The sequence below is a fragment of the Eulemur rufifrons genome, chromosome 17 (genome assembly GCF_041146395.1).
Source record: "Eulemur rufifrons isolate Redbay chromosome 17, OSU_ERuf_1, whole genome shotgun sequence".
Taxonomy (NCBI): Eukaryota; Metazoa; Chordata; class Mammalia; order Primates; family Lemuridae; genus Eulemur; species Eulemur rufifrons.
Window position 1 is genome coordinate 34,158,999 of NC_090999.1, and position 72,089 is coordinate 34,231,087.

The 72,089-nt window shown below is 43.2% G+C and overlaps 1 protein-coding gene across 1 annotated transcript; it reads left to right on the top strand.

Annotated features, from left to right (window-relative positions):
• The first annotated feature begins 3,221 nt into the window (after positions 1-3,221).
• Positions 3,222-29,518, top strand: SNX18 (sorting nexin 18). Its single transcript, XM_069491932.1, has 2 exons — positions 3,222-5,031; positions 26,116-29,518. The coding sequence occupies exons 1-2, from the start codon at positions 3,411-3,413 to the stop codon at positions 26,367-26,369; spliced, it is 1,875 nt and encodes a 624-aa protein (XP_069348033.1). The 5' UTR covers positions 3,222-3,410; the 3' UTR covers positions 26,370-29,518.
• Positions 29,519-72,089: the final 42,571 nt, after the last annotated feature.

Below are 72,089 nucleotides of genomic sequence, written 5' to 3' on the forward strand. Positions count from 1 at the left end.
TAAGTGGCTGATACTCTTTAATAATAACAGTGGTTTTGAGGATCCAGCAGAGTGCAGACCTATGACCCAGTGGATGGAAGTTCTCAGGACAGCTCAGTAGCTGCGGGATCACTCCCCAGGCATGTGACCTCAGCAGACAGCCCTTTCTGCAGTTGGCTGTCCTGATCTGAGACAGTGTAGATGACAGTATCTGCTCTGTGCATGGACAAGCTGCTGTAAAGATACACAGAAAAAAACACAATAAAGGTGAAAGTGCTTATAAAATCATATGCATACATTCCTGTAACACTTGACACATTATATGAATAGTTTTCAAGTAAAATATAAATAATAGTTATTTTTTAAAATAATGACCCACTCAGCAATAGTGAAATTTCCAGCAATCTCAGAAAATGTGGAGTGGTGTTCTGGGTGGTTGAGTTAGTTTTAAGGTTGTTGATTTAAAGAGAAGTGTTATTTAGCTGCCCTGAGAAATATTTAGTCACAGCCGGCAGCAGAGGGGCCCAGACAAACAGATCCAGGCACAGTAAGAGCCTCTGAGAAGAGCTGACATCATATCCGGGGAAATCAGTGGGGCTTCTCTCATTCATTCATTCATGGAATGACTATTTACTGGTTGCCTACCATGTCTGTTTTGTTCATTGCTGTATCCTGTGTTCAGAACAAACTTGCTGTCCTGAAAAGGTTTACGTTCTAATAAGGGGAGATGTGTTTATCTTAGGTAGTAAGTGCAACAAAGAAAAGTGAGACTGGGGGATGGATGGGGGATGGGAAGGAGGGAGAGTGTAGTAGTCAGGATAATTAATGCCAGCTGCCTCAACAAACAAAACCTGCAATTTTAGTGGCTTAGCCCGACAAAGGATTTCTCTCTCACAAAGTGCGATTGGGGTCGGTGACTCAGGGACCCAGGCTCCCTCTTCTTACTTCCAGGTTCTCCAGGGCAGGAGAAGAAAGGAGGGCTGGAGACGGCAGGCTCATTCTGGCTGAATGAAGTAAAGAGACGGCAGGCCGCGGTGGATCTCTGGGGGAGGAGAGTTCCAGGGAAAGACAACAGCAATGGCAAAAACCTGAGGCAGAAATGTGCTAGGCTTGTTCCAGAAATAGCAAAGAAACCACTGTGACTTTTCTTGGTGGAAGAGAGGGTTGGAAAGACAGTCAAAGGCCAGGCTACCTAAGGCCTCTCAGACCAAGGGAAGAAGTGAGAATATACAGTTGTTTGGGGCCATTTAATGTCCCCCTAAAGACTTTTCTTTACAGAAGCATTAGGAAATAGAAATTGTTGATGGTTATAATGACTGTGTAATCTAAATTATGAATACTATGCTCCATTTTCTAGAGAAATCTTTTAAAAATGTATTACTATATCTATTTTCCTGAGTGAATGGTTATAAGTTTTTAATACTTGAACACATTTTCTACATATCCAAGACCCTCCAGAGGTAGGGTTTTTTTCCCGCCACTAGAGGCCACAGGGCCAAGCACCATGATGGCCTGTGCCCATCATTCTGGAAGCCTGATGTCTGGCAAGCACAAAGGCCTCCCATGGGACTCTGGCAAGCCGAGCACCTACAGATGCCCATGTGCACCTGTGCTACCAACAACCTCAGACACCAAACAGTTCCTCAACCGCTGCTTCTACAGAGTGGCTCAACCAGTCTGTAAAAACTACCACTTGAAACTCCTGGAATTTTCATTCCTGAAATAAGCCTGAAGTTACTATAATTAACTCTTTAATCTAAAAGAAACTACCAAATGAATAGAAGGGGTGAAACTAAATGTATTTATCTTAAATATTCTAGGTTAGCTTCTCATGAGTTAATAAGTAAAATAAGTTGTATTCTAGATGTTTAATGTTTACTTCATGTTTCTGACCACATAAAATGTTGGTATTGAAACACAATGACCTCTACTTACTGTGAGAATGGTCATAACCCAGAATTTTCAGCTAAAAATGTTGTAATTTAGAATTTGCTTACTGAATTGAATTAAGGTCTTGTATTAGAATAAACACTGTGGGAGTAATTCTGGTATACTGGGTTGGTGGTTTTGTGCAGGATGCTTAGAAAACCACAGCCCTTACAATAATTGTATACTCTTCTGGCCTGTTTCCCAGATTTGCTTGAAAAGGGTCAGAGGACAGGCTGAAATTAATGACATATGAATGCTGAACTCCAATTAGAACTGTCTTCAAAGGAATAATTAGGCTAGACTTAAAAAGAGGGGATTATGAAAAGAAAAAGCTTTGGGCAAATTATATACTGAAGGAAAAACAGATATGAAACAAGGCAGCTATGGAATATTGGAGTTGATCAATATTTTGGGAAGTGATTTTTGATCTACTTATCTTAAAAATGATATAAATATAGTGAAACATAGAGATGACTATAGAGCAATGGTCCCTGACCCCAGACTAGGAGCAGGAATGTGATACATTGGGCCCCTTTGCGGTGTATCCACCCTGTAGTTGTGATTTTAGAACCCTTAATTTCTTTATGAAAGAGCCCTGGGATTTTGCTTTCCCAAATAACAATAACAGCAGCAATAGTAGCAGCAAACAAACTGTGCTCACCATGTACGCTGTCTGCCATATAATAAGGTTTCACTTTCCTCATCTGTAAAATATAGATTACATTATTATGGAATCCCCACAACCACATGGAAGTGACTTGCTCCAGGTCATACAGTTAGATTTTGTTGGAAATTCTCTAGCTCCTCTTTGCCAAAAAGCTCCAGGGAGTAGCGGAGAGAAGGGAGTTGCTCCATCAATGAACAGGCCCCCAATGAACAGCCCCCCCCCTCCCCCCCGCAAAGGCATCCTGTCCTCAGCGCAATCGCTAATACGCATGGCAAAATCCTATATTACATGCCTGCTTGAGCCATTCTAGGAGCATTCACTGAACGCTCAGAGCGAGAACGTTTATTAGGCATGCAAATACCATACTTGCTTTCTAGAAAACTTTTTTTTACTTAAAAACCCAAAAAATTCTCAGAAATTCACTTCTGAATAGAAACCCCCTCTTTTACCCGCAGCGCTCTTTCCCTGGCGCCTCACTTCGCAGCACTAGCCACGAGGGGGCAGTGGCGGCTGCGGAGCCAGAGCGGCAGGCTCGGCGGCTCGGCCATCGCTTGCTCTCGTCTGGCACGCGGCTCTCGGCCGTGGATTAGTGCAGCTGGGGACGTGGGAGGCCGCGGGCCCCGCCCCCGGCCGGCGGCGGCGGCGACCCAGCGCGGCAGTCTGCGCTGCGAGCTGAGCGGCGCGGAGGGCGCGACTGGCGGGCCGGGCGGAGGGGTCCGCACTGCCTTCGGGCCTCCAGTCCGCGCGCCAGGGCGCAGGCAGCACCGCGGGCCCCTCGGGCGGGCCCCGGCTCTGGGCACCGGGAGTCGGGACCGCCCGCCGGGGCGCCGGGACCATGGCGCTGCGCGCCCGGGCGCTGTACGACTTCAGATCGGAGAACCCCGGCGAGATCTCGTTGCGGGAGCATGAGGTGCTAAGCCTGTGCAGCGAGCAGGACATCGAGGGCTGGCTCGAGGGAGTTAACAGCCGCGGCGACCGCGGCCTCTTCCCGGCCTCGTACGTGCAGGTGATCCGCGCCCCCGAGCCCGGCCCGGCGGGCGACAGCGGCCCAGGCGCCCCGGCCCGCTACGCCAACGTGCCGCCCGGCGGCTTCGAGCCCCTGCCCGCCGCGCCGCCCGCCTCCTTCAAGCCGCCGCCCGACGCCTTCCAGCCGCTGCTACAGCCGCAGCAGGCGCCGCTGCCGAGCACCTTCCAGCCGCCGGGCGCGGGCTTTCCGTATGGCGGGGGCGCCCTGCAGCCGTCGCCGCAGCAGCTCTACGGCGGCTACCAGGCCAGCCAGGGTAGCGACGATGACTGGGACGACGAGTGGGACGACAGCTCCACGGTGGCGGACGAGCCGGGCGCGCTGGGCAGCGGCGCGTACCCGGACTTCGACGGCTCTTCGTCGGCGGGCGGCGGCGCAGCCGGCCGCTACCGCCTGTCCACGCGCTCCGACCTGTCGCTGGGCTCCCGCGGCGGCTCGGCGCCGCAGCAGCACCACCCGTCCGGGGCCAAGAGCTCGGCCACCGTGAGCCGAAACCTCAACCGCTTCTCCACCTTCGTCAAGTCCGGCGGGGAGGCCTTCGTGCTCGGCGAGGCGTCGGGCTTCGTGAAGGATGGGGACAAGCTGTGCGTGGTGCTGGGGCCCTACGGCCCCGAGTGGCAGGAGAATCCCTACCCCTTCCAGTGCACGATCGACGACCCCACCAAGCAGACCAAGTTCAAGGGCATGAAGAGCTACATCTCCTACAAGCTGGTGCCCACGCACACGCAGGTACCGGTGCACCGGCGCTACAAGCACTTCGACTGGCTGTACGCGCGCCTGGCCGAGAAGTTCCCGGTCATCTCGGTGCCCCACTTGCCCGAGAAGCAGGCCACCGGCCGCTTCGAGGAGGACTTCATCTCCAAGCGCAGAAAGGGCTTGATCTGGTGGATGAACCACATGGCCAGCCACCCGGTTCTGGCGCAGTGCGATGTCTTCCAGCACTTCCTGACGTGCCCCAGCAGCACCGACGAGAAGGCCTGGAAACAGGGCAAGAGGAAGGCGGAAAAGGACGAGATGGTGGGCGCCAACTTCTTCCTGACGCTGAGCACGCCCCCCGCTGCCGCCCTTGATCTGCAGGAGGTGGAGAGCAAGATCGACGGCTTCAAGTGCTTCACCAAGAAGATGGACGACAGCACGCTGCAGCTCAACCACACGGCCAACGAGTTCGCGCGCAAGCAGGTGACAGGCTTCAAGAAGGAGTATCAGAAGGTGGGCCAGTCCTTCCGCGGCCTCAGCCAGGCCTTTGAGCTGGACCAGCAGGCCTTCTCGGTGGGCCTGAACCAGGCCATCGCCTTCACCGGAGATGCCTACGACGCCATCGGCGAGCTCTTCGCGGAGCAGCCCAGGCAGGACCTGGACCCCGTCATGGACCTGTTAGCGCTGTATCAGGGGCACCTGGCCAACTTCCCGGACATCATCCACGTTCAGAAAGGTAAAGCCTAGCCTTCAGAGCACATGCTACGGAAGGTATTGTTCAGGCTGAAAGGGATGACTTTGACAGTAGGACCCTTGTCAGTTTCAGACTCTTACTCTTCAAGTCGGGAAGCCAGCAGGGGTGGGATGGCTAGGCTAGGCCGTTTCCTAGAGTGTAGGTGGATTGTCAGATAGCTTCCTCCTTAAGAGTATCTTCCGGTCAGGGAGTGAGTACTCTTCAGAATAGGTTATTAGAGTACTTTTTTTTTTTTTTTTTTTTTTTTTGACAGGGCTATCATTTTAGACTTTGAATAGTTGAGTAACGAGCTGCTCAGATCTGTGATCTTGTGACTAGGGTAGAATTACAAGGTGATGACCCTAACCATGTCAGGCATCCATTTGACTCTGCAATGTCACTTAGCGATGGGTTTCAGAAAATGAGGAAATTATGGGGAAGAATGGATGTCTGCAAATAAAGGTGAGTCTGCTTTCACTCTCCACATCTCAATTCCTGCTCTGGTAGACGAATTGGGATCTGTTCTCTGAATTGGGGCAGTTTAAGAACTTTCCACATAGGTGTTTCTTGCTTGCAACCTTTGTAAAAGGAAGTAAAAGGCTCACTGTAATTTCAGGAAAAGCTTAGTTATTTTGAGTTTGGAATCTATTGGCCAAATGAAATTAAGAATATTAGGGAAATTATGTAGGGAAACTACATAGAATGCATAGAATATGAATATTGTATGAGAGCAGCGTTTCTGGCATAGCAGTGAGTTAGGTATCCAGTTAGAGTTTTATCAGTAGTTATTGTCTCCAACTTTTGTTGAAGCATTGGGATTTGCAGATTATTATTTTTTTAAATAAAATATAGCAGTACTAATACCTGTCATAGTATTACTCACTAATGTGCGTTCTCATATCGTGCCTTGACTGAGAGAACGGAGGTGTTGGAGTTAGGGAGGTGGTCTTGCCTGTGAAAGTCCAGTGTTGGGGAGAGTGGGCAGAGGGAGTCATCTAATCTAACTTCCTGCCGAGTGGAAACCTACTTGGATCATCAAGTCTGGCCTTCCAATGATGAAGTGCTCACTGCCTTCCCAAGTGGGCCAGGCCGTTCATGAACAACCCTGATCTTTGACATGTCCTTTCTTGTTTCGAATTTGAATTTACCTCTTTTGATTGTTTTTCTGTTCCCTGGAACTGCACAAAATCTATTCCTCATCAATCTGTCAGGCCTGCAGACATTTGGAGACCGCAGTCTCACTTCCTCTGTTTCCCTCCTTCCCTTTAGACAGACTAATGTGACTCTTACCATGGAGGGGTGGGCGGTGGGCAGTCAAATACCTGGAATATGTTGTTGCTGCTGCTAAAATACAGTACTCTGAACATCAGTACCAATTTTAATAGAGAATAATAACTTTCTTGGTAATTTACAATTTGCAAATGCAGTCTAAGATTGAATTAGTTTTTTTTTTTAGCAATCACATTGCTGTTGGCTTATACTGAACCTGCATCTGCATTCCCTGTGCCTTTTTTGCATAAATTAGTATGAATCTTTGATTTTTTTGGCTGGTATTGTTGGGACTGACTTTCTGAGCCTTTAATGAAGGACCTTAACATTTAAATTCCATTTTGTTGCTTAATTCTGGACCCATGTTGGCTGCCTTTTTATAAATTTCTGTGAGTTTATGCAAATTGCAGGTAAGTAGTTGAAAGAGAGCGTAACCAAGTACAGACACCTGGACACCTGCACTGGGCTGCAGGTGTCTGTCTGCTCGAGGTTGGTAGCAGTTCATTCACTGGTATTCCTTTCATTCAGGCCATGCAGTCAGCCTTTGTCCAGTGCTCTGCTGTTGAAATTATGTACTAGAAAAGGTATGGTGTTTGTCCTAAGGCCTATTTTGAGTTTACCCCAGTGGTCTACTTAGTCTATGAAACCATCTAGTTTATTTTTTTTGTTGTTCTTAGCACTGGAATTGTCTGCTGTTGCTTGGGATTTGCAAAACCTCTTTCACTAAAACCAGCACCCCTTGATTGGCTTAAATAGATTCAAGGGCACTGAACATAATCTCTAGGAACTTCGGAAAGAACACCAGTTGATACTCAATATAGTTTGTTTCTACTGTAACCTTGGTGTGTAATGTACAGTGAGCCTATGTCCCTAGATGACATGTGTTTAGAATGTACTGCCATTTAAAGAGACAGTACACAATACTTGAGGCTAAAAGCATTTGCTTACAGCCGGTATTTATCAAGGATGCTAGGTGTTGGCGATTTTTAGGAGTACAGATAGACAGATATCATAAGCTTTTTGAGCATATTCAGGACTTGTGATTGTAAAGAGCAGCCTAACTCCCCTGCACCCCTACCCTTAACTACGCAGTTGCTATTAGAATGAGTCTTTTTCAGTCTGAGCACTTAGGGATTTTTTTACTGGTTGGTTTTTTTTTTTTCTGCAAGTTCTCAAAGCCATGACTTTTGAGAAGAGAACAACAACAACAAAAGACAAATAAAAATCTTAAGCAGTTTAACTGATCTTTTGTTGTATTTGTTCTAAAGTTTATATTTCAATTTTAGAGAGAAAGGTGAGAATTCAAAAAAAGTTCAAAGTGATTATTTCACCTCTTGAGTTCTCATTGTTTAAAGTAAGAGACAAGCAATTTCACTACTTCGACGTTTTCCATGTTCTAATCATATTTTAGGAGGTCCACACTGAGCTGAGATAGACCATAATTAGAAAGTGTAATTTAAAGAAGTTGTGAAGGAGAGTTAGACTTTTTTTATTTTTCTTAATTCTTGGGGGAAAGGAAAGCAACATTAGGCTCCTCTGAGCTTTTTTCTTATCCAGAAGACTGCTATGGTCAGTCTGCTTTTGAAATGTTCTAGACCTTTGGTATTTGATGGTGTATCCATGAGCCACAAGTGGCTATTTCATTTTAAAATAAAATAGAGTTAAAGATTCATTGCCTCAGTCACACTAGCCATATTTCAAGTGCTTAGTAGCTAGTTGCTACCCTATTGGACAACAGAGGTATGGAACTTTCCATCATTGCTGGAAGTTTATTGGACAGTGCTGTGTTAGACAGTTGGCTGTAGTTTATCAACCTTGTCATAAGTTTCTTCAGCAAATTAGTTATCTTCTAATGTACTTTCTTAATAGTTTTCTTTTTACTTAGTCATCTCATGGCATCTTCTCCTTCCCATATAGGCTTAGTAAAACCTGGAAAGGGAAGCAGGTCCTGCTGTATCCCTCTTTACAGATCCCAGGCATTCAACCATGACTAACGTTTCAGTGGAGCAGGCATCTGCTTGCAGCCTGCCTTCCATCCATTCAGAAAACACGCTGGTCTCGGGGTGGACGTCTGAGGCCACCCTGGTGAGGACCTAAATACAGGTTGAGGGTGGAAAACTCAAATACTCTTACATGTAGTAGGCTGGCATTTTTCTGACTATACTGAATACTAAAATCATTGCTTAAACTAATAATGGTTTTAGTGTAAGTACTTCCTGCAAAAGTGAAGAAAGCCATATGGTTCTTTCGGCTAAAAGAGAATTCTAGAATTTTAATTTTTTTCGTCAACTACTGGCGTCTTCAATAAACAGACCTATTTAGGTTAATGGAGTTGAATGAGGAGAGAAGGCAGTTTGCTATAGTCTGAAGAACATTAGATGGGAATTCAGAATCTGTTTGAATCTTATTTGCATTTTGCTTTGACCTAACAGGAGTCCCTTCAATTCTTTGTTCATAGGCATAGGCAGCACATGTTTATCACTGATGTGTAACCCCTGTGGTCTTGATTTTCTTTCCTTGAAATGACAGCATTTTATCTTCTCTTTATCATTGCTATCTTCAGTATGCTGATGTTGGTGAGTTTGGAGTAGTATATGGAATATATTTTATTATCAGTTTCTTAGCTATTCAGTTTTGTTTCCAGAGATATGATTAATCTCTCATACTTAATAAAGCTAAATCTGGATTGGCAGCAAGTTGTGGTTTAAAAGCTTTAGGCTTATCTCTTGGGGGCTATTGTAAAAGGAAAGATTGTAAGAGTTAGATTATGAGAAATGTTGGTTTTATCTTTGTTTATGCACATGGACTAGATGGCTGGAGGAAGTTACTTAAAGTGAAATTCCTTCATTGCAAAGAAAAGGTATAAAATCATGTTAAATTGATTTGTTGGTAGAAGCTAGTTTGAGCTGTGTGAAGCAGGGAGGCAGAACTAGATAAACAAACTGGCAGTCCTGCTTTCTGTACTCTTGAATATGCTGAATCTATTTCATTGCTCTCTAAATGTTCCAGATGGAGGCTGCTTTTCAATAGAATAGCCCCAGGACCTCAGGAATGGTACACCAGTAGTGGGCCTGTCAGTCTTGCTGGATAGAATTTCACCATTGTGCTCCCTTTTACCACTAGTAGGGTTGGCCTGGTGTCCCTCAGACATTAATTAAAGATAGCTGGAGTCCCGGCAGGGCACGCTAGGTAAGGCTGGACTGCTCCGAGACCTTCCCTGTCTGCTCCGTCTGCTCCCGTGGCTAAAAATAGCCCTGAGAGGGTGGTGCCAGGAAGACAGAAAAGCTCTAAGAAGCTGGGCTGTTTGTAAATTCATCCTTATTTTGAAACCTCTGGGCTAGAAATTGAGGCCATTCATCCTTTTTTTTTTTTTTCTTGTGAGCCTCACAGGCGAATTGGTTTTATTGGTTTCAAATGACATCATACACTCTTAGTTTCTTCTCCACTGGAATCAAATGCTATCTGAATAATTTGGAAACATTCATTTGGATTTCTTTTTGTTATTTCAAAATATTAAGGGGATACAAATGTTTTAGGTTACATGGATCGTTTTTTGTAACGCTTGAGTCATTCATCCTTTTTGTTGTAGCCCTGTCTTTGTTAAACCCATTTCTCCTCTCCCCTACGCTCCACCCCCAGCTATTTTCTAGAGACTTCTAGCCTCACCCTTTGCCCCAGTTTGTATTTTCTTAGTGAAAATAAGGTAACCTTTGGGGCTTTTGAAATAGATGACTCAGTTCCTTGGCTAAAATGTCAATGTAACTGGCCAAGGACAGTCTTGGCCATGAAGCTAGGTGGGGACACTGCTTATATTACCCTGTCAGTGGTTTCTCAGACGTCTTTTTTGAGCCGTGAAGCCCTCCTCACAATCGCTCTGGGAGGGCCAAGCCCACTCGGCTGCACTGACCACAACAGAACTGAAAGGAGGCAGAGTCCCCACCCTCCCACCCATGTCCTCCCAGTAACTCTTGGAGCCCGTGGGCTCAATTGAGCTTTCCTCTTTATTCAGAAATGTCATCTGGTCTGATGATCCTATGATTTCCAAGCATGATGGTGGAACCTAGCCAACTGAGAAATTCTGTGATTCACGTACAAAGATGACAGTTCCCTTAAACTGTGTTTTTTTCCTTCAGGCTGAATAAAAACTTGTTGTATTGTCTCTAAGTGTTTTTAAATCAGCATTTAAATATCAACTTTGGGCACATTGGCTTGTGCCTGTAATCTCAGCACTTTGGGAGGCTGAGGCAGGAGTATTGCTTGAGCCCAGGAGTTCGAGACCAGCCTGAGCAACACAGGGAGACCCCATCTCTACAAAAATTTTTTTAAAAAAATTAGCTGGGCAGGTAGCACGTGTCTGTAGTCCCAGCTACGGGGGAGGCTGAGGCAGGAGGATCACTTGAGTCCAGGAGTCTGAGGCTACAGTGAGCTATGATCAGGCCACTGTACTCCAGCCTGGGCAACAGCAGGAGACTCAAAAGAAAAAAAAAATGAAGTTTGTTTATCTATTTTGAAGCTCCCTGATGCTGTTAACTAAATGATTATCATGAATAAAGTGGCACAGTGATGCTTAGCTCTGTTTGATGGGATTATATCCAGAAGGCAGACCTGTACCATTTGTCATCCCGCACAGTCTGGAATCTGACTGCTCCACCAGTGGATGGATCAGACTCTGTTTGAGCCTCCGTGAGTTCTTGGACTAGTGATAGAGACAGGTTAACCAATCAGCCAGGGCAGTGCTGAGTGCCACCTTGCTGAGAGCTGGAGGATGGGCCAATCCACCTCTGGAGAGAGCTCCCCAAGGCTGTGCCAAGGAGAGGGAGCTGAGTTGGCCATGCCAATGAAGGGGCTGCTTGCCAAGCCAAGAAGTCACACATGCAGAGTCTCATTGCTGTGGGAGCAGGCTTGTCTGTGGACCAGTGTGGGCTCTAGGGGCCAGTGCATGGGTGTGGGGGAGCTTTGGACAAGTTATTTTAACCTCTCTGACTCTCAGTGTTCTCTTTGGCCAAGTGAGAATACTTCGTTACATAAAAATTAAATATTATGGTTCATTGTAGCTACTCACTAAATGTTTAATTTTGAAAAGTAGAAAGGTGCTTTTATTTATTTTCTGTAGGCATGGGGTCTTGCTATGTTGCCCAGGGAGTCTCAGACCTTGGCCTAAAGTGAGTCACTGCCTGGCTGAAAAGTGCTTTTAAAAGGGGAGGCACTCTCCTTTAAAGATAGTTCCAGTAATTTTATCCCTCCTGGCAGCCTACTACTACCCCAATTGCAGGCACAAGTACAAAAGCCCAAGGAACCTTCAGTCTAGCAATCAATATATATTTTAATCAGGTTGTCCTGTATTGCACACCAGAAGTAATGGTTAATAGAGGGATAAATGTGGATCTTGTCTGGAGTCACTAGTTTGTTGTTCATGTAAAAGAGTGTATGTAAATTGTCTCCTGCCAGCCCCCCACCCCCATTATTTGTGTTCTGGCAGAAATCACTTTAGCATTTCTGAGCTTCAGTTCCCTTATCTGTAAATATAAGGTTCATGATTTCCTAAGTACCATTTGTTGGTTGACTTTTTTTTTTTTTTTAATAACATCGTTTCTATTTTGAAAATAAAATAATCTTAATTATGTAGTAAACATTTAGACATTGTTTCAGGCTGGTTTTAATAGTGTTCTATATGCTTATGTGACTTTGTAATCTGGGAGCATGAATATCCTTTATCAATTGATGTGAAAGCACATTTATGCACATTTAGTTAGTATCAGCAAACATGCGTGGTGGGATTACCCCACCAGGTGCGTCACATGTGAAAGTGATTCATACCTGTCCTCCTGCCTGCTGGTGAGGGCTCCCTGTGTTCTGAAGCTGCGGAGTGGTGGCCAGCTGAAGCAGCTGCTCTCTGACTCTAATAAGGGATGTAATTAATAGGGCCACCAAAGAGATAAATTGTAATGGTTTTTCAGTCTTGCAAAGCAGCCTTCACTTTGAGTGTTTAAAACTGCCTTCTTTCCAAAAGTGGAAACAATCTGATGTTCATTTTATGTTTATAGTTGATTAAACTTCAGTGTGAATCGGTTTTAGTCCACATGTCATTTCTGTCCTTTTCTTAGAATTTTTTATCTCTCACTGTGATTTAACTTTCCTCTTCTGCTAAAGAAATCATATGTATTATTTAGCACGTAGAGAGACATTGATTAGGAAGGGGAGCTAAAATCATTAGATTTATTCATAGGACCTTCTAAAAGATACACCTGAATTTATTCAGCAACTGTTTACATGCTTATCATCATCCAGGCACTATTAATGATGCTAGCTAGGGTTGCATCAGTGGCCAAAACAAAGGTCACCACCCTTTGTGGAGCTTGCATTCTAGCAGGGTGGAGACAGACAATGAAAAACAAACACAGGAAGTAAATTATAATGTATGTTGGAATGTGGTATGCAGTAGGAGAAAAAACTAGAACAGGGAAAGAGGGCACGGGAGGCAAGATGAAGTGTTAAAAAGGATGGGCAAGTAGGTCTCATTGAGAAGGTGAGTTGCAAGCAGAGACCTGCAGGAGGTGAGGGAGTTATCCGTGCAGTCATATGAAGGGAGAACTTTCCAGGCAGAGGGTACAACTAAAGTAAAGGCCCTGGGGTTGGCATGTGCCAGGCAGGTAGAGGAACAGCAAGGAGGCCAGGTGGTTGGAGCTAAGAAGATCCTAGTAGGAGATGAGGTCATGGAAGTTCTGATTTGTAAGGCTTTGCAGGCCGCTGTCAGGACTTGGAATAAAAGCGTAAGTCAGATGGCAACAATTGCAGAGTTTTGAGCCAGGGGATGACATCCAACTGGACATTTTAACAGACTTATTCCTCTTATTCCTGTTGTATTGAGAATAGAATTGGCGGCGGGGGTGGGGGAGGTGTCAAAGATAGGAGCAGGGAGCCAGCCGGAGACTTCTCCAGTAATCCAGGTGAGAGATGCTCGCGGCCTGGACCAGGGTGGAGACGATGGGTGCGGGTCCCATTCAAGATACATTTTAGAGATAGAATCAGCAGGTTTTCCTGAGGCATGAAATGTGGCATGTGAGAGAGGAGTCATCAGGGTGACACCACAGTTTTTAACCTGATCAACAATAAGAATTGCTACAACAGGCGTGGGGATGGGCAATCAGGACTTTAGTTTTATCCTCTTAGATGGACTGGGCTCCTGTATTCCATTCCAAGTCTTTCCCACCCCAACACAAGCACAGTCAAGCTTTAGCTCTACTCCTCTTCCTTGGAGTGTCCCATTCGGACCCTGGTCCTTTTGTGAGTCATCATCGTATGCAGTGCTCAGTCACCGGTTAGTGTGGTCATGTTTTTATGTTCCTTTGTCATATAGCTGTACCGTTTCACACATACATAGTAAGTACTTCATGAATGCCTGTTGAATTAATGAAGTAGGCACTCTAGCTCTTTCTTGGTTGATTTTGAGATAGATGTCTTCTGTGATTTACAGAATGTTTTTGTTTTTTCATTTATATGATGATGGATGACAGTTTAAAAGTGTACAGGAAATAAAGATAGGATCTGGATGTGTTTTATGGATGAAGCCATTTATTAACATGTGAGTGATTTAAAAGCCTTAGGTGCCTATGAAATGATTTTCCAAAATTCACTGAGGAGGGAAGGGGAAGTTTGAAAACTCTGTCTTAGGTGCCAGAGAATTAATATATTCCTCATGATTTCACTTGATACTAATTCTTGGTGTTTTAACTTACATGCACACACATATATACACACTTTCGTCTTTGGTAAGCTTTAATTATAATGCATTTACAGGAGTCCCTTTTGCTTAATTCCATGCACAACATCCAAAGAGAGTACATTCACATTCAAGTCAATGCTGATGGACTTGGGTACCTGGAGCACTGAGCTTAGGTGTTGAGCAGTAGCTACCGCCCTCATGGAAGGCTCAGTTCCATGAGGAAGGTAGGATGTGCGCACAGAGAACTGAAATAAAAGTAGATTTAAATAAGTGCTGAGAGGAAGAGAGTGCACGGGAGTGCAGAGGATGGAGAGTAATTTTCCATTTGTGTTGGCCTGGGTGGGTAGCATTTGGTTTTCCCTTTGAAAGATGGTCACGGTTTGACTTTTGGAGGAGTGGAAGTGGGGAAGTGCACTCTTGGTCTTGCAAATGCTTTAGGATAGCTTTAATAAGCATATAATAGTTGATAAGCCAGGCACCCAGTGCTTAGTCAATGAGGGAGACTGTCACCATATAGTGTGACACACAGTCATGGACACATGCCATGATGTGACATAGGACAGACGAGGGGGTAATTATAAGGAGTGGATGGGAGGTTTCAGGGCAGCATCTGCCAGTCTCAGTCTAAGAAGAGGTTTGAAAACAATTGGAAGTTTGCCAGGCAAGCAGAGTGGGGGAAGGGCACTCTGGGCTGAGGGAGCCATATAGGGCTTGGCCTTGGCTGCCTCTCAGATCAGCTGTGGAGTGGTTATAGCAGAAAATCCGGCTGCCCCCTGGACCTGTTGAATCAGAATATCTGTGCTGCCTAGACATTGGTGTTCTTCGAAAAGCTCTTCATGTGTTTTTGATGTGCTGGGTTGACAGCTGTCATGGGAGGTGATGTAGGAAACATGGACGATCAAACAGGTAATTGACGAAGTCAGTCTCACACTTCAGATGCACAGGTCCTTATGGCAGGTGTAAAGTGAAATGGGGAGCTCTTGCAGTAATTCAGGCAAGACATAATGGAATCCTAAATAGGGGCAGTGGGGTGGGGAGGAGGAGACAGAAGGGGCTGCTTGCTTACAGGAGTGGGGAAGAGGCAGGGAGGAGTATAAAATGACCTGCAGACTAGGGACTGGAGTCACCAACAGAGATGCTTGGGGAATGGCATGGAGCAGGGGTCTGCCACCTACAGCCCGAGGGCCAGATTTGCCCAGGTACCTGTTTATAACACTTGAGCTAAGAATGGTTTTTAATTTTTAAATGATTTCATTTTTAATGGTTATGTAAGTACCTACATAATAGCCTCAATTTTGCTTCTCCCTGCAAAGCCTAAACTGTTTACTATTGGCCCTTAAAATGTTTGCTGACCCTTGACTTGGAGAATAAGCAGGTTAAGTAAGTGGGAGTGGTGATAGTAATTGCTGTTTATTGAGTACTTGCTCTGTGAGCGGCAGTATTCCAGGTATGGTATATACGTTATATACCCCATGCAGGAGTGGGCATGACAGCAGAGTGCTTGTGACATGGACTAGAACCACATGGCTTGGAGTTCCTGCCAGCTTTACTGTGTAACTTTGGGCCATGGACTTATCTTCTCTCAGCCTCAGTTTCCTGTTGTGTAACATGGAGTAACAGTCTTACAGTATTAGTACCTAATATTTGTCAGCATTAATTATTACCTAGTGTGTTAGCTGCTGTAACAAATTACCACCAACTGGGTGGCTTAAAACAACAAAAATTTATTCTCTTACAGTTCTAGGGACTGGAAGTCTGAAATGAAGGTGTCAGCAGGGCCATGCTCCCTCCAAGGGCTCTAAGGAAGCTGTTTTCTTTGACTCTTGCAGCTTCTTGTGGTTTCCAGCAATCCTTGGTGTTCTTTGGCCTGTAGACACATCACTCCAATCTCTGCCCCCATCGGCACATGGTGTTCTCCCTGTGTGTCTCTGTGTCTCCTCTTCTTTTAAGGACACTAGTCATACTGGATTTAGGGCCCAGCATAATCCAGAATGTCCTTACCTCAACTAATTACATATGCAGAGACCCTATTTCCAAATAAGGTCACAGTCATAGGTTCCTTGTGGATATGAATTGTGGGGGGGATACTATTAAACCCGCATGGTTCTTAACTCTCCCAAAGGGGTGTTACCTGCTTTTGGTGGCTCTCAAAACTGAGGCTCAGGGAAGTTAAGTGATTTCCAGAATTATCTAGCTAATAAGGAGCGCCAGGATTTCAGTGCATTTTTTGCCTTGACTTGAGACTATTGCTCCTTATGCTACACAATACCTAATGTGCTTGCTAGAAATTGACTTTTATTCTCCAGGCAGTCAGCAGACACTACAGGTTTTAAACTAAAGAGTGACATCTTAATCATAATCAAAATCACTAACATATTTTGAGGACTTACTGGGTACCAGGCATGGTACTTTGTGTTTTATATTCATTATGTCTATTTAAACTTCACAGGAGCTTTTGACATACATACTCTTCCTATCCCCACATTGCCAACAGGAACTGAGCCACAGAAAGTTAAACTGTGAGTTCTTGGAGGCATCCTTCCCTGGTGCAGCCTGGCTCTCCGGGGCAGAGCTTTAGGAAGTTCTTCCTGGTGGTTGTGCACAGAGATGAGGAGGCCCTTAGAGTAACCTAGGTGAGAGCGTGGCTTCAGAAAGGAGCAGGTGGACTGGAGAGAACTGCCAGGTAGAATGGTGGGACTAGGTGAGGGGCTGGCTCTCCTGAGGAGTCTAGTGCTACCTTTGAGGTTTTTAGTTCCGGTGATAGAGAGTGGGGAAGCCGGTGATAGAAACAGGCGACAAGGGGGAGCGGGATTAGAAGGAAAGACAAGAAATGGGGCTGACGGAAGTCTTAGAAAATCCTGGTTTCCAAGCCTTTTGTATTTAGTTATGTTGATATTCGTGATTTTCACAAAAGCCACCTAGTTTTCAGAAGACATCTTTAACTAAATGCTGATAGATATTAACATGGATAATCCATAAGTTTTCATGTTTTATGACTCTTGTTGTGTATGTTTTAAAACTTGAGCCGGGTGCGGTGGCTCACGCCTGTAATCCTAGCACTCTGGGAGGCCGAGGCTGGCGTATGGTTTGAGCTCAGGAGTTTGAGACCAGCCTGAGCAAGAGCGAGACCCCGTCTCTACTGAAAATAGAAAGAAATTAGCTGGACAACTAAAAATATATAGAAAAAATTAGCTGGGCATGGTGGCACATGCCTGTAGCCCCAGCTACTCGGGAGGCTGAGGCAGGAGGATTGCTTGAGCCCAGGAGTTGGAGGTTGCTGTGAGCTAGGCTGATACCACGGCACTCTAGCCTGGGCAACAGAGTGAGACTCTGTCTCAAAAAAAAAAAAAAAAGGCACAACTCGATACATTTTTAGGTGCTTTGTTTTGTGTTTAGTTGGTTGTTTCTGACCTCATACAAGGAAGTGCAGATGTGGCCAGAGTAAAGACTCATAGCCACCAGACAGCTGGTCCCTGCCTGCATAAGGAAGCAGGAAAACCACGGCATGGGGGAGTGTTCTTAGGTTCAAAACAGCTGATTTCGGAACTGTCTCCAAAGCTTGGTGATCATTAAGTGGGTGAAGTGCCAGTGGAGGGGGTGCCACGGTGGGTGGCACTGAGGAAAATGATGAATGCCTGTGCCGCTCACCAGTTGGTACCACCATCGCTTAAGTAGCTGTAAGTGACAACAGGGTTTACAATTTCAGTTAAAAACTAGACATTATTTGGGAACAGTGCTTGAAAATAAAAAATACATTCTTTGAGAACGTTCTCCGAGCTGCAGCATGAACTGCAGTGCTTATGGAAGCCTTCACAGACTCTGGGACGCCGCAAGGGTCCTGGCTCTGCGCATGGAGCCGTCTCTTTTCTAAAGAGCAGGTGCCGCTTTACTCTCTCCCTGCCCCAGATACAGGGGCCTGTCTGTTTAGCAGCTTCTATTTCGATTTAGTTTAGCTTGGGTCTCTCTTTATCTTTCTAGAATAAAAGAAAATAAGGTTTTACCTTTAATTAAAGGTAGTTTTCAAAGTTCACTCTACTTATCCCAAAGTACATCTCTAATGCTGCTTTGTCTGTGCAGACCAAGATCTATGCACGTCTCAGGTAGCAAAAGAATTAGGAAGTTAGGAATTTTGAACTGCAGGCCTCAGGCATCAATTGTGTTCTCCGAATTTAAACCATTATATGGATTTTACTGTACCAAATCATTTTTTTTAAGTTTTATTGTGTATTCACTGTTATCAAAGATGTTATTTCTACTTTATTTTACTAAGATTCTGTGGGTATTACATCTTTAAGAAGAGAAACAATATATACTTTTCTTGTCTTTCGTGTTCTCAGATTTTAAAGTCTTCATCTGTACTGGCTTGACCATAGGCAAATCATCATTTTCACCATTGTATCCAAAGACTCTTCTGAAATAAAGACAAAACTGTGTTTACAGAACCCTTGAAACTATCACCCTAGTAATTTTATTACATATTTAATATTCATTATAAGCTAAAACATAGAACGTTTATATATGTAAATTTGCCCAGCAATGAACAGTGTGTTTGAGATACAGTCATATCATTTCCCTCTCCATTTTTGGAACAAGGTGAACTATGTGGGGGGGGGAGGAATTATATATAAAAATAAACATGGTGAGTAAAAGCAATCCTGTTTTAAGATGTTTACACTCAAGTGAATTTTATTCATACTGAATGTCATCCTGCTCTTAGACATTAGGTGATTGCTGAATGAAGCTGTAAGAGCTACTTAATTAGGACCTAACAAGGCTTTTACCTAGAACAAACTACTTTTTCTTCAGGACCAAACCAAGCTTAGAGGCCTGAATTCTTTAAAAGATTATTATTTTTTTTAATCATCAAGTAACCAGTTTTTCCCCCGCTTTTTGCAATATATTGTCCTGTCTTGATCCTTTTAAAAATGGTTTTAAAGTTTTCTTTGTCATTTATTATATTTATTCAAATATAATTGAAAGTGAATTTTAGATTAATTTATCTTTGAATGTTGATAATTCTTGGCCTTAAGTATGTTTAGTCCCTTCAAAAAATTGCTTTCACTACTCAAGTTCACTATAAGTATTTGTACCCTCCAGAGTTTTATTAATGTGTTTATTAATGTGCCCACTGAGTGTGACTTGATGCAGGAATAGAACGTTGAGGGTCTGGAGGGGGTTTGTGGGTCACTTATCCCTGGGACAGTGCAGGCTGGGGGCCGGGGCCGGGATCTGCCTGCGGGTGCTGTGTTGAGGCTGACCTGTGGGGCATTGGGCTCTCCAGGGGGAAAACAGTCCCCATCGGGCCACCTGCAGGTGAACTGCCTGAGATGGGCAGACCCAGGTTTACTAACAGTGCAGCTAGACACTGTTAGTGAAAATTATTTAGCTTCCCTAAGTTTCACTTTCTACCTCTGAAAATGGGGTGATGACTGCTTTTCTTTCGGGGTTAAAGAGAAGAAAATAAGACATGCAGAGCACAGGTTTGCACAGAGCAGGTGCTCCTGTGTGACTGTCGCCTGCATGGGTGGCCGTCCTGCCTCTCTATGTTAGGTGGGTGTTGGCCTTGGTTTTTTGAGACATTTTGCTCAGAAGAATATCAAAAAGTAAATATTGAAGCAGAGAAGGAAAGGGTAATCAAGAGGGTGGAGAGCAAAAGGGAGGAAGGAAAGGGGAGGGGAAGAAGTTATGGGGAGTGAGCAGGGAGCTGGGAAGGTGGGGGTGTGGAGGCCAGTGGGGCGGTAGGAACCAAATGGGCCACATTGACCAAATTAGCATTTTCTTTCAACATTTTACATGTACAAGGGAATGAAGAAAAACTGGCTGAGTTCAGTCTGGAGCAATTGCCCCTGGCTGTCCCTACTGCCCTTCAGCCTGTCTCCTGCTCTGTCCCTCATATCAGGGCTTCAGTTTTCTAGGGAAAGGCCCTCGGAAGACAGAACACAGAAAATCTAGTCAATGTTTTTGACACACATTTGTGATTTCAAAATTAAATAAGGTGCTTTTTTTTTTGCTTTTTTTTTTTTTTTTTTTTGGTTAAAGGGAGCAAGTGTAGCCTTTGGATTCCTGTTGCTTAGTGACTGGGCCATTGTATAATCAGTCTTAAGAGGGACAAAACATACTGAGAATAAGAGATTTGGTCGAGGAAAGGAAGGCAAAGTTCAGGTGCAAGAACTGGACAGGGTTGGGTTGGAAGCCCTGCGGGGGCCTGAGGAGAGGGAAAGAGGGGCAGAAAGAGGGCAAACTGGAAGGAGGCCAGACAGCTTCTTTAAAGGAGGGCAGGGCCCTGCCTGGCTAAAATGCCTGAGGCAGGACAGTGTATGAGGGGTTTTCCTTCCTTGTCTCACTTTGCTGGGTCTGAAGTTGCTAAGAAAGTTGTTCCTCCCCCGCACATCAGAAGCAAAGGAACATCGGCAGTTCAGTTTAGTGTAGTACAAATGCATTTGCTGGTGTGCTTGTTAGTTCTGCTTGCAGTGGCTTCTTAGTATGTGCTGCTGGACTAGATGACACCAGAGCTTCACTACTCTCATTTTAGAAGAAAAACAATAACATTGGAATGCTTCTTCGGCGTTAGTTTTTACTGATGGAAATAGTTTAATGATATACTGTGTAAAGTAATGTGATGCTTTTGAAAATGGTGCTGACTTCCTGGATCATAATTCATTTATAATAAGAGTTTTTAAAATTTGAGCCCTTTAAAGTAATAATATTAATGAACCTTGTCATATGATTAGATTCTTTTGTTTTAATTGTTTTATATTCATTGCAAAAATGAGTAATATCATCCTTCAAAATTGAGTACCTATGTATTATAAACAAGGGTGCAGTTCTTTCTTGCTTTGCTCTTTCCAACCTGAGCATGTTCTAAAACATTGGTAAGATAACAAAGAAAAAAGGTGGGAGGGATTGGAAGTGAATTTAGGACACTGCATTAGATTTCCGTGGAGCTGGGATGGGGGATGGAAAAGTGGGGCAAAATGCCTTTCTCTGAGCCTCAGCAATTGCAATAAATATGAAAATGAGCCCTGTTAGGAACTGTGCATGTGTACAGTCTGCGTGGGTGTCTAGGAGTTTTTATTAAATCACAGGTCCTAAAGCAAAGTAAAAATATTGGTTTAAATTTTCCTTTTAACTCTCAAAATGTGGAAAGGAAAGGACCCTTTTCACCGGAGTGTAGCAGGGTTGAGTCCTGTCTCAGGCCTGGTCTCAGGCCTGATAACGCGGATCCACTCAGTCTGTGCCTGCAAAGAGGACGAACGGGTCTCCTGAACGAGGACTCCCTGGTTGGAATGGTTGGCAGGCAGGTAGAAACGGTGGCTTCTTTGCCATGAATTAGCTGTGGGACTTGGAACCCACGTCACTCAGCCTCTTGTTTGTGAGATTGAGAGAACTGTATCAAACATTCTTATACAGCCCTTTCAGCTTTAAGGAAACAAGAAAAGTCTGGGAACCAAGTCTGCCGTTCTCACCTGGTGATCAGCTCCAGCTGCACTTCCCCGAGAGTGTCCTACCACAAATGTCCTCGGGGCTCCTGCTCCTCCTTTAGGAATGAGGTCGTTAGTTCCTGAGTGACCTTGCTATTCTGGGAAGGAATTCTAATAATTTGCCAAACTAATTTAATAACTAAATTGAATGCCCAACTGAAACTTCATTCTCAACCTGTAAACCTTTTGTAGACGGGGCTTTCTGTCTGTTCCTTTTTGCCTCCTTCACGGAGATCCCCCAGGAAGACACAATTGAAATGCGTTGGAGGCTCAGCCTGGCACCCTGGAGGGCAGCCTGGCTTCCTTTGGCCGGTTTGGGATGACAGTAAGGGGATGTGGTTGAAATATATGGCCTCACTTTCAATAATACTTTTTCCTGTCCTTCAAATTCATTTTAAGAATTTATTTTCAGTTGTGTAACTGGGGGAGGCTGCACTAGTTTATGTGTTACCTTCTTGTAAGTAGTATTTTTCTACTAGTTTCTGGTAACTAGAACGTTACTACTTCATAGTTGTTTTGAAGACTACATCCACACTGCTCTGTATTGTCAGCCTGTTCTTACTTAATCTCAGAACTTAATACTTGCCCACATTTTCTTTTTGTAATAAAATCTTAATATACCCATGTTATTCCAGATCCAACTAACTAATGTCTGTTGGTTAGCCCTAGAAGCAGTTTCGTAGCTATATACTCGCATCATCCTTCTAAAATGTTTTTCTCTCTGACGGCTCCTGTTTATTATTCTCTTTTTTAAAACTGTTGCCCTAACTGTGAGTATCTTGGGACCTTTTGTTTGTTCTAACAGTGACGCCTTTGACCTTAGCCTTCATTGTATAATTTCTCCCCCTGCTCTTTCATTTCCCTCTCCTGTTTTGAAAACAGTGTGGCCATATGATGTTAGTGAGGGGAGGGGGCTGCTGGGGGCAGGTTCCTGCTAAATGAGCCACTGAAAAATTAGAGCTTTTGAAACCTTGGCCTGTTTTTGTATTGATTCCATGATAAAAATGTGTGGTCCCTTTGTTGCTTAGATTCTGGGCAACATTTTTAGGCTTTTATTTACACTCCTCTTGGGTTTGGTAAAAAATTCAGTACAGCTGAGAGAATGCTTACAAGATGCTGTAATGCTTTGTTATAGCTCTGCAGCTGGTTGTATTATTGTATCTCTGCAGTTTCTTAAGCGGCTATGAATTACTTTAATTTTTAAAGCTATCCTAGAAGTAGCAAGTCTGTAATGATCTCAACTCTGCCCCCATAGTTTTCTTCTCCAACATGCTAGACCTGAATGAAAATTTTACTGTTTCTGCCTTCTCATAATATTTAAAATTTTGAATATGAAAATATGTGAAGTCTAGAAATATGTACAGAATTGTCAAATCAACTGTGAGAACCTAGCCATTTATAACAAACCCAAATTCTAGTTCTAATACTATTTCACTTAACATCTAACCATTGCTTGTAATGTCATTTCTATTAGAAAAATATGTTTCCACTTTCCTCTTGAGTAAACTCTGAGCTTAGGAGCTCAGTGAGAAGCTTCCTGGGAACCCTAGAAAATAGTTCTATGTGTCAACCCCCAAGTGTTAAAATACCCTTGCTGTTTGTTCCTGTGGATAGCTTGAACTGTTTAAAAGATGTCACATTTTTTTTCTGTTTACTCGTAGTCAGTAAACTAGTAAATTTACTTCTGTAAGTAGCTTACCTTTTTCATAGGGAGGAAAACACATTAATACCCTGTTTGTTAAAATGTATGCAGGAAAAACTAATTGGAAGGTTGTGAGATGAATTTTTTAAAAATGTAAGTCTTAAAATGTAAGTCTTGGCTCCATTAGTATGTACACTTAGGCTTAAAAGAATTAAATGCCAAAAGGTCCTTAGGCCTCAGAGAGATTTTAATACTAGTTGCTGTATCTAAGAGTTTTGAAAGTGTATGCCAATGTGGTAAGTTGTCAAAACTTACTGCTTGTCCATTTTTAAATTGGTTGTTATAGATGCACATCTGTAACTCTGTATGATAAAATGTAGTTTTTTTAAAATACGGTGAGCTAATTTGGAGTTTGGCAAGCTGTACCTTAGTTGGCATTCACACCACTCTAGGCCAGGCTTCAGAGCTTCTCCATGCTGGACTCTGTTCTCTGGTGAAAAGCAAGGCTCTACTGACTAGAGCAAGTAATACTTGGAGAATATCACCAATGTGGGCAATAGCCCTTACACAGATAGACCAGAATCCGGGCAGGATAGGACCCTTTGTGCTTGTCCCCTGTGTTTGAACATTGGACAATCACATGAGATTTTTGTCTTTTAATTTCCTGTTCTTTTTTTTTTTTTTTTTTACCATTTTTAAACATGTATTTCATCATTTCGTATTCTCAGTTGTCTTTTTGAAAAGTTTTTTCCTTTGTTTCTACCTCCTATACTGTCCTGGCCTTTTCAACTTCTATTTCTGTATATAAAATGTGAACTGGTAGAAATATAACAAAGATAAGTGTCTTACAAGAAATTATTGTTTTTTTTTCCTTTTTGAGGCAGGTCTTGCTCTGTTGCCCAGGCTGCTTTCTCTCTTTTTAACATAAACAGCAAGCGAGCAAATTTTGGCACTTTGTTGGTTCTGTCAGCTATGGTAGAGATCTTAAAAGCGCCGTACTTTCTGAGTGATGGCTTCCTAGCGGAACTGGGGCGGCGTCTGCCTGTGGTCAGCCAAGCACACTGCTCTGCCACGGGTGGAGTGGGAGTGGTGTGCTGCATGGGCATTCGGTGCTCTTGCTGTACCCACGTCACGTGTTCCTCCTGTTCTGGGGCTGTGATGCTTTTCACTTAAAGACCTCGTTTAGAATAAATGAACAAAAATAAGTGTGGGTATGTACATACCAAAACATACATACATATATATGTATGAAATTTATTGTCGGTGGTTTTTCATTTCTCAGGTCCTTGAACTGTGCAAAAAAGCACAGTTTTACCTTTAAGAGTTTTATTTTTTATTTTTATTTATTTTTTATTGAGATGGGGTCTTGCTCTTTCACCCAGACTGGGATGTCGTGGCGTGGTCATTATTCACGGCAGCCTTGAACTCCTGGGCTCAAGTAATCCTCCCACTTCAGCTCCCAGGTAGCTGGGACTGTAGGCACATGCCACCACTTCTGGTTAATTTTTTTTTATTTTTTGTAGAGATGGGGGTCTCACTACATTGCCCAGACTGGTCTTGAACTTCTGGCTTCAAGCAATCCTCCTGCCTCAGCCTCCTAAAGTGCTGGGATTACAGGCATGTGCCACCAGGCCCAGCCCTTTAAGGGTTTTTGTAATATAGGTTTATACTATATTATTTTGTAAGAGATTTGAAGAAATTTAGAAATAGGGCATCTTCCCTTGTATATTTTCACTGTTAGATAAAACAGGACATTTGAAGCAGAGCCTCTCAGCTTCCTGACTTCCTCCTCCCTAGACTACCTATTTCCTCCTCAGTAGTGCCATGTTCTCAGACTGCCAGGCCAGGTGCCCCAGCTGTTTTTCTCTCTGTTCTGTCTTGTCTTTCAGCATGATTTAGTGGAGTGAGCTACATGGAGTTGGAAAGTCAGAATTCTTGAGCTGGCTTTGTTCAAGTGATTTGAGCTTTATCATTACTCATTCCCAAGATCCCAGGAAGAGCCTGTATTTCCTACTCCTGAACATCCTTGGTCTTTTCTGTGTCTTTATATGATCTTGCTTCTGGGGGAGGGTCTGCCCTCATGTGGCACCTGCCCGAGTGGCTGACATGCTACCTCCACCCCTGCAGCACTCTCTGGTGATATTTCTTGGCAAGAGATTGTATAGCACCTCTGGCATCATTCCCAAGTCATCATTCAGGCTGACTTAACACTCACTGATCCTTACAGTCCCTAAAGAAAAAGTGGTGAATTCTTACTGCTCAGGGAACTTGTACTCCAGGTGGGTCTCCTGACAGAACGTGGAGTCAGAATCAGACATGCATGCAAGATTTACCCCTTCATCGGGCGCTCTCTGTGTGCCGAGCACTCGAGCTGGCGTTTACTCTAGCTGACAGGACCTGGGCTTGGCCAGCCCTGATGAGGGCTCCAGTGTAGACTAGCAACATTGCCAAACACCCCCCACGACCATGGCATGATTCCAAAACACAACCTGAGTCGGTACTAACTTGTTTCAGAGACTGGTTCTGGAGTCTTACACGATGATTCCTTAGTGAGACTTTCTGAGGAAGTGGGTTTGCATCCTTTATGGGGTGTTTTTATATACAGTATAATTCTTTTAATATATGTGGGTATAATGGCGTCACCTTTTAAACCTGTGAAAACTGCAGTTTCTTGTTTAGTTTTTTGAAGGATAGTTCCTGCAGTTTATGATCTGTTATGTATAGCATCTTTACTTGGAAGAGATGAAAAATACTGCAGGTATTTTGTCAATATGCAAATGCTAGTTTTTTGATGAGAAGTTTTAGCAATGAGGGTGTTTTCAGAAACTTTACCAGATTTCTTCTTTTTGAGTAATTATAAATTCTAGAGGAATTTATAATGCCCAAGATTCTGTTTAATATGCAGTTATGTCATTGGGGTATGTGGTATATATTTGCACTTAATTAATTGATTGTTATTATTTTAACTGTAGGAGCTCTTACCAAAGTAAAGGAGAGTAGGCGGCACGTGGAAGAAGGAAAGATGGAGGTCCAGAAGGCTGATGGCATTCAGGATCGCTGTAACACTATTTCTTTTGCCACTTTGGCTGAAATTCACCACTTCCATCAAATTCGAGTAAGAGACTTTAAATCACAGATGCAACATTTCTTACAACAACAAATAATATTTTTCCAAAAAGTGACCCAGAAGTTGGAAGAAGCTCTTCACAAATACGATAGTGTTTAATGACTGGACATTGGATTATGGACTTTTTTCAAGTTCAAGGATAATTTCTACAGCAGAATAAAAACTGCTATCAAAGAGCTATTGCCAACTATTGGTGGTGGTACAAGGATGGTTTTGTGTTCAACTGAAACACAGCTGAATATATAATTATGTAGGAAATAAACAGTTAATATGGTTATGTAATAGAAACAGTACCACACATTGTAACTAAATTATACTATGTATGCCTACACTACCATTGTAACTTTTGGAATAATGATTATACTATTTGCCTTATTGCTTTTTGAAGTATGGGTATTTTAGTGCATACTTTGTAGACCTCAAAACCCACGAAGGGTCTCAAAGAAGCTGGCTGGATAAAAGCCTGCTATGGATGCCTTTTTACTCTCACAGATTGGGATTACCTAAATTCAACCTGTTCTCTGTTTACAACTCCAACTAGAGCAGCTATGCGACTTTGTGCCTTTAGACTCTTGGTTTTTCATTTCTCCCCTCCCCTCCCCCCGTTTTTAAGTAAGACACAACTTTTCTGATTGAAAGAGGGAAAGGCCAGTGCATCTAATGACAAACTGATGATAACCTCATGTTGGCAGTGGGGCTGGAGTGGGAGGATCAGCTGTCATTGATCTGCACAGCAAGTATTATCTCCTGATAAGATGCTCGTGAACACAGAGGAGTGAGACTCAGTGCTCCTCTTGGATATAAAGTCTATTAGGGAAGAAATGGTGCCACTATATTCCCTTAGATGCTACAGCAGCATAGCTTCTTCGCACAAGTGTCCCAAAAACTTGGCGTGAAGATTTCAGCAAGCATGTCTTACAACACGGAGAAGGAGGAGTCTAATCAATCAGGGGATGAAAGTATAGAATCAGTGACAACACACACTTGGTTTTAGTTCTTAGGAACCTTTAGTTCTTAGGTTTTTGTTTTTTTTTTTTTTTTTGCTTGAAGATTTTCTTTTAACAGTTTTTTTTTTTTTTTTTTTTTTTTAATGGATCTACACTGTTAACTGATTGAGACTCCACTGTGATTCACTCGTTTACTTAAAAACTTTTCAGGGATGTCTGTAAATTTCAGTGTTTTACGTGATGAAAAGTGGTGTTGGTTGATCTAAGGAGGGACCAGAAATAATTTCTACTATTCCAAATACTGAAGGAAAAGAATAATTGATTTATACTGTGTTTTAAAAAAAAAGGTGTTGATAAGCCCCCAGAACATTTAACCTTAGTAATTATTTTAAATATATTCTTTATTATTATAAGGGAAATACAAATGGCTGATAAATACCAAAAAGATTCAAAAGCAGCTTAATTTAAAAAGCACAAAGAGATTTTGGCTTTATCTCCAAAATCTCAATGTTTTTATAGTTGCTGAGCAAAATAATGTGATTATTGAGTTTACAGATTTAAAAACTGTCACTGAAAGGTTAAAGTATCTACTGTTTTTATGAAGTCGGACTTATGCTGCCCCAGAAATCCCTGGGTACTGAAGTGGTGACACGGAAGTAAAGAGGTCAATTGAAGTATTGGTGAGTCACAATGATTAAAAAAAGGGTCAGTTTGCAGACAGTCATAAAAAGAAAAGGTTATTGAAATAATTACTCAACAGCACATTTACTCTCTAAAAAGTAATCTCATGGGTTGAATTTTTAAGATCAGATTATCATAATTTTGATATTTGTCAAAATTTTGTACCTTAGGTTACTTAGAGCCAGATTTAACATCATGTGGCTTTGTCTTTACTACAGGTATGTGGAACTGTAACCAAATATATTGCTCTTTAAAAAGTAACTTTCTCTTGTTGATTGCAAAATACAATTCCATAAACAAAACCCATATATATAAATGTTAATTTTATTGCAGAAGTTTGGAAATTATAAATATAGCATTTAAGTTTGAATCTTTATTGGACAAATAAGCACTAGACTTTTCAAATAATTTGAAATTCACTTTTATTTGCCTCTTTATTTTGATGGTTTGATTTTTTTTTTTTAAAGTAAAACGACTAAACTTGTGCAATGGTAGCATGGAAATTATCTGAGGTGTCTTGTATGATTGTACTTTAGCCAGGGTGGACATAAATTATAAAAACTAAAGATGAAAGTGCAAGGAAGTATAAGTTCATGCTGCCTACTTCTAAGAGAACTTTCATTCTTCGTAACTACGTAACATTATAATGCCACTGCTTCATAAGGGGTTCAAATTCTATGGGGGAGGACACCAGAATTATTAGTGTTCATTTTCATCTGAGATCTTTATTCTCTAACGTTCTTGGTCCTATTGAAACATTTCAGTATACAAAAATACTGCAATGTTAATACCCAAGAGAAAAGCCATTATCATGTGTATGCTGGTCATCATGATCAGTGTGGTACAATTTTTTAAAATAAACTATCATGCCCTTCATTCCATTATTTGTCTTTATTTCTGTAATTTGTGATTCTGATATGTGATGTGTTTATAACATGAGGGTGTGCACTTGAGCCTGGTCGTACTATTGTAATTACAGACGGAGTTGCTCATGTGCTATAACTGTAATGCAGTGGGACTGGTTCTCCAGCCCTGCATTGTAACCCCATTACCTTCCAGGCTGTTGTAGCTGATGTACGCGGTTCACACCCAGAATGAGGGAATGCATTTGAAAGTGAAACATAAAGCCAGCGCACATTGGCTGGAATAGTGTAGTAATTGAGAATTCTTTTTGCTTCACTGATACGGTTGTTTTGTGTTTATTCATAACAGTACAGCAGATTCTTAAATGCTGATTTTTAATTGTCTTAAATTTTGCTGCTGTTCTTATAATTAAGGACTTGAAAAATGTTTTAGTCTGTCTAGTCAGGCATGTAAAGTTTATGTATAAACTTTTAAATGTCATTCTTTGCTAAGTTCATTGCTATAGCCATTTTTTCCATTTATGTCTTCATTTTCTCAGAATCAAATACCATGTCTGATACCTTTAAGTCTATTAGCATTATTCAATTTCCTCATCTCCAACTTTATCTTTGGTTAACAGAATAAGTAAAACAGGGTATTATTTATTTATAGACTAGAAATGTTGAATATTGTTTTATTTCCTTCAAAATGTTATGATTAGTGCAGACCAGCCATGTTTATTTCTTTTATAAAATAAACAAAGGTTGCTTTATTTCTCAGCTTCAATGGAATATTACAATTATTTTTTCTCCATTCGTCAAGGAGGCAATTATTTAATGTGAAGACTTACACAGAAAAATAGGAAGCGTGTTCTCTGGCTTAAGCTTCCATCTGTAGTTGCCATGTAAATTGTTCATGAAACTTTCTAGCTAATTGGATTAATTTAAAGCCATAAGTCATTCAAGTAGTCCCATGGAGTGTCTGCTTATGTTAGCAACATCAGGCATTAAGCATATAGCAGTGACTTGTGAGTGAGATGTTTTGAAATAATAGCTACCATGAGTCCCACACCTGACACTAAGTAGGTGCTTAAGTAAGGTAGCTACTGGCTGTCTCTGGGTTGCCAGAAATAGGCCAACTCAAACCCACTTAAGCCAAAATAGAGCAGATATAAGGACCCAGTGTATCCCACAAGGGGCCAAAGTCCCATCTGGAATTAAGCTTGCCTTCTTTGTGGGGGTGGGCTTTGTAATCTGGCATCTGCTTATCTTTACAGGTCTCTTTTATTGTTTTTTTTTTCTCTGTATCCTGGCTATCTTAGCATCTTCCAATATGTCTAAAATGGCTAAGACATCTTTCAGTTTATAGATGTGCTTGGACCAGTGGTGGACACCCAGACAGATCACCCATGGCTTGGGGAGACTGTGAGAAGAGGAGGTTCTCTTAAAGGGTATGTGAGGGAAGAAAGGAAATGGTTGGTACCTCCTAATACGGCTTTTATCTGATAATCCTCACGACAAACCTATGAGGAAGAGAATATCTCCAGTTTATAGATGAGTTAAAAAGATCAGAGAGGTCTAGTATCTTCTGCCTAAGATCACTAAATGATGGAGCTGAGGTTCAAGTTGGGATTACTTTGGATGCCATTTCTCTGCTTTTCAGAAATCCCTAACATCTTCCAGGTCCCCGCTGTTGGATTGATAGGGATTCTGTCATTCTTTGGGCACGGGGCACAGCACAAAGGTGTAAAGAGAACCTCTGCTTTGTCTCCACAGGAAAGGCTGACTAAGTAGAGTCCTATATAGGCTGGGAACCCTGCTGGCTGTGACTCTCCCATATTGTTGTGAAGGGAGAGGGAAAAGGTCCAAAACCTGACTGTTTCCCCGTCTCCCCAACTTTCACCTCCACGCAAGTGCAAACACATTTCAATTCCCATAGAATGGCCTTGGCAGCACCACGGGTCAGATGTTTCATTCCAGCTGGTCAGAATCCGGGTTAGCCACGAGTACCATTTGGTCACAGGTGGGGACAACAGAGAACTCCCCGATTAGTAAGCCCTGGGGAGTCTGAGAAGTGGTGGTGTAGACTTCTAGGCAGAGTATAAAAGGGTGCCGCTGTGCTGGGGCTCCAGGGGCAGGAACCCAGACAAACACAGCCGTGGAGGCCAGGCCTTTCTGCCCCTGTCTGGGTGGGGCTGCTTAATCTGGGATTGGGCCATGGCCACAGCCTTTCCAGGGATCACGAGTTCTCCCCACTTGGCCCTGATTCCCAGGATGTCCCAATCCCATTTTTTCTGTGGCAGAGATGGAGCTTCCCGCACTACCACATTGGCCCGCCTGTCTTAAAGGACAGTTCCACTTCATTGGGTGACTTGGACCGGAAACATGCTAAAGACAAGGCCAAGTTGCCCCCTTCAGGTAGGCTTGAAAAAACTCAAGATGTGTGATATTTCATTGCTCTGTGCCCATCAGCCTGTCCAGAAAGGATCTCTAAGTTTGAAGGGGCCAGAGGCATCAGACCTTATTTTTCCAGTGGTTTAAATTTTCAGTCACTCCAGGAAGTGGCTCTCAGGACTTAATAATTGCTGAGTTGCTGGGCTGCTCTGCAAGCTGACCCAGCATATTGGTGAGAAAGGGAACACTTTGGAGCCAGAGACCTGGGTCAGATTCTACTCTCTATGGCCTTGGACAACTCACCCATCTCTGAGCCTCAGTTTCCTCAATTGTATGGTAGGCCTGCTTAGTTTTATTGAATTATTGAGGGTATTATATTAACCACCATGTGAAGTCCTTTTTGCAATACTCCTCTCTAAATAAAAAACATGGGAAGCAGCTGCACCTACATGCCTGTAGTCCCAGCTACTTGGGAGGCTAAGATAGGAGGATCGCTTGAGCCCAGGAGTTCAAGGCTACAGTGAGCTATGATCACTTCACTGCAGTCCAGCCTGGGCAAGAGTGAGACCCTATCTCTAAAAAAAGAAAAGAAAACAAAGGAAATGATAAAAAAAAATTCCAGAAGTAGGTACTAAATAAATCATAGCTATGTTGCTGAACATTATGTGACCTTGGGCTAGTTCTTAACCTCTCAGGGCCAGTTTTCTCTGTAATGGAATATAGAGTCGTCCCTCAGTATCTGCAGGGGATTGGTTCCAGGATACCCCCCAGCCCACCCGCTGTGGATACCAAAATCCATGGATGCTCAAGTCATATAAAATGGCATACTATTTGCATATAACCTATTTACTTACTCCTATATACTTTAAATCATCTTTAGATTGTGTATAATACCTATTACAATGTAAAGGCTATATACATAGTTGTTACATTGTATTTTTAAATTTGCATTATTTTTTATTGTACTATATTTCTTACTGGACTTTTTTTTAGGAATATTTTTAATCCTCCATTGATTGAATTCTTGGAATCCACACTTGAGTCCCAGGCAGGCAGAGGTCTGCTTCAGCCCTGACTGTTTCACCGGCTACCTACCTTGCCTACCCGGCCAAGGACCACACCCTACTCCGGGCTCCTGCCTCCCAGAACCCTAGCACTGCATCCTTCCATGTCCTGCCTAGCAGCCTAATTCTCCCTGCTTCTCAGACTCCCGTGAGGGTGAGGACGGGCTCGGCTGTCCAAAGATAACCCCCTCTTCAGTAAGGCTCTCCCTTGGTCTCCGAGAGCTAAGTAATAATACATTTAGGCTGTCGTACTGTAACTCTAACCAGGAATATCTGAAGAAGACAATTCAGAATTTTTTTTTTTTTTTTTTTTTTTGGACATGTTCTTGCTCTGTCACCCTGGTAGAGTGCAGTGGTGTGATCATAGCTCACTGCAACCTTGAACTCCTGTGCTCAAGCGATCCTCCTGTCTTAGCTTCCCAAGTAACTGGGTCTACAGGCATGTGTCACCACGCCTGGCTAGTTTTTTCTATTTTTAGTAGAGATGGGGTCTCAATGTTGCTCAGGCTGGTCTTGAACTCCTGACCTCAAGCAATCCTCCTGCCTAGGCCTCCCAGAGTGCTAGGATTATAGGCGTGAGCCACTGCACCCGGCCCAGAATTTGTTTTTATTCACCAAATTAATAATGAATTTAACGAATTCTTTCACACCTTAAAAATACATAATTTGAGACCTAGGACAAAGAGGGGCAACCTACTCCTTGCTTAGTATCTCAGCCCTGACCTGCTGCATGTAGACATTCTAGAATGATGGCAAATGCAATCACTCTGGGAAGTTGAATTTGTCCCTCTGAATGGCTTTTGGAGCAGCTGTGCCTTGACTCCAATACGTTATTTAGTGTCAACCAAATTTGATCAGACACCTTGTTCCACTTTTGGTCAATCCAGCAGTTTTAGAAAATGCAAAGTTTTAAAATAGTTCCCTTGGGAACGATTACTCGTAACAACTGATTACCCATAGATCCTGCGCTAACCTCAATTTCTTTTTGTACCACTTATATATCAAATGTTTATTTTGCTCTGGGTATGGCAGGTCTTGTTACCTGCCATTACAACCATTATTTCACCTACAGAAGTCTCCTGCAAATCCATTTTGCAAACAAGTAAACTGAGGCTTATAGACATTCCGTAACGGTAACATAGCCAGAAAGTGGCAGAGCTGGGATTTGGATACAGTCACCCGACTCCACAGCTCGTGTTCTTGATCACTTTCCAGTTTACTTGAGAATAGCAGGCGAACGTGCGTGCACTGGCTAGGAGGTGAGGCGGTGGTCTGGAGACAAGGCCTGTCCCTGTCTTACACCTTCCCTGGGATGCCCGCAGCACCCTAGGCATGAGCAGTAAATACAGCAGAATTGTGGTTTTAAGGATAGAAGACCTTTGTGACTCACCAGATTTGCAAATAATACTAAATTGCACTTGGTGAAAGGAAGAAACTGGTGGTATGCTAGCCCTCAGCCTTGGCATTCCCAGCAGCAGCAGTCGGCCTTCTTACGCGGGCAGCTTTTCACAGACAGACCTCTGTTCTAGCTGCAGGAGAACGGAGGAGAGAACAGCCACAGTGCTGGCTTTGTTCGTCTGAGCACCAGCCTGCGGGATTCAAATGTGTGCCTCAGCGTCGTGACATATCACCACACATCACACCCTTCTGGAACATTTGTGAACAGCTGTGGTTTTGACTGTCAAATCCATGTGGGCCAAGTTGCTGCTGTTCGTTCTCCCTAAATGCAACTAGAAGAGTTGGAAAGAGAGACGCAGGCTGAGCTCCAGCAGTCACGAGGAAGGCTGGCCTCCCAGTGGGTGGCCCCAGGGTCTCGTGAGAGGACAAGGCCAAGGAACTCGCCACCATTAGAGCTTCTGGAGTCTGAAACCCTAAATAAGATGAAAAAGTAATAAGTTGTTATGCTGGTTCTTTTACCCCTTTCATGCAAAAACTTCAGTGAGAGCAGACTTCTGACCAATATGTTCTCTCTTATGGACAAACCCTGTGGGAAACCAAGTTGTCATCATCAAAAGGTTGCTGTGAGAGGTACTTAGCCCAGTGCCAACACACACTGGAGTCATTTAGCTTCAAAAGCTTGATGAAGCTGTCAGCACAGTGGAGATAGCCTGTGATCTGTGGATTCTTTCAACAAATATTTATTGCTACCTGTAATGTTCCAGGCATTGGGAATAGAGCAATGAACAAAGCCAACTAGAACTTACATTCTAGTGAGGGGGAGAAGAAGAATAATCACATATATTACTGAAATAGATGATAGAGGGTGATAAATGCTATGGGGAAAACTAAATGGGGAAGAGGGTAGGGAGTATGATCAGAGAGGGGTGGGGGAATTTGCTATTCTAAGTGAGGTGGCCAGGACAGCCCTCCCAACCTGAAGTAAGGACTTGAGAGTGAGCCCTGCGGATTGCCAGGGGAAGAACGTTCAAGAGCATCAACAGCAGGTGCAAAGCCCTGAGACAGGAGCACACCTGGCGTGTTGGAAGCACAGCAGGGAGCATTGTGGCTGGAGTGGGAGACGGGTGGATGGAGTCAGGGTGGGTGGGGGCGGTACAGGGCTGAGTAGGAGGAGATGTGCCCAGAGGCGAGTGGAGGAGGGTCCAGATCACAGGGGGCCGTACAGGCTGTTGTGAGAACTTTGGCCTTTTCTCTGAGTGAGATGCAGAGTCCCTGGAGGGTTTGAGCAGTAAGAGCATGATCGGCCTCATATTGCGACAGGGCCACTTTGGCTGCTCCGTGGGGGTGGGCAAAGACAGAAGCAGAGAGACTGGATAGGAGGCTTCGTGATAATCTAGACGTGATGGTGGCTGTGGAGGACAGTCAGGTTGAGTCCCTTGACCAGGGCACCAGGTCCCCAGTGCGGAGCTTGGCAAGTACAGGAACAGGTCCCTCCTTTGCATTCTATGCTCCCATCGCTGACAGCCATCCCGTTTTGATTAACTTCCTACTTTATAGTTTAACAATCTTATTGTGTGATTCAAGAGTCGTTTATCTTCTTAGAGTGACTCTCATGATACATTAAGTACTGATTTTATGAGTTAGCTCTCAGAGAATAATTTTATTTTATTTATAAGATCTTGGGGCTGCTGTCCCCAGGTAATGGACTGACGAGAGGTCAGACACAGAAAACCGCCTTCAGGGTTCTGGGTGCACACATCTGTACTTCAGCAGTAGAGTGGCCATCCTGGCTACGGCTCGAGAACCTTGTCCCTCTCAAGCCCCTGGTTGCCCCAGGGGCTCCCTGTGATCAGCTCCAGTGGGTTGAGGCCCAGGGGTTGCCTCTCCATCTATTCTGGGGGCCTCGTAACTGCCTGGCCAGGGTGCTGCCACATGACATTTGCAAACTGAATCAGCAAGCCTTAACAGACGGTTCACAATTCCTTTGGATTCCTTCCCACTCCCTAGTGTGCGCACACTTAGTTCATTGTCTTTGTGGTTGGCCTCGCTGGGTTCCCGGCCCTGCCTGCCGGGGCTCCTCTGCTTTTTACCACCCCACGGTCCTTGGTGAGGCTTGTGTTGCACCTTCCTTTTGCTCCCATGTGTTCATCTCTTTTTATCATTGTTTGTCTTCTAACAAATATCTGCAAATGAGCTGATAAAACTTTCTAGGATTCTTTTCTCAGTTTCTCCTACTTTTAGTTACGGTATTTTTGGACCCTGGCTCTACATTAGCATCATCTGGGGACGTTGTAAAAATATTATGGTGCCCGGACTGCACTTTCGACCAATTGAATCAGAATCTAGAGGGGGGCCCAGGCTGCAGTGTGTTTTAAAAGCTCCCCAGATGATTCTGATGTACAATTTTGCTTTCTTTCTACAAGTAGACATAAACAGGGCCTAGCACCGCAGGCCGCGTGGGCTTCTCATTCACCAAGGCGCTCAAAGGTTCTCTCTAAATGAGGCCTTAGAGAGTCACAGAGATTCAGTGAAGGGATTGAAACAAATACACAAAAAAAGTTCATTATATAAATTTAATTTTCTGTTCCGTTACCAGAATGCATGGCCTAAATGAACTATGAATTAATAAAGCTTTAGTCTGTAATCCATTTTGAATAGCACAATTATATTTTCATTGTATTTTGTATGTGTTAAAAGCAATGATTTGTTAACCATAAATGATTAAAATATAACACAAAATGTTTTTTGTTTTTTAATGCATCATGGCTTAACAAAACCGGAAGCAGCCCCAGCCTTCCTGGGGCAGAAGGGACTTTCTGGGGCACAGCCATGGCCTGGGGAGAGAGTACAGGGCAGGGATTTCCAGAAGCTGAGTCTTCATTTTTCTGGCCCTGGGACTCTGGGCAGATTCCTTAATTCTCCCCTGAAGGGAAAATTTTATGATTCTCCTATTACAAAGGTGGAGAAACTGAGGTTCGGGGAACTTTAAAAAGATACTTATGTAAAAGTCCTTTGTGCAGCGTTTTAGAGTTTACTGGCTTTCTCGTATGCCCACCCCACCCACACACCCGTGCCCACGTTGGACACCGTGCCAGCCAGCCCTTTGTGAGCTGTTTCCTCCACTGGTCTGGCCTTCCAAGGCTGCTTTGTCTGGCTGAATCCTACTCCTCCTTTGGGACTGGGCTCAGGCATTACCTTCTACTGGAAGCTGTCCCTGGCCTATCTTCCCACCCTGTCTTAGTGAGGTGTCCCTCTTTGTGTTCTCGAGGTCCCCTATGCTTTCCTCTGCCTTGACATTTGTTGTACTTGGAGTAATTCTCTTGCCACAAACTCCTCTTCCTCCTCTAGTCAGTTGGCTTCTTTTCTCTTTATTTTCCAGTGTTTAGCACATCTATAGATTTAGTGTAAGAATTAAATTAAGATTGGGTGACTCAAAAGTACTACTGTGTCGGTCTCAGTGTTGTGTTACACTGATGTGCATTTACAAGCAGGACAATTTATTAACTGGGGTGTCTTTGCTATAGTTTCCTCCTTTCTATTTGAAACTGGTTGGCAAGCCCTAGCCAAAAGCAGAAAGAGAGGTTACTGTCAGTAGCTCGCTCTTTGGTGAAAGCCTGAAATCTTCAACATCTATAATAATGACACAATATTTTATCAGGCTCTTATTAGTGGGCATTTAGGTTGCTTATGATTTTTTCTTACAAATGATGTTGCAATGAACATCCTTAGTCATTGTATTAGTTCCCTATTTTTTCTGTAACAAATTACCACAAACCCAGTGGCTTAAAACAACATAAATTTATTAGCGTACAGTTCTGGAGGTCAGAAATCCAAAATAGATTTCATTAAGCTAAAAATCAAGGTGTTGCAGGGCTGCATTCCTCCCTGGAGACTCTAGGGGAGAATCCACCTCCCCGCCTTTTCCAGCTTGCAGAGGGAGCCTGCCTTCCTTGGCTCGTGGCTTCCTGCCACCTTTAAAGCCAGCAAAGTGGGGTTGAATCTTTCCTGCGTGAATCATTCTGACACAGACTCTTCTGCCTTCCTCAGCCACATTTAAAGGACCCTGGGGATTACATTGGGCCCCTCTGGTATAATCTAGGAGACTCTTATATTAGGGTCAGCTGATTAGCAACCTTAATTCCATCTTTATTCTCCCCTGCTGTGAGCATAGCGTATGTACAAATTCTCAGGTGCTGGAGATTAGAATGTGGCCATCTTTGGGGGACTATTAATTAGCTTACCACAGTCATGTCTTTGAATATCTGTATGATTACCTTTGTAGAATAAATTAACTAGAAATGAACTCGCAAGATTGCGGAGTTATGCACAAAAAATTTCAATTGCCCTCATAAAGGTTTAGATTCCCACTAGCACTGTATGTGAACCCTTATTTCCCTCACCCTGACTGGCCCTGAATATTTTAATGTTTTAAATCTTTGCACATCCTACTGATAAAAATGAGTTAGAACTCCAGAATTTGAAACCTAACCAAATGTCACACGTCCATTTACATGAATAAGCTGATGGAACACAGAGGTGTCCATGATCCAAAAGTCAATTATGTTTGGCTTCCAAAGGACTCATGCAGTATTTTTCATCTGCTTTATCTTTCAAACTGTGTTTTGCTTACTCTGGTATTTCAATAATTTTTCATTTTCTGAGGCCCATCAGTTGATGAGTAAAGATGTAGCACAGAATCAATGTAAGGAAATACCTTATGATGAACATTTTCTTCAGCAATTCACAAAGTAGGATCCAAATCCACTGATTTATTAATTTACTAATTAGTCCGTTAGTATTTGTCATACACCTAATGCATGCCAGGTACCACCTGACCTCCAGGCATTTACAAAGCAGTAAAAGGGGTAAGGCACACGGCAGGCGATTTGAGAATTGACAGTACCTGTGTAAAACCATCCACTCCAACTTATGTTATCTAGCTTGTTATGAGGGATCACATTTATTTTGGAAAACTTCATGTTTTTAGCTAAATAGTTGGATAATTAATCTTAAGTGAAACAAGATAGATAAGATAAATATCGCATGTTCTCACTCATAAGTGGGTGCTGAAAAATGTGTTCACGTGGACGTAGAAAGTAGAATGATCGATAACAGAGAATCGGTAGGGTGAGGGGGTGGGAGGGGGAAGTTGAGAAATTGGTTGACGGGTACAACGTACATTATTTGGGTGATGGATATCCTAAAAGACCTGATTTGACCACTACAAAATCTATGCATGTAACAGAACTGCACATGTACCCCATAAATTTGTACAAATAAAAAGGAAAAATAAATAGTTGGATAATCATACAATGTAGCAATGTAACATGCAGTGGCCAAAACTTTTGTCTGAGTGCAGCAATTGGTCAAGCCTCAAAGAGTAACCTGAAAAACTGACTATCTGAAAAGACCGAAAGACAACTATTGTATGATTCCACTTATGTGAGGTATCTGGAGTAGCCAAATTCATAGAGATGGAAAGTAGAGCGGTGGTTTCCAGGGGCTGGAGGGGCTGGAGGGAGGGGAGAATGGGAGTTGTTTAATAGGTATAGATGTTCAGAGTTTAAGTTTTACAAGATGAAAAGAATTCAATTGCGCAACACTGTGACTATACTTATTATTACTGAACTATGCACTTAAAATTGGTTGAGGTGATAAAATTTGTTATATGTATTCTACCACAATTTTTGTAAATCTTAAAAAAAATGGTTATTTTCTAAGCAGTCTTGCAGTCAGAAAGTTACTGCAAGCATTTACTGAGCGCCAACTGTGTTGGACACTCCCATGCATCGTCCTGTGTAATCCTCCCAAGGACCCTCTGAGGTGCATATTAATTGACCTATTTTGCAGGTGAAAAAGACTCTGGAACTTGCCTGAAGTCACACAAACTGGGATTTGAGCCCAATATGTCTTTCTCCTGTCTCCTCATGCCTGATAATTGAAGGTGCATAAGTGAGATCAAGATTTTCACACTGTGAAAATCACCCAAATATTTTCTAAAGTAGAAATGCCCATATTAAAAATGACACAGGACACAATTACTTAACTAGAATATGAAAATTCTAGAAACATTTACTGGCTTCTCTAGAAAAAGTTTATTTTACTAAATAATTAGGATTTTCATGTCTTCCTCTCTTTTTCCCTTTCTTCATCCCTTCATTTTCTTTCTCGTTTTCTCATTTTTCCTTTCTTTCAATATTAGAGTACTGTCTCGATCACAGTCACACGGAGCAGCACAACCCATGTTGAGGTAACATAACTAAATTAGCCCCTGGCCATATCATTCTTTCATTCAGAGGACTGGGAAAGATTTGTAAGGGATCAGACAAAGGCCATGCCTCACCTGTTCCTCCCCTGACGTGGGCCCTGATGGTATCATATAAAAAGTCATTTCCTGCTTGGTCCTTATCTCTAATGCTGACTAAATTAATAGTCTCACTTCCTTTATTCATGTGTATGGAATCTGGGAATAAAAGCAAAATCACTTCCTATTGGAGTTTATACTTAGGTTCCTTAAAGTTCGTGTACGTGGGGGATTTTCCCTTCCCTGGGGACTGCAGATTGTTTGATGAAGAAAAAGAATACGTCGTAAAATATGCCATGCTGAAATTTAGTGGGAGTCATGGTTTTACCTACTATCCATCTTCTAGTGAATGCATTTCCAACCCACAAACTTGCTGAAAATTTGGAATAAGTAAAACCTTACTCATACTCGTATGGAGGTTTTGAAACTAATTTAAAAGGGTGGGCTGTCCTTATAAAATAAATCACTTGTGTGGCACTTTGAAGATGTCCTGTGCAGTGTGGGACAGGGAAGAGCACTGGATTTATATTCCCATTTTGGCAACAGAATCCAGCTCTGCCTATCCCAAAGGGAGACTGTGGCGCCAAGTGACAATGACGTATGTAAAAGTGCTCTGAACCATTAAGCAGATTCCTTCAAGGACCCAGCCTAACAAAGCAGAGATAGTGGCACCCAAATCTATGCTCCTCATGAGAGAACCAGGCTGGAAACTGAATAGCTACCACCAAAGTGGTGACCTCTGAGATGTCACAGTTGATCAGTTATAAATGTCCATATTTAGAAGCCTCTGGTCAAATCACTAGTAAACCAAAATTCACTGAAAACTGCCTCTTGTACCCCTTTTAATCATAAACACTCCTTTTGTCCCCCAAAACTTTTGGGGTGCCTTCTTATTCTTTCATTGCCAAATGCTAAAGTATGCAACAGATTGAGGGTGATGTTTGTTGTGTAGAATTAATGGCCTCAAGAGTGAGCACACTCAGGGCCTTTTGACTCTCAACTTTTAAATAGAATGGGTAGGTCCTTATTCCTCTTATCAACAGGAAGCAGATTTGCAATGGACAGAACTGACGCAAGGCAGCAAGCTTTAAAATTTGATATATTTTCATCAGACTATGATTATTTTATTTTTTGAATAAGGTTAACATCCAGCTTGGATTTTTCTAAAATGAGGTTTTTGTTTTCCTAATGATAAAATCAATATATGAAAAGTGAGACTTGATAAGTACAGGGAAGGAGTATGAGAACAATCGCTACCAGTTAGGCCGCCATTTTACTGTATGGGACGCCCTGCTGAGTGCTTGGCCTCAGTTCTCTCTCTCAATCCTCACACAGCCCTTGGGTGGGCACCAATGTTCCTGCTCCCCGGTACTGCTGAAGGTGTTCAGCACCGAGAGCGAGGGGGCTTGCCAGAGAGCAAGAAAGAGGTCGAGCTGGATTTAAAGCAGGGTTGTCTAACTCCAGAGCCTTTGTTCTTTTTTTTTTTTTTTTTGAGACAGAGTCTCACTCTGTTGCCCAGGCTAGAGTGAGTGCCGTGGCGTCAGCCTAGCTCACAGCAACCTCAAACTCCTGAGCTCAAGCGATCCTCCTGTCTCAGCCTCCCGAGTAGCTGGGACTACAGGCATGCGCCACCATGCCCGGCTAATTTTTTCTATATATATTTTTAGCTGTCCATATAATTTCTTTCTATTTTTAGTAGAGGTGGGGTCTCGCTCTTGCTCAGGCTGGTCTCGAACTCCTGAGCTCAAACGATCCGCCCACCTCGGCCTCCCAGAGTGCTAGGATTACAGACGTGAGCCACCGCGCCCGGCCTGGAGCCTTTGTTCTTAATGATGAGGGATTCATTGGTGTTTGTTTCTGAGTTTTTGCCTAAAAATATTACAAATATGAAAGCAGAAAAATATGGGGGTTAGATTTAAATATTCTTCATACCTGTGATTATAGTGGTTATGAGAAAGGGACGGGTAAGAAAAGGGACCATCTCTTCTCCGCTGCCTTTTTAAGGCACTGCCATGCGCTGCATAATGACATTTTGGTCAATGACTGTGTATGTGACAGTGGTCTCATAAGATTATAATAGAGCTGAAAAATCCCTGTTGTCTAGTGATGTTGTAGCCGTCCTAATGCGTAGCACGGCACATTACTCACGAGTTTGTGGGGATGACGGTGTAAACAAACCTACTGTGCTGCCAGTTGTATAAAAGAATAGCATATATAACCATGTACAGAACCTATTACTTGATAACGATAATAGATGACTGTGTTACTGGTTTATTTACTATACTTTTTTTTATCATTATTTTAGAGTGTACTCCTCTTTATTAAAAAAAAAAAAAAAAGTTAACTCTAAAACAGCCTCAGGCAGGTCCTTCAGGAGGTACTCCAGAAAAAGGCATTGTTATCGTAGATGACAGCTCCATGCCTGTTATTGGCCCTGAAGACCTTCCAGTAGACCGAGATATGGGGGTAGAAGAAGGTCTTCTGATGATTCTCATAAGGAGTGCTGCAACCCAGATCCCTCGCATGCGCAGTTTACAGCAGGGTTCGTGCTCCTATGAGAATCTAATGCCTCAGCTGAGCTGACGGGAGGTGGAGCTGGTGTGGTGATGCGAGCGATAGGGAGCGGCTGTTCCTAACAGGCCACGGATGGTACTGTCTGCAGCCCAGGGGTTGGGGACTACAGGCCTACAATATTCAGTACAGTCACATGCTGCTGCCCGGATGTATAGCGCAGGAGCAATAGGCCATACCATACAGCCTAGGTATGTAGTAGACTGTACTATGTAGGCTTGTGTAAATGCACTCTTTGATGTTTGCACAAAGAGGAAATCGCCTAACGAAGCATTTCTTAGAATTTGTCTCCATCATTAAGCAATATGACTCTATGTCCCCAGGCTAGTGACTCCACCTTTTTGATCTAGGTAAAGGTGGCTATAACCCTACCAGTCTAGTTTGACCTCTCAGGAGGCCCCTTAAGAACCCACTCCTGCAGTTTTCCCTATGATTTTGTATGAATCTGATTCTTTATACTTCTCTTTCTGTTGGAAATAGCTTGAGTGGTTCCTTCTTTTTGCAGCTGAGCCCTACATGATACAACATATACATTGCTTATATATATAATTTTTATAATTGGAATCAGGTATAAGCTTATAAACTTCTTTTTTCAACTTAATATTTTCTCATAAACATTTCATAAATTTTAAAACCAAGTGATTACTGATTGCATAATATTTCTTCATATAAATGCAGCATCATTTATTTTATGTTCCCTTATTATTGAACATTTAGATTCTTTCCATAGTTTTACTTGCATAAATGAGTACTTCTTTGACACAGTATATTAGTTTTCAATTGCTACTGTAACAGATTACTGCAGACGTGGTCACTGAAAACAGAGTACATTTATTATCTTACAGTTTTGGAGTCCAGATGTCCAAAATGGATCTCACTGGGCAAGAATCAAGATGTTGCTAGGTCTGTATTCATGCTGGAGGGTCTGGGGTGAATCCTTTCCTTTTCCGGCTTCTTGAGATTGCCCATCTTCCTTGGCTCATGGCTGCCTTCCATCTTCAAAGCCAACAAGCAATGGCTGGCTGAGTTCTTCTCACCCTGCATGTTGCTGACACTGACTCTCCTGCTCCCTTCTTTTACCTGTAAGGTCCTTGGTGATTACCTGGATGATCCAGGATAATCTCCCCATCTCAAGGGCACCTGATTAGCAACCTCAATTTCATGCGATCTGATTCCCCCTTGCCATGTAACACACATGTTCACAGGTTCCAGGGACTGGGACATGGGAGATGATTTGGGGGACCACTATTCTGCCTACCACATACAGTAATTCTGCTTCTAGGAGTCCTTCCTGCAGAAAGAATCAGAGATGCAGATAAAGGAAGTTTTTTAAAGAATTCTGACAATTGTACCAACTTATATCCCATTTGCAAATTTAAAAAATTCTCACCCAATTCTCACCACACCATTGCAAACATTGAATATTACTGTTTTTTAATACATTTCTGGCATAGAAGCTTATTAATACAATACCTGCATGTGATAGAAAAATCAGAGTACAAAAGGGCACACAGTGGAAAGTAAGTCACCCAATTACCTGTAGCCTCCACTCTCTCCCACAAGAGGATACCAATGATGCCAGGTTTTATATATCATTGTAGAGATAGATATTTGGTGAATATATAAACATACATAAGAATATGTCTCTCCTTTTTACATAAATGGTAGTATACTATACGCATTATTCTGATATCTTTGTAGGTTTTTGAAATAAGGTTAATGTGGGTAAATAGATACACCATCTTTGATCCAGAAGTTTTACATGTTATAAAATAGCCACAATGAATTATGATTTATTATTTTATTTTGGTGAATGACAGACCATATAGAGATCTTCTCATCTTTTGCTTAAAAAGCATGAATGCATTAGGACTCTACTTTTTGAAGATGCAAAGTTTCAATGCATGAAGGCATATTGAAACAAGTCCAATCTTAGAAGAGACATATGGACTCCATCACTAGATCTTAATGTTGTGTTTATACTATGTAAATGGATGGTCTGTTCTATAATGAGAACACTAGCTATGTCTAGCTGAGAAAAACAGTATAATATATCAATCTGCAAAATAAAGCAGATTTCACTAGTATGAATTCATATTTTCATAAACAATCATACCATCATCATATCTAATAATCACTTTCTGAAATTCTCTGTAGCATTCTCTAACTGTATTCTGGAAGGTAACAGTTGCGATAAAAAAAAGTTATGATGGAAGAAATTCAACCCAGCTTTATTATATTCAAACAATAAACAGCTATAAAACATTAAGAAAAAAAAGCCGTCATTCACTGTAGTAGCAAAAACTGAACACTTGGAAATAAATTTGACAAGAAATATTAAACACACAAAAAATAAGTTATGGAATTTCATAAGAACATTAAAGAGGATGAATATATGGTGTGACATAATTTTTTAAAAGCAGATTCAATATTTAAAAAGATAAAAATTCTCCCTAATTTCTAAACTTAAGACAAAAAACTCCAGAAATTTTTATAGGAAATTACCAAAATGTTGCTAAATTAGATCTAGTAATTTCAATGTATTGGTCTAGAAAAGAAGAATAACAAAGGGAATCTACCTTTTGCTTTCCAAATGTTAAGTTACAAAGTTAAAATAATTAAAATAGTATGATACTGGGGCAGTATTAAAAAGATCAATGGAACAGAATATGGAATCCAGAAAAAGATGTGAATTTATATAGGAAATTATAGATGCACAAGAAGGTCCTCAAATCATTGCAGAAAAGATGTAATTATCAATAAATAAATTGGGGCCCATTAGTTTCCTGTTTGAAAATAAATTAGAATTCTTACAACAAAATAGTAAATCTTTATGGATCATATTTATTTATAAAACATAAAACCATAAATGTTTAAGAAGAATATGTGCTGGAATGCTTTTATAATCTTGAGAAAAGATCATAATTTTTTATAATCTTGGGAAAAGGAAAAAAAAGGAACAGGCTTTCTAAGCACAAGATGATAAAAGAACTTACAAAGGAAAAGTTTGATTGCCTTGAATGTCTAAGAGTTAAAATTTTATGTATGGCAAGACCACTATAAACCAACTTGAAAAGAAATGAGGAACTTGGAAAAACTATTTGAAATATATTATTGATAACAACCTTTGTTGGTTTGTTTATTTATTTGTTTAGAGATAGTATCTTGCTCTGTTGCCCAGGGTGGAGTGCAGTGGCCTGATCATAGCTCACTGCAACCTTGAACTTCTGGGTTAAAGTGATCCTCCTGCCTCAGCCTCCAAGTGGTTGGAACTGAAGGTAGGCAGCACCATGCAGAGCTAATATTTTTATTATTTTGCAGAAACGGGTCTTTCTATGTTGCCCAGGCTGGTCTTGAACTCCTGCGCTCAAGTGATCCTCCCACTTCAGTATTTTTTAATAAGAAAATGACAGTTCAAAAGAAAATTGGGCAAAAGATATGTCAACATGTCATGTATGTATATATGATATATACACATGATATATATACATGTTATGTATGTATATATGACAGCTCAACAGAAAATAATACAAAAGAGTAAATATGGTAAAGATTATATTTATCTTTTTGTAGATGTTCATTTTCAGTAAAGATTAAGGAGATAATAACTAAAATAATGAATTTTTAACCTGTCAGAGTTGTCAAAATTAAAAAAGATTATCAACAACTAGTGCTGGTAATGGTGTAATATATACACAGAATCATACACTGTTTGTGGGAACATAAATTGATGGATTATTTTAGGAGGGCAATTTGCAAGTATCAGTATAGATTTCCATACTCCCTTTCACATTTGCATGAGTATTTCTATAGGTTAACTTGCTAAAAGTGGAATTTATAGACCAAAAATAGTTGTGAATGATGATTATTTTAACATTCATTATCGTTTCAGAGCATTTATGATTAAAATGATGGTACATACAAAAATTGGAATATTAGAAAACAATTTAAAAAAGATAAAGTAGATATTTTCATGTTTATGATTATATATGTTTGTGATGTTGTTCTGTAACCTACTTCTTAAAAAGTATATCATCCTGTATATGTAAAACTTAATATATCTGTTTAAAAGGGGCCTGAAAGATCATATTCCAAACTGCTGACAGTAGGGACTTGAGTTTGTCAGCAGTGGAGTGGGAAAGTTGGGATTGGGTAAAGTGAAGGGTAGATTTGTACTTTTAACTTTATACAATTCAGTCTGTTTGAGATTTTGCTCATCAAATGAGCTATACTTTTATTGTAAAAATTAACCAATGAATGTGTTCCCATTTAAAGAAAAGAACCTACCAACCCTCTCCCAGCCATACCCAAAGATGCAGAAAGGTGCCTATTGCCTGGGAAAAGACTGGCCAACTGTTTCTTGAAGGTGCTCGCCACGTGGCCTTCCTCGCCCAAGTCAATCTACCATGTCCATGGCCTGCCCTTCAGCCCTGTGGGCCAGAAAGCTGGTTGGGGTCAGCCCCTGCAGAGCCTAGACAGTCTTATTAACCAATGGATACAATCAGAACAAAGTAATAACAGCTACGTGGGCTTGAATGGTTCACTCCATCCTCAGATTTCCTTTCACCAGACTAACTTCAAAAAGTCAAGGTTAAGAGCACAGACCTTGGAATCCAGCCTACCTGCCTGAGTTCAAATCCTGACTCTGTCGTTTACCATGGTATGGAATGGACAGGTTGTTGAACCTCTCTGCGTCTCAGTTTCACCAGTCAAGGTAGGATGCTAAGACTGTCTCATAAGATGTCATGTGGAAGAAATGAGATGATGAGCCTGCGTCAGGGAATGATTAAACGCCAGCTAGTATAGGGCATCGTGAAGGCCGCTGCTTCTGCTTCAGCTGGTGAGGACAGAGTGGATGCAGAGGGCCAGACACAATAGACACTGCGGTCCTTGTCACAGACCCTTAGTTTTTTACCATAACAAAGAGACTTCTATTGTACAATGACTTAAAAACATGCAAGTTTATTTCTCCTTCATGTAGTGGTCAAAGGTAGGTTGGTGGGCTTCTCTGCTGCATACAAGCTCACTCAGGAATCCAAGGTTCCTTCCACCTGTCCCAGGTTCATGGGAATGGGAAACTGGGGTAGTATATGTGCATTGTTTTAAGGGCTGGGCACTTAAAAGGAAGTGGGGCACTTCCTCTCACCTTCCATTGAGGACCTAGGCATATGGCCACACTTAGCTGTAGAGACATCTGGCAATGGAAGGGTCACACCAGACCCTCAGTTAGGGCCTCATGACTGTGGAGGAAGGAGAGAATCAGAGCTGGTGGACAGCTAGCTGTCTCCACTACAATTGGTCTTGCCGACAGGACTAGAAAGTCTGAGTCCATTGCTACTCCCATCTCTGCTTCAAGGAAGGTCTTGCCATTCACTGGGCCTTATGGCTGGAAACCACTGAAGTTCATTGCCTGAGCCTCCCCTTCCTGTCAGCACTTGCATGGACTCGGCCAAACTTTGCTTCTCTAGTTCTCTTCTCTTCTAGGGTTTGAGAATGCACTTGGCCCCACCTCACACTCCTTTAGATTTGTTAAATTTGTGCTATGACAATCAAATTTTGCTAGCTTGGGAGCAAAGGTGACTTTGCCTTTGGGTTAAATGTAGTCATCTGAAGCAGAGGCGTGGATTTCATTGTGTGTGTGTGTGTGTGTATGTGTGTGTGTGTAGGAGAGGGAAGGGCAGTGGAAGGATGATGTGTCATGGTCCTCAGGACTTGTGTGTGAGCACAGAGGTCATGGGCAAATAAGTTGCAGTGCGATTTTTCTGACCCAGGAAAGGTTAACAAGGGGTGGAATGGGAAGGACCTGTCGGAGCTCTATCCGTGCTAAAGACCAATCAGAAGGGGGCCTGGAACAGGTAGCAGATAGCGTATACATTTTAAAGTGGGAGGTTTGGGGCCTCAGAATTGAAGAGGTTTCATTTTGTTCTTATAAAAACATCAGGGCAATGGAGTGAAAATAACAAAAGAAGGAAGCTGGAGGGAATTGTGCTATTTCCATCGCGTGTCCTACTCTCCCTGTGGAATCCAGAACCACACACATAGTTACCTCTAAGCAAGCAGAGTATCTGCTGAGGGGCACATGGGTACAGACAAGAGCACAAGTTTGACAGAAGTGGCTGTGGGATGGAAAGAGGGTGATGGCGTCCTGGAGGTGACTTAGAAAGTATCTTACACTGGCCCAGCGCTGCTCAGAGCACAGTGGTGCCCACTTCTTGCTTGGTCTCTGGGAACTCCCTCCACCTCTCTGGAGGCCACCGGGTGCTGATGGTGCATGGGGTCCCTGGTTTGGAATGTCCCTGGTTTGGAAGTGGGAAGTAGCTGCTGGAAGGGAGAGAGTTGGTCCCCGGGTTTGGGAACTTCTACTCTGTTCAATGAGTGCCTTCCTCCCTGATGCACACTATTTGCTTTGAAGGTTTCCTTAGAAACCACACATATCATGGTTAACTCACCCTTGGCTCCATTGGAACACTTCTTTTTTTTTTTTTTTGTGGCAGTCACAAGATCTGTTCCTTTCAGTTGTGGCCTTTTGCTTCTCTGCTTTCCCTGGGTTTCTAAAGTGTGACCATTCAAGAGGGCCAAGGCCTCATGTGTCATGCCAAGACTGTGTTTGTGCTCTTGGCAGGATGTGTTGTTAACCTCTGAGTACTATGTCTCTGAAAGAAAAGGATGTGCTCCAGTGACACACTTTGGTTAGGAACTTTGTTAGCAGTAATAGAAATAACATCGGCAATGCACAGGCCCAGTTCTGTGGTGTGGGTGGGCACCCCTCTGCCAAGCTCTGGGGCTGCACAGACGTCCCGCTCCTTAGCAGGGAGGGATGGATGCCACAGCACCCCGGCCCCATCTTCCCGGCCTTCAGGGGACACTCCCACTTCTCTCATCCCCTTTCCTCCTGCCCCTTTCCCCAGGCTGCTGCACAACACTGCTCTGTCCATTCCCAGAGGGAGGGGAGGTTGCCTGAGCTCTGGGCCCTGCCACCTGAAGGAGGACAGTGCCCAAGAAAGTGCCTGAACCTCCTTTTCAGTCACTGTGGCTTCCATACGACCTAGGTCTAAAGAGACTAGACTCAACCCTATGAGCCCGGGGGACTTGTTTAGTTAAAATGAGCTTTGGGTGCAGAATCGTCTGTGTGTTGATTGTGGTTACAGGACAGAGAGGCCTCAGCCATCACTGGGAGTTCGTCATTACTCGCACAACCATCATGTTTCCATAGTACCTTTTCTTCCAAATGAAAATTACTTTCTTTTTTTTGTTTTTTTCTGGTTACTTAAGTAATATGAGCTTATTGCAAAGAATTCAGTAAATACAAAAAGGAGTAAAGAAGAGGATTCACTCTCCCTACCCCCAAATAATCACTGTTAATAGTTTGGAGTCAAACTTTCTAGGATTTTCCTGTGCATGCACATACATTCATCCTTTTTTTGAAAAAAAAAAAAAAAAAAAAATGAGTGTACTATTCATGATATTTGGTAAACTTTTGATCCAATATCTATTGCCACACAAAACCAATCTAAACTTAGAGGTATAAAATAGCAACCATTGTGTTACACCACATGACTTCTGTGGGTGGGAAGTGTGGACAGTGGACATGGCTTGCTTTTCTGCTCCATGAAGTCTGGGGCCTCATCTGGGAAAACTCAAATGGCTAGGGATGACTAGAACGTCTGGGGTCTGGAAACATCTGGAGGCTTCTTTCTTCATTCTCATGCCTGGTACGTCGGCTGAGTTAATTGGAATTTTGACCTTGGTTGGGATTGTTGACTGGAGTGCCTGCTTGTGGAGTCTCCATGTATCTTGGACTTCCTCACAAGATGGTGGCCTTGGGGTAGTTGGACTTCTTATATGGTGGCTCAAGGCTCTAAGAGTGAGTGTTACAGTGAGCAAGGTAAAAGTTGTTGCCTTTCATGACCTAGCCTTGGAAGACTTATAATGTCACTTCTGCCGTACTAAATTGGTCAAAGCAATAGCAAGCCCACCCAGATTCAAGGGGAGGGGACGAGACCCCACCCTCTATGGAAGGAGTGTCAGAGAAGTTGCAGCTGTGTTTTTAAACTCTGACAAACTTTTATTGTTTTTTTTATATAACATGGACAGCATACTGGGTTGAATTGTGTCCCCCAAAAAGATATGTTCAAGTCCTAACCGTCAGTCTCTGTAAATGTGATCTCATTTAGAAATAGGGTCTTTGTAGATATAATCAAGTTAAGACCAGGTTGTACTGGATTAGGGTAGGCTCTAATCTAATGATTGGTGTCTTTGCAAGAAGGGGGAAATTTGGACACAGGCACATAGGGACAATGCCATGTGATGATGAAGGTGAACATTGGGTGATAAATCTATAAGCCAAAGGGCACTAAGGATTGCTGGCAACACTGGGAGGTAGGAAGAGCCAATGACCCTCCCCTAGAGTCTTCCAAGGGAGCATGGCTCTGCTGACACCTTCACCTTAATTTTGAACTTACAGCCTCCAGACCTATGAGAGACTAAATATCTGTTGTTTTAAGCTGCTATAGTTTGTGGCAAGTACTATGTTACCGCAGCCCTAGGGAACAAACGCAGTTATCTGTGTCTATATATAGGGCTGCATCATCATTTCACAGGTGCACACTATCCATTGATTGCTTAACATCATGTATTTAATCAATCTGAAAATAGGTGTAAGAGAGGCTAAGTAGCCCAATACTTAGCATAAGATTATGTTCTATGCAATTAAGTGGATGGCTCATGATCTCTCATAGACTTTGTTTCCTTCACAGAGCCTGGCACAGCTATCATGGAGTCAGTATTCAGTATGGATCAATTAACTAGTCACCACCAACAAAAGATCATGAGAAAATATGAAGACTCGCCACCTATAAGAATTACATTAAAAGATTCCAAATGTTAATACTATTAAGGATTTAAAGTTAGTCTTGTCCCTTCTGGAAACCTGCTTGATTAGGTGATTTAAGGAACAGGTAAAAACTTTAGCCTAAAAGAGCATTCCGGTAAAACTTCAAATATTTTTAAGTGAAAGTGATTATAGTACAAAAAAGTTAAAATCCATTGTTCTTTACAGATGTAAGACTTCCAGGTCCCCAGCCACAAAAGGAGTTGGAAGCATCCAAGCCTCTTTGCCAAGTGTTAAGGAATGATTCAGAAATGTAACCCTGGCAGATGACTACGGAAACATACACTATGCATCACGCCTCTTGGTCCCTTTCTGCTGTTCCTTTATGATTTCTGGGTTGGATGAGGCCTCCTGTGTTTTCCTTCTTCAGTTCAGTTCTCTCTTTTCTTTTGTGACTTCCTCCATGCAGAAGGGCAGACATGGGGCAAACTTGGGAAAGGAGCCACGGTGCCCTCCCTGTCTCTCGGGGCTGGGAAGTCAGAACGGCAGGCGAAGCTGCTAGCTCTGTAAGTTATGAGGCTGCAAGCCTTTCTAGGCTTGTTGTTTCTTTTCTTCTACAGACTGTGAGTCTCTAATAAAGTGCCTGAAGGAAAAGAAAAGCCTGTTTGAATTCCAAGATGCTTGGCAGTGCTTTTGCCATTTTCGAGAGATCTTTAGATGCTCTGAACACAACTATCTAGGCAACTGTTTGGGGTGTGGTAAAAAACTACTCTTGGAAGTTTTAGCTCTGTTTGTAATAAAGAAATCCTAAGTGCTCCACTAGTAGGGACTCTTGAGGACTGATTAGATTGGGTTGAGATCTTCACCTTTTCTGAAGACTTGGGAGCTGGTGTCCTTGGGAAATGCCCTTGCAGAGACTTCCCCCCTCTCTCAGGTGAATGGAAAAGTATTTCCTACCTGGATGGAGAGTTCTTTTTGCCACCCTCTGAGCTGGGTTCTGTGCCTGGATGGGCTCAGGACTATGCGGGTCTCAGCAGGCTAGAGGCCCTGCCATGGAGACTGTGTGTTTGGGGGGCTGGGGGAGACTGCGTGTGCTGCATGTTTCTGCTGCACCTTTCTGCTCCCCTGCAAATGATAATGGGTGGTTTGTTTTGCCCCTGTGATGTAGCAGCTCTACGATCAACCAGAAGACCAACCTGGCTGAAGGGAAAGATACGTTATAGTCACTGCAAGTGCCTCTTGCTAACAGAACCCTGACTCCTCTCCTCTCCTCTCCTCTCCTCTCCTCTTCTCTCTCCTTCCTTCCTTCCTTCCTTCCTTCCTTCCTTCCTTCCTTTCTTTCTTTTTTATTAGAGTTGGGGTCTCACAATGTTTCCCAGGCTGGTCTCAATTCCTGACCTCAAGTGATGCTCCCCCCTCAGCCTCCCAAAGTGCTGGAACAATAGGCATGAGCCACCACACCCAGCCTGATTTTTTTTTTTTTTTTTTGATCAAGGAGGGCAACCTGCCCAGCTCTTGGTGATTGATTTATTCATGGTGTCAGCCTCCTTTTCACCTAGAGCTGACCACATGACTGCTCTGGCCAGTGAGAATTAAACAGAGGTCTCCTGGGGGCTTGGAGGAAGTTTACACTTTATCTAATGAAAATGGAATATGGGCCTAGCAACGCTCTATGGTTTTCTTTTCACTACTTTGAACACAGACCGATGTCTGGAGCTGTACTGGCCATTTTGTGACAGCAGGAAGAAAAGGCCAAGAGAATGACCTGTGAACAAGCACGAAGGAAGGGCTGAGGGAGTCCCACAGTCACTGGCTCTGATGGCACGGAGCCCTGAATCAAAGGCAGTTCTCTGCCTAACTCCTCACTTCTTGCTGTTTAAGTTACTCTTGACTCTGTTAATCACCATGCAGCCGAATGCATTTCCAAGCAATAAATGCATGCTTCTCAAATTTTATACCAAGGTATCCCTATTGCTAGAGCTGTAGTTGCCTGCAGCCTGTGGTACAGCTCAAATTGGCCTTCCAACAACAAGAAATGACCTCATATTTTATCTGACACACATATATACGTTGCATTCTATTATATAACATATTGGTGCTTATATTATTTTATAAAAAATATTTAAATTGCTATCAAGAAAAAAAGTTTAAAACCTTTTCTCCTCCAAATGGTAAAATTGATGCTCTGGGAACAGGCAGTTTGTTTTTCCTGGGGCTTTAAGTATAAGCTGACACACCGCCCATACCCTCAGGGGTACAAATACCATGATTAAAAGAAATAGCAGAGGCCGGGTGCAGTGGCTCATGCCTGTAATCCTAGCACTCTGGGAGGCCAAGGAGGGTGGATAGTTTGAGCTCAGGAGTTTGAGACCAGCCTGAGCAAGAGCAAGACCCTGTCTCTACTAAAAATAGAAAGAAATTAGCTGGCCAACTAAAAATATAGAAAAAATTAGCCGGGCATGGTGGCGCATGCCTGTAGTCCCAGCTACTCAGGAGGCTGAAGCAGAAGGATTGCTTGAACCCAGAAGTTTGAGGTTGCTGTGAGCTAGGCTGACACCACGGCACTCTAGCCCAGGCAACAAAGTGAGACTCTGTCTCAAAAAAAAAAAGAAAAGAAATAGCAAAGATGAAGATAAAGAGGTAGGTGGAGCTGGTAATGATGGCCTTGGGGTGTCAGGCTGAGGAATTTGGACTAAATTCTTTTAGCAATGGGACACACCACAGAAGACAGAGCATCAGGGAGATTAAGCAAAGCCAAGTTTTAGGAAGATTAGTGTGGTGATAGGATTGGAACTGACTAAGACAGAACACAGGAAGGGCAGGTAAGAGACTATTGTCGAATGTCAGGTAGACGAAATTCAGCTTTGAGAGACAGGCACAATAGTGCCTTAAACAAAATCGGTTTTTATCCTTTACTCAAGAGACAGGAAGTAGCTTGGAAGTCAGCATCCAGTGCAGGAAGGGTGGCACGGATCCACTTAGAGCCACTCCAATTATCAATGGCTACATAACAGGCCTCTCAAATTTAGAGGCTTAAAGCAACAGAGATGACTGATTTTCCTCATGAACCTGCCATGTAGGCAGGGCACGGAGGGAACAGCTCATCTCTGTTCCCTGCAGCATCAGCTTGGGTGGCCCAAAGGCCATGGGGGAGTGGGGGAGGGGTGGCATGGGGGGAGGTTTCTATGCCCAGCTAAAAATGAGAGATTTATTACTATGAAAGAAGGAGAAAATGGTTATTAGAGACAGTTAGCAATCTTTGCCACTGACAGCAAACCACAAGTGACTTGAAGATGGGAATTAGGGTGGCAGGTATGGTAACCAGAAAGGAAGGAGGTGTGAGAGATGTTAGGGAACAAGAATCAGTAAGATTTGAGATGACTTGGGCTGTCGTGTGTGTGTGTGTGTGTGTGTGTGTGTGTTGGTGGATATGGGTGTTCACGCACGTGTGCAGGGAGGAAGGGCTGGGATCACTGAGGCTGTCTGGAAACATCTAGCCAGATGCAGAGTCAAAAACTGTTGCATTCACTCCATTTCCAAGGCCAATCTGGTACTAGCTGAAGTTTTCAGACATTATTTAAGACCAATATGACCCAGGATCGTCCTTCCAGACCTCTGGTCCAGACTCAGAAGAATTTCGATCTTAAATACAGCAGACTATAGTTTTCAAAAGCAGCCGCAGCAGTATTTGTAGTCCTGTCCTGTATGCTCTTCCAGCACCTGCCACTTTCCTTTCAACTTTGTGACTCCTTGATGTGAATGTGGTGGAAATGATGCCATGTGACTTCTGAGGCTGGGCCAGGAAGGTGTTCTAGCTTCCACCTGGCTCTGGCTCTACTGGGACACAGGCCTTGGGAGTCCTGCAGTGTCACGTGAGGAGTCCAGCTACCCTGAAGCCACTGTACTGGGAGGAAGAGAGAAGCCCAAGGAGCCCCAGCATTTGAATCTTCCTTAGTGAAGGAGTTGAGAATGTGCCAGCCCAAAATATGCCAATTTGGCATATTGATTATTTTGAGCTGAAGACACTTGAGAAACAACAGATGCAGAAAGGGCTGACACGCCCTTTGTTAACCTAGAGCAGGCTGTAAACTTTCCCATGAGAAAGGTTCCCTCCCTATGCCAGGACGAGAAGAACAGGCTCATCCCCAGAGACTAGGAACTGATGCTGCAATAGATCTGTCCACACAAACTGATGAACTAACCCTTATCTTCCACTGCCTTTATATCTCCCACCCCTGGACATCTCCTAGTGACATTCCTACAATTTACTGCCCCTAGCCCAGACCCCTTTGTCTTGTCATTTCTTCACAAATTTATTCTTTGTTCATCTAAAAGGTGGAGAAGCTCTCAGCTTTGGCCATTTCTCTGGGTCTTCACTCTCTTGTGAATTACTCATGTACATATAAAAATTAATAAAACACATATGCTTTTCTCCTGTTAACCTGTCTTATGTCAGTTTAGGTCTTAGACCCAGCCGAAGATCCCAAGGGGGTAAAGGAGAACTTATTCTCTCCCAGCACCAGCCATGGTGCCAGGGGGTGAGTGGCCTTCATGTGATTCCAACCCCCCCCCCACCTTCAACCCTTCCAGCTGAGGCCCCAGACCAAGCCAGCCAGGTACCCTGTACATAATTCCTGAACCCATGGAATCCATGAGCATAACATATGTTTATTTTATGCCACTAAGTTTGTGGGTGATATGTTATGCAACCATAGTAACTGGAGCACCAGGGGACATAAGCCCATTATGGGTGACAGGTCTCCCCAAAGCTTAGAGTCCTTCAGATGCACTGACTTGGATCCCTTCAGGAGAGAGGCCAGTGGGAATGAGGCTCTTGGGGAGTTGTATCTCTCTGAATCCCAATCTGAACTCAATGGCTGGGCTCAATCATAGTGTATCTCAGTCCCCTGCAATCTGCAGCCTTTGCCCTAATTGGACTAGTGGGGACCAAGCACTGAATGTCAGGCTCTGATCTTCACGGTGATGATGTTTGATCAGCATAGCAGTGTGAGCTCCAAGCCATGGCTGGACATTGCGAGCCTCATTCCCCTCTATCCTAAAGAGGCCACAGCAACCTTGAAGGCCTAATGTTTATTTGGTGTGGAGCAAGTGGCTGTGCTGTTCTAAATGAAGTTGGATTTTGAGCTCAAGTTCAAATCTTCAAACCTCTATCAATTCCTAGCCATGACACCCTTCATAAGTCATTTATCTCTCAGAAAGCATTTCTCATCTATGAAACGAGAAAACTTATCATAGGAATATGTCATAAGAGTATAAGGATGGGGAACACAGAGATGTTTCATGAACGCACATCAAAATATCACCTCCATGCTCCACCCACTCCTCCCACCTCAATTGCTTCAGCAGCTCTTAGGAGAAAACATCAAAAAGAATAAATTCTGGAATGCCCAAATTGAAGCCAGCTCAGGGAGACTGAGCAAAATCCCAGATCTAGAGCTTTTGCTTTTGGTAGGGCCTCATTTTTATTGAGGAGAAAATTGAAGCCCGGAGAGGTTAGGCAACTCACCCACAATCACACAGCTGGTTTAAGGCAGAGCTAGGATTAGTATGCAAGTCTCTGTTGCTCCATCAGCTACATTGAGCTGAACGAAGTAACTGAGGGGAAGGGCCTCAAGAGGCTACAGCAGATGTGGGAGGAGCTGGAGCTCTGGACAGGCCAGGAGGAAGGGGCCAGCGTCACACACAGTCATTTCGTTCCATCCAGTTCTGGGTTGACTGTGCAGGAACCGAGGAAGTGGCTTCAACACCACATGGTGGTTGGGGGCAAGCCTAAGAGTTGTGAGTCCACAGTGTGAAGAAGTAAGTTCAGTCAGCTCCAAGCCTGACACAAAGCAAGAAAAATGCCACAGATTTTGAAGTTAGGTTGCTCATCATTACACAAAAATGCCTGGTTTGCTCTCAGACTGGCTGGGCGCCCCTTCCTTCCCATCTGCAATTATAGCTCTTTCAGGAGAAGCTTGTCCTGTAGCTATAGAACATTCCAGGCAAATCAGTGCACTATTTCTGGAAATCAGATGAGCTCCACAGCTCACAACTCCTCAAGCGAGGCCCATTAATCAAGTCTGATGACTTACTTTACTGTTGAAATGAACACACCACTTGCAATGTGATCCATCCCAAACATTTCTACTTCCCAAATGCCAGGGGAGTTACCTCTGGAGAGGAGAGAATTCAACCTTCTGTAAACAAAGGCATTCTCCCCTTGTGTAACCAGAGACAGGATCTGAGTGTGTGCTCATTGTCTTCGGTGCTGGGGATGCCAGTCATTTCCTCCCTGCCCCCAGACCCTGCTCGGAGAACCCACCCACTCAGAGCCCTACAATGGAGGCTGCGCAGTCCCGGCGGCCCTGCCTCGGGGGAGCGGCGGGTCAGCCCGTGTCCAGTGAAGCTGTATGCTTGGGAACAGGCAGCCACAGTCAGTTGGCTGAGGTCACAAGGACCGAGGAGCCGAAGCTGCTGTCATGGGAAGCCATTTTTGACCCGCTCCCCCGAGAGCCCAGAATGAATCAGTTGCACAGCAGCAGTGAGACAGAGGTCCCCCTGACCCAGGGAGAGATGGTGACAGAGACAATAGGTGAGCTCGTTCCAGATGCTTTCCCATTGTCCACATGAACTTCCTGCTCTCGTCCTGTAAGATGTCCCTGGACCCTTAGAATAAATTCCTCTTCACTTCTGTGAGCTTGAGGGGTTTCTATCTCCTGCAAACAAACATTTTTCTTGATTACAACTCCCACTTTGGGCGCTGCGAGGTGGTGTGGGGACAGCAAGAATGATTACTATCAGGCAGCTCCTTTATCCTTTTGCAATATCCTCCTGTGTCTCTTATTCCCTCCTACTTATACCTGCACTTATCTAATGTTCTATTTCACTTATCAGGTAGTTTAGGGACTTAATTATTGGCTCATTATTTAAAATTTGCTCATCTCTCCTTTCTAACTAGGCCAAAAAAACCCCTGATGTCAAGAACCATGTCATATATATTTTCTGCAACCCCTAACAGTGCCTGAGACAGTGCCAGACTTATTTTAGCCAATAATTATATTAAACATTTTTGTGGTTAAATGAGTAAAGAAAGTGAATATAAAATCAGGAGCCAATCCAGTTATTTGCTTTAAGAAATGCAGACTGCATTTATTCCCTCCTTCATTCATCCATTTGCCCAGTTGCTGTTCACTTGGAGCTGGAGAGAAGCTAGAATAGTTCAAGCTTCTTGTACTCGTCCGCGTGTAAGGTGATATGAGAGTCTAGTAAGTAGGCATACAGGGGAAAGTACACAGGTGAGGTTTTAGGGGTAAAATCAACAGCATTCAGTGACTAGAAGCATTATCGATCGCAAAGGGAAGTTAACCAAAGATGGGAACGAATCCTAGTATATTCCCAAGAGGACCCACGTGGCAAGGCCCTGGGGAGGGTGTGGCTGGCCTTAGGAATATTGCAAAGTGCATTTTCCTCCCTTTAAAGCAACATTTTCTTGAAACAAAACAGTAGTTTCTAAATGTAGGAGTTGAACAAAAGAAATATATTTTCCTTAGGAACAAGATATGTTTTTGTTATTTATCACTTGTACCTGATAGTAGCCTGCCAGTAATGCATTTTTTTTGTTGTTGTTGTTTGGTCCACGTACAGACACATGTAATGAATCTGTGAATCCATAGTCTGGCTCAGGTTACACTGGCTGAAGCACATTAGGATTTGTGTGTGTATATGTGTGTGTGGGTGGAGGGGGGAGAGAGAGAGAGAGAGAGAGAGAAAATGAATTAATTCAGAGTTAGGCATTTGCCTGATGGGGATTACCAAATAGTCAATAAAATAAAAAACCATTTACAACAGCCAGCATTAACAAATACTAGCCTTTGTCATTTCTACCCATTAAGCTTGGGTTTACATTTGCATTTTATGTATGCTTTTGTAGGACTGCACATTTAGCAGAATGTCTTAAAAGGCATGTTCTGATGGTACTTAAAAAAAGCATGAAATTTATAGACTAAGAAAGAGATTAACTATTAGCTTTTCACTCTCTTGCTCCTTCACTTTCTGTGCTTTCTTTTATAATGTTATGGTTCAGTTTTATTATTTTAAGGCTCCAAGAGCCAAGTAGTTCTAGCTCTAAATTATTTTATTCATTCAATAGTTAGGTAAAACACATGCCTTCTATTTAGCTAAAGACTGGGAATATATTTTTTAAGATATGTTAAGATTTCAAACCAATTTATGTACTCTCTCCGGGGCTCCTTTCAAGTGTATTTAACTGGATTTGTCTACAAGTTATAAGTGTAGTAAGAGAAAAAATGGTCACTTTTTTCATTCTTTTCTGAAAATACCAATCACGAACAGACTAAGTCCCCTGCTGTCGAAGACAATGTCTGAGAAGAAGGAGACATGATCTCTGACCAGGAACAAACAAGCAGAGGCATTCCAGCACGAATGGAAATGTGGTATATGTCTTGGGTAAATTCAAAAAGCTGATTTTGTTTATCACTGTAGGAGACAGCTTAGGAGTTTTGACCTTTGCTTTGGGGGAACTTTGCTCAAAAGTGAGCATTGACTGTCGTTAAGTGGCACGTTAAATGGCACTAAGCTGGGAATAGAGATTCCCCAGGAAAGGGCAATACTGAGGGCCTGATGGGGGAGGTAGAGCCCGAAAAGGAGGCTGAGGAAGCGTTGGAGTTAGAAGAGCAGAGAGAAGACCTAAAGGCTGACCCCTAGTCCCAGGGCTGCAGGGACAGTTAAAGAGTGCGGTGGGAACCAAGATTGGAGGAGTATGTCTGGCCAGGTTGTAGGGCACCTTTGAATTCTGTGAACGGAGTCTACCTCGGTCCTATTCTATGTCCTCTGTGTCAAGGGGGAACATGAACAAATCCTGGATAAATATAGTTGCATGCCAAGTTATGTTTGGGAGCATTAATCTGGCTCCACTGTGTGGGAAAGATTAGAAAGAGAAAGCAGAGGTGGGGGCGGGGCCAAGTTAGGAAGCAATTGTCTAGGAAAGGAATGAGTATTTTAGGAATTGAGCTGGGATTGCTCTTGCTCTGGGGTTATATTAATAGATTCCAGAACAACACAAGGCTGAAAGAGAGATTTTAAATATATGGTAAAAAAGAAAAAATATGACCACACCCAGGTTTCACTTGGAAGTGAACAAGGATAAATATCTGCAGCACTTATCCAGCTTCTCCCTAGACTCAGCTCTGCACCCCCCCCCCCCATGCCCCGTCTCCTCTGTTCCCCTCTCCTTCCTTTGTTCCAGCTCTGGAGCTTCGTGTTTACTATTAATCAACAATCAACAGAGAAAGATTTCCCTTTAGCAAGTGTAGCAAAGGCTGGCAAGGCTTGTTGGCAGCTGATCATTTCTGGGATTTCTTGTCCAGATGGCGCCTCCCCCAAATCATCCTCCTTATCAAAGGCCTCCACGTGGGTGGTGGTTGTTTTACTGAACTTAATCTCTGTTCAGTTAATTGTTGCAAAACATCTGATTGTCAATGCCAGTTCATATCTGAAGTTGCTAAGTCTGCTGTGTTAGGGGACAAACCCGGAGACAGCTGCACCCTCACCAGCTGGGACCCACTCATCAGGCTCAGCTCAGGGCGCTCACTTCAGCCCTTTGCAGAGCTTTGTTTGGGGATTTGAGCGCCAAGAAAGCCAACGTGTTTAGGGTGTCTATGAGAATCTGCTTTTACACCCTGGCTCGGTCCTGGGAACAGAGCCTCCCTAGAAACAGGAAGTGGAGATCTTTGGAGAAAAACTCACTTCATGGGTATAACTCAGCTTTACTTTAAAAGCTTCTGGTCATCTTGTTAAAAATTAGGAGAGAAAAAACAGATTATGGTGTGCTAGTGTAGGCCCCTGGAACTAGGGATCTTGATTCTTTCCTCTTTATTATATCTGTAAAAATCTTTCAGATGGTGGCAGATGCCTGCATTCGCAACTGAAATTATTTATGACCGGGCCAGAACACTCTTAGGAAATCATAAGACATCCCATGAGCATTGACTAAAAATGTTCATGATGCAACGTTATTTTCGGTTGTAACATGTTTTTTAAATTTTGCGTTTATGTCATATCTTTTTCCTAAATGTAGAATCTGTTTGGAATTTGACAAAAAGACAAGCTAAATACATAACTTACTACCACTGGCTTTAAAAGAAACAAATCAACCAAGGTAATTGGTTTTGAGGGAGAAAGTTAGTAAGTGCAATTAAGTCTCTTCTCTTATCCAAATCCTGCCCATCCTTGAGTGTTTGGTTCAGGTGGCTTCTTCTCTATGAAGCTTCCCTGCATTAGCACAGCCCATATTCACCTCCTCTCTGATACTATAGAAGTTATAGTCAGCACCATACAATTTAGTCCTTCATTGTAAACTGCCTTGTATTACTGGTCATGTACACTGTATTCATCTGTACTGTTCCTGTTTCCCCAACCAGATGGTAAGGTTATCTTAGAAAGGATCCTGCTAGACTTCTTTTCTCCTAAAAGCTAAGCATGCTCCTGAGAACACAGGTATTCGATAGATACTTATTGCATAAAAATAAACATCTAAGTGGGGCATGTTTCAGGAGCCAGATCTAGCTCTGGGTCTTTCCTTTACTGAAGGGGATCTCAGGCTCCGTGTGACCCAGGGCTTGCCACATGGAGAAGGTGTGTCACGATGAAGTTAATCACTTGTTGTTGATAGCCACGAGTAGCAGTGGGCATACTGGTTGAGAACAGTGTGCCCACTTGGGGCCAGCGAACCTGGGCTCAGATCTTGCTTTTCCCACTTAGTAGCTGTATGGCATTAGACTAGTAATTTTATCAACGTTTAGTGTCCTCATATATAAAATGGGAATCAAAATGGTGCCTATTGCTTAGCATTTTTTGAGAAATAAACTAAATTATGTAGAACCACATGTCCCACTTTCCCAGCTGGATATGTAAGTAATGTAATTCCACTGGCTGTCTCAGGATATGCCATTTGAGTGCTTATATACCAAGATTAAGAATGTTGATAATCCTGATCCTTCCTTGTGGATCCCCTTTCAGGGCCCAGAAGTACTTCCTTGGTCTCCAGAGGCAGTCCTGGATCTTCTCACCTTACTGGGTGTTCCAGGCCCCCAAATAACTTCTGCTATAATCATGTTGCTGCCCAAGCCTGACATTGCTACTAAATCCACTGCAGCTTGGGCTGTCCAAAGCAGAGCCTCCTCACAGCCATTGTCAAACCTGCAGCTGTTTCTCAGGCTAGGAGGGAGGCTGTGTCTGGGTTGTCAATGTTGGAGCTTTTTAATAGAACTTCCCCTGACTACTTCAGTTTACTTTGGGTCAAGAGGAATAATAAATTCATATATTACTCCCAATGTGCTTATGGAGACTAATGGGGGATGATATTTCAGCTAAAAATGTGATCCAGCCCAAGGTAAAATAGTTTCAGTCAGGTCTTTGTGTGGCTGGAATGTGGCCACTGGGGTTCATGGTCCTGTTTTTTGAAAAAGTGAATAATGGACCAGCTTTCTATACATTGAAATTCTACAGGGAGTGATTCTAAACACAGCAATATGAACAACAACAACACTCTGTTGCTAACTTTCTTCATTACAGGTAGGGGAATCATTATAAACTATATGACATTTAGGAAAAATCTTTTTTCTTTAAAATTGGGTGGTTTGTGTGTGTGTTCCAATAGCCACCAGAAGAATGAGGAGGCACAGCTTTGCCTCACACAGATGGGTGGTCTTGGAAGAAGACCAACCTTGGAATACTAAGACCTATCCCGGGCTGTCCTGTGGAAATGCCTTGGTGTTATTCTAGACTGAATTTCCTGGATGGACAGGCCACGCTGGTGGGCTGGAACATATGTTTGACTATGTGCCTGAAGCCTTTGCCATTTGCTCTGTGGATAGAATGTGAAAAGAAAATCAGAAGGTAATATCATGATTTACATGTCCTGACAAACTCCCTGCTTTCTGCTTAGGCGGACAAAGTAGCAAATTGGCAACAGAGTCACACAGCAGGAGGGCTTGAAGGTTTTGCCTATAGAGCAGCTTTTAGAAATGGGTGAGTGGGGTGAGTTGAAAGCCCCAGAGGCCTGGTCCCAGCCTGTTGGTGTCTGTCACACTGGCCTCGGTGAACTTGAATAAAGGGAATGGGACTTCCGCTAAGTAAGGTGACCACTGTGACTGATTTTCCGGGCCTGGCTTATATGGATTAGTAGGAGAGTCAGAGTAAGTGCAAGTTGTGCATTAGGTGGGGACTGTAGCAGGAGCATAAGCAAAGACCCACGATGAGTCTTCCAACAGAGACACTGGCAGGTTGGATGCTTCTTTCCCACAGCACAATCTGCAGGATGCAGCACACACAGCAGGATGTTCCCAAAGTCCAAGAGAAGTCTAACCCCTGTGGTTAGACGATGGGGTTTTCCTACAGGGAAAGAGTCCCCCTCTAAGTGAAAAATGGAGGAGAGTGGCCCTCAAGACAGGAAGCAGAATTAGGAATTGGGAGGCAAATTATACACATTTTGTTTTCTTTTCCCTTGGACTCTGAAAATGGCTAAATTTAGTGCCAAATTTTAAGGTTTTCTCCCATGTTGTCATATCCTTTAGCCACCCTCAAATCCTTCACTAGCAGGTATTTATATCTGCAGCCTGGTGGGACGATGTTGTGGGGAAATAGGGGACAGAGCTGGTCATGGGGGCTGTACTGTCCTATTTTCTGCAGCTGTAACAGAATACCACAGACTGGGTAATTTATAAAGAAATAAAGTTTATTTGGCTCACAGCTCTGGAGGCTGGGAAGTCCAAGAGCATGGCTCTGGCATCTGGTAAGGGTCATCCGTGGTGGAACGGGAGAAGGAAAATGAGCACTGGAGACAGAGAGAGGAAATCAGGTGAAACTCATCCTTTTATCAGGAGCCCATGTCCATGGTAACTAATCCACTCCTCTGATAAATAAGTAATTCATTCATGAGAACAAAGCCCTCATGACCTAATCGCCTCCTAAAGGTCCCACCTTTTAATACCATCACAATGGCAGTTAAATTTCAACATGAATTTTAGAGGGGACATTTACACCATAGCAGTGGCATAGCTTGCCCCATGTCACCCCTCTGTGAAGCCAGCAGTAAAGCCAGAGCAAGCCAAGGCAGGAAGGAGCACATGATATAGAGGAAAATGGCCTGACTCATGAGCAGGCCTATAGATACATGTCACAAATACAGCAGAGGAAGGGACCCCTGCTGGGGAAGGAGGTGAGCACTCTGTAAGGTTAATGGCAACTCATTTCGATTCTTTCCCACACAGCCGCTCTTCTAGGGCGCAAGTCCAGTACTGCCAACTCCAGATGGCAGAGTTGAAGCCTCACAGCTCTAGATAAACGTTCCCCTTGGATATCCAATTTTTGTTAGAATAGTGAGCTCACTGATCCAGTCAACCCTAATTTCATAGGAATTATTTAAATCTGAGAATTCATTACCTTACCCTATCATCAAGTCTTGGTCCGGGTACCCTAGTCCATCCAATATCTTTTAATAATCTGAATCTCAAGAAAAGGAGTTGATCTTATATGAAATTATATGAAAATTATATGATCTTATATGAAAATTAGCATGTAAACAAGTGGTTAGGGAAGCACATTAATGGTATATGAATAATAGGCCCTGGCCAAGCCAAACACATAATTTATTATTGTCTTCCACTGGAACAGAGAATAGCTCTTAACAGAACAAAAGACTGTGTGCTTCAAAAATAAAGTAATATTTTTACATGGATAGATAGACTGAAAACTGCCAATAACTTCCAAAAGGCAAAATACGAAACAAAACCAAAACCAAAACCAAAAAAGCCCTTGCTGTCTCATGGCTGTGGTGCTCTACGTGCTCCTGCACACCACGTGCACTCGTTGTTGGCATTGCCAGTGTTCCAGCCCCTTCTGTTGTACCCTCAGTGCTCTCAGACCCTGCTGCTCTCCTTTAGTTCACTTAGCGGTTAATATTATTGCTGTCGAGAACACCACCATTTATTAAGAGTAGACGAGTACAGCACATTGCTTTCTCTTCATGTGGTCCGTGGCAGAGGATGCAAGTTGTCCCCTGTATCTATACTTTCATTTTTATGCACACTAATAAAATACCCAATATTTTTTGGGGCACATGGCCATCTAGGGTACAGTTTGAATTTTCATGCCTCCCTTGCAGTTAGGTGTGGCCATACGGCTACATTCTGGCCAGTGGATCGTGAACAGGTGTGATGAGTCCGTCTGCCAGGTTGCGTCTGTAAAAGGAAAAAGTATACCAGCTCTGCCCCTGCTCTTTCATGGAAGAAGCTGTGGGAGAGGGCAATCCCCTAGGGAAGCCAAGCAGTAAAGTCAAGGGAACCTGAGTTCTGACATTAGTACGCAGTGTCAGAAGTCCCCAAGCATTCTTGTTTTACAGCAGCATCTCTGTAATTTCTTCATGTTGACCTTAGGCAAAGAAATGTCTGACAATTTGATTTTTAAGCAGTTGTATCCAAACAACTTGATATATTTTTATGTCCTAATGACTTAGAAGTCATTTGAAAATCTAGCACAAATAAATTGAAAAGGAAAAAAAAAACAAAACAAAACTCTTATTTCCCTTCTTAAATAACCACAATCAGTTACTAGTGGGATGTATGCACCTGTTGGGCACTGCACAACTTCTCAAACCTTGCGATCACACTGGACAACAGTACTATCATTTATACTTGCATTTTATCACAGCAACCATCAAAAACCCAGCTTTGCAAAGGTATGATATCATCAAAGAGAATGTGACAAGATCTAAAGTTTCAACCCTGAACTACCTCAAGCTAGTAGTTCCCTCAGTGTCTGAGGACTGTCAAGTATCACTGTGTTTTCTTTATGGAAAATTTACTGTGGTCCCCTGCGGTGTCTCAGTGCATAGTATGGGGACCACCGTTGTGGGGCAACTGCAATAGTCCAGACTGCTTATACCTCTTATATAAGAGAAAAATAAACTTCTGTTGTCTTTAAACCAGTGCATTCAAAATCTGTAAGAGCAAACACCAATCGTATCCAATGGATAGTTTAAACCATTGAAACAAAAAGTAAAAATGTGACTAGGCAGTTTTACTTGCAAGTTACACACACACACATCCCTGCCCCCTGCCCTGCTGTTGCCTTCTGGCCCCCAGGCCACTCCTCTAAGTTGTTTCCCTTTCCTTCTCCTTTCTTTCCTTCCGCCTGGTCCTTTGTTCCGCGTCACTGGCTGCTGGCTCTCGGGCAGCTGCCCTCCCTCCAGAACCACCCTGCCTTTCCCTTCCCTCCCCTTGGCCCTGGCTGTACATTGTGGAAAGGGCTGCAGTTGCTGGGGTGGAAAACACGAGGGATTGTGTGGAAAACCTTGAGGCGTGCGGACTGTTATTCTTTTAACACCAACATGCCCTCCTCACTTAAGAAAAAAAATTCCATTCCCCTTCAGGGAGCAATTAGAGAAGTGTTTAAACTATGGTTACAAAGCAACATTTTGGTTCCACAATAAGCCGTGCCCTCTAAGCCTGTGGTCCCCAACCCCAGGGCATAGACCGGTAGCTGTCCGTGGCCTGTTAGGAACCAGGAGGTGAGCAGAGGGCAAGTGAGCAAAGCTTCATCTGTATTCACAGCTGCTCTCCATCGCTCCCCATCTGAGCTCCACCCCTGTCAGATCAGCAGTAGCATTAGATTCTCATAGGAGCACAAACCCTACTGTAAACTGCGCATGCAAGGGATCTAGATTGCAGCTCCTTATGAGAATCTAATGCCTGATGATCTGAGGTGGAGCTGAGGCAGTGATGCTAGCGCTGGGGAGCGGCTGCACATACAGATTATCATTAGCAGAGAGGTTTGACTGCACAATAAATGTAATGTGCTTGGATCATCCTCAAACCATCCACTGCCCCCCACCCGCTGCCCCAGTCCATGGAAATACTGTCTTCCATGAAACCAGTCTCTGGTGCCAGAAAGGTTGGGGACTGCTGCTCTAAGCCACTTTAAGAGGAACATTACAAAATAAAGAATTTGAAGTACAGAGGATTAGTCAGGCATGAGCATTGGGGAACCTTCGGGTAGGGCAAGCACCTAAAGCCGAGCTCCGGGGGAGTGCCCAGCAGCTCATGAGCGTGGAAAAGAAGTCTTTTTCTTCCTGATGTGGACCTTTCAAAGTGAAAATGCTACTCCAACTCGACTTCTATTGGCCCAGGGGGAAATATGTTAACAGAGTCTGCAAAACTGGAGACAACCAGAGCTCTTCTAACTCCCACAGAGAAGTTTTCCCTCCAGTTCTTAAGGCAAATTGTAATGATCACCACTTTCCTTCTGAGGCAAAGTAGGCCTGCTCTTTTCTAGTTGACTTCTCCCACTGTCTTTGTTTTTTTTTTTTTTTTTTTTTTTTTTTTTTTTTTGAGACAGAGTCTCGCTCTGTTGCTCGGGCTAGAGTGCTGTGGCATCAGCCTAGCTCACAGCAACCTCAAACTCCTGGGCTCAAGTGATCCTTATGCCTCAGCCTCCCGAGTTGCTGGGACTACAGGCATGCGCCACCATGCCCGGCTAATTTTTTGTATATATATATTTTAGTTGTCCATATAATTTCTTTCTATTTTTAGTAGAGACGGGGGTCTCACTCTTGCTCAGGCTGGTCTCGAACTCCTGACCTTGAGCGATCCTCCCGCCTCGGCCTCCCAGAGTGCTAGAATTACAGGCGTGAGCCACCGCGCCCGGCCTCTCACTGTCTTTGAATAGTTGGAAATTCAAGTGAGATAGTAATCTGTTCCCTCTGATGCTGGCTATTAAGGCCAAATGGGATATTTCAGAGGCACTTAGGTGTGTCAGTGTCTCTGCAGATGTTGAGTCCAGCAGAAGGTGTTTCATTATGCAGTTCTAGAGGGAGAGCCTTTCTAGTAACTGAAATGTTATAGTTGAGAGTCCCGCTCTGGATCATTTCCCCAAGCCCCTTTTGTTCCAGTGCCGTTACTCACTGAAGCGTAAGTCAGATCACTGGTTTCTTTTGAAGAGAGACTTGGCAGCAGGTCAGGCCTGTCTTTCTAGGCTGGATCCATGTGGTCGTTGCCTTTGATCGCAGCTCCCAGCAGGACTGTGGGTAGTGCAGGTGACATGGCTTTCACCCTGGTCAGGAATCCCCTGCTTATACCTGGCGAGCTCTCCTCCAACCACACCCCGATCTCTGCTCTTTATTCCAAAAATGCAAGCTTACTTAAATACCAAACTAAACAATAAAGAATGGGAAGAAAAAATATTTTTTAAAAAGTTACAGCCAGGCACAATGGCTCACATCTGTAGTCCCAGCATTTTGGGAGGCCGAGGAGGGAGGATGGCTTGAGCCCAGGATTTCGAGGTTACAGTGAGCTATGATCGAGGCACTGCACTCCAGCCTGGGCAGCAGAACAAGACCTCACATCCAAAAAAAGTTCTGTTGTGTTTCGAACCGAAGCACGTTTTTCTCAGCCAGTCCCCTGCTTTGGCATCCTGTGCACACAGATGGCACTTAGTCCACTGTCTGTGTACTCGTGTCTGCCCTCCTCACTGGATCCTGCGCTCCATGAGGGCAGGAAGCCTGTCCCAGTTCTCTCTCGCCCAGTGCCTGGCACTTGGTGAGTGATCAGTAAGTGTCCATTTGACATGAATCCTCCCCCCACTGGCACGAGTCAATGAAAGCTAAGGAAACAGTAAAGTAAGTGAAGCGAAGTTCAGCCTCTCCGGCCCTCTCACTTCTCCTTTTCTCTTCCTTCCCCTGATGTCCTCATCTCTCTCCCTGTCTCAAAAGCTTAGCCAGCTTCTACAAATTAGGAGAATAAACACCTAAACATTCCACATTTGGCCACATTCTGGGGTAGATTTGACCTAGGCCTTTGGCTACCAAGTGCTGGGTGCAGGGCTGTGCTTGGGGAAGTAGGTAGGGGGCAGTGCCATTTGTTGGTGGGCTTGTGAGCAATCAGAAAATGTCTCCTTGCAACGACTGTGGTGGACGTCACTAATGTTCTCCTTTACCTTCCGGTGCACGGAGAGTTATCCTTCTCTGCCCTTTTGAAGTTAGATGTAGCCATGTGGCTTGCATTGGCCAATCAAATGTGAGCACAAGAATTAGAAGCTAGTGTGCCATGTTCCACACACTTTCCCCCAATCCCGGTTACCATGGCAGTGCATCGAAGTGTGGTTTAGATAGAGGTGCTGCAAGATTGAAGAATCCTGGATCATTGAGCTATAACATGAGGAGGCTCCCCCAGACCTGCAGTGGACTTTGCATGTGCAAGAAATATTAATAAGTATTTGTTGTTTAAAACCACTAGGAGTTTTGGGGATTGTTTTTTGCTAATGAATATCTTGGCCTATCCTGACTGCATGACTATATGCATTTGTCAAAACTCATCAGACTGTGCCCTAATGTGCAGAAAAGAGTTGACATAGCAGACCCGAGACTGCTGTTCTTAGAAAGTCCTGGTTGCGAGATTGGTCCCTGGCTGATCTCTGAGAACTTGGATTTCAGTCACTCTTCCCTGACTGATGAGGGCAGTTTTTTGTGCCTAACTGTGCAAACAGTGTGCTTTCCTTCTGCATGTCTGGAATTTTGGTACATGTTAGGCAAGGGTGCCTAGGTGACCAGCCCCCATGAAAACCTTGGGTGCTGAGCCTTTAATGGGCTGTCTTGGCAGAAACGTCACACACATTGTATTAGTACCCTATGGCTGCTGTGATAAATTACTCCAAACTAGGTGGCTTAAAACAACAGAGATTTATTCTGTCTCATTCTGGAAGCCAAAAATCCAAAATAAATGTATTGGTAGGGCTGAGCTCTCTCCAGAGGCTCTAGGAGAGATTCCATTCCTTGCCTCTTCCACTTTCTGACGGTTTCCTGGGCGTGTGGCTGCATAATTCCAATCTCTGTCTCTGTGGTCCCATTTCCTCCTCCTTTTCTCTGTGCCTGTCTCTCTTCTGTGTGTCTTTTATAAGGACATTTGTCAATCTAGGATTATCTCTTCATCTTGAGGTACCTATTACATTTGCAAAGACCCCTTTTCTAAATCTGGTTACATTTATAGGCTCCAGAGATTAGGACATGGATATATCTTTTGGGGGCTACATACACTACACATTACACACATATTGCTGCATTTTTGTTGCAGGGGAAAGAATGAGCTTTGTGTGACTCCTGATGGGAGGGAGAGAGCATAAGAAAGCCCGCACAAAAGAAAAGGAAAAAAAGAAAAGAAAGGCTGCGCATGGATTCCTCCAGACTCTGCCTGTTTCTTTTTCTCTTTTGATCTGGCTGTCTCCTTTCTACATCACTGTAGTAAGTCTTAACCTAAAGTACTTAGCTTAGGATACAACTATATGCTGAGATCTGTGAGTCCTTCTAGCTAATTTCTGAATATGGGGTGGTCTTGTCTCCCCGCAACATGACCCATCTTAAAATGGGGAACTCTGTTTGTTGTACATAAATTATACTTTGATAATGTCAATTAAAATAGTGTGTGGGGTAAAGAGACCATGTGTTGGCCCTTCACAGTAATTCCATTTAACAGACTTGTGAGTAAACCCTCAACACCTTGGCTCTTTGTTCTGACCTATTGAATTCCTAAACCCCTGCCCTTGAATCCTGCCCAATCACCCTATAAACCACATTTGAACATTATGTTTATTGCTTTGAATTACATACATTTAGGCATTACTGTTTTAGGGTATATTTGCCAAGGACTTAAAAGAAATGAGCCAGTGCTCCACCTTGCCATTTTGTGTTCTGGGCTGTTGGGAGAGAAAACCCAACAGTGGCCTGCAGTGGAAGCCAACATTACTTCTTGGGATATAGCCCAGTTGGTTCCTCAAGGGTGTCTCTAAGAATTTCAGCTTCTTAACTCCTGAACGTAGGTGGGTCAGTTCTTCAACTTGGCAAATTGTCTGACTTTAAGGCCTGAACAATCCTAATAAAACTCCTTATATCCAAGAGTCAGATAGTACTTCCTAAGTGAGGAAAGCCCCTCCAAGAATGATGGCCCTACTGGAATGACCATCACCTGAGGCACAGCCCTGGCACTGATAGTCTTAGGAGACTTTTAAATGCAAGGAGATGCAGAATTGGAGGGGTGATGAAGGCTCCATAATCAAAGGCTGAAGACCTGAGGCTGCCTGAATGGGTATCATACAGGCAGGGAATATGGAGGCAGGAGTTGGGTGGAGGCTGGTGGCTCCAATACAGAGGGCAGGCAATGGCTGGGGGGACTGGTAGGGGTCACTGGGAAAATAGCCATGGTCTAGCAGGCTTTTGGAACCTACTAATCCTGAGATTCTAGGAGGTTCTTCTCACTGTCCTTGACCTCAAACACTGCTGGCTGAAATAAAGAATTTTCCTAAATAGAAAAGGAGCCTGGCAAGATTGAGGGAGAAACCTCATGGAAATAGTTCCAGGTACCATTTGGGCATTTTTTTACTTATAAATGTGTAATGTGTAAAGCAATTATTACATATAAAATGTAATATATAGTGTGTATGTATAATTTATACATATATGATGGTAAATATATTATTTACCTGTATATGGCATGTATAATCAGAATTATGAGGCTCAAAAGTTGTTTGAAAATCATTTAAAAATAAATGTTTAATCCAAGGACTGTTATCTGAAATTTTAAGAAAGGTTGAGATGTTAGAACTTGTGTTTTATCTGAACCCAAGACTCAAATCCTTGTTGCTTTTTAGTCAAACCCAGCCAACATGCCTCAATTCCCGGAGGCCGATGATGTCATGTAACAGATTTTTCAGCTGTTTGTGT

Bases quoted from the DNA above. Each gene is read 5' to 3' on its own strand.
- SNX18 (XM_069491932.1), top strand. From the start codon at position 3,411: ATGGCGCTGCGCGCCCGGGCGCTGTACGACTTCAGATCGGAGAACCCC. The intron at 5,032-26,115 runs GTAAAGCCTAGC...TTTTAACTGTAG, and splicing joins CATCATCCACGTTCAGAAAG to GAGCTCTTACCAAAGTAAAG.